Source organism: Lissotriton vulgaris, chromosome 1_1 (assembly GCF_964263255.1).
Source record: "Lissotriton vulgaris chromosome 1_1, aLisVul1.2, whole genome shotgun sequence".
In the NCBI taxonomy this organism is placed as follows: Eukaryota; Metazoa; Chordata; class Amphibia; order Caudata; family Salamandridae; genus Lissotriton; species Lissotriton vulgaris.
In genome coordinates, this window is record NC_141685.1 from 293,974,351 (window position 1) to 294,046,439 (window position 72,089).

Here is a 72,089-nt window from a genome sequence, read left to right on the forward strand (position 1 = left end):
ATGTATGTGCGCAAAATGTGCACACATGTATATTTCAGGGGTGCAACAGGGTGTCCTTTTGGCACCCTTGCAACCTTAAAATTGCATTCTCAATTTGCGATTCTCTAATTGGTAATCACAAATTGAGAATGTCTTCCCATTCATTCCTATGGGCCTACTAGCCCATATGAATGAATGGGAAGGTATTCCTTATTTGCGAATCCCAATTTACGATTCGTAAATGAGGATTACGTAGGATTCGCAACATTTTTAGCAAATCCTACATACATTGCATTTTGGGATTCTCTAATTGCGATTCTCTAAAACTCGCAATTAGAGAATCGCAAAACTCTTTTTTTATACATATGGCCCTTTCTGTGCTTCTTACATTGCATTTAAGGATCGCAAATTTTGCGATTCCTTATTTTGCGAGGCAGTTTTTTATTAATACATATCACTAAGCCCAATTGTGATCGCAAACGCCGAAATTCTGTGAATTTCGACGGTTGCGATCGCAATTTGGAATGATACATATGGCCCTTAATCTCTCTGTGCCTAACAAAAATAAATGTGTCCATCTGTAATGAAACTGGTGCTCATGTGAAGCACTCTGATACCTTCGGTTCGCGCCATTTAAAACTCTAAAAAAAAAAAAACGTGCTTGTTAATTTACTCGATTTACTAACTACTTTTTCTTTCTGTAATTAAACTATATTTTTAATAAACCCACAAGGTTGTTAACTTTATAATTTTGTTGTGTGCAGTTTTATTGATAGCCTTGAGCTAAATCTATGAGAGACTCTGATAGTCCCAATCCAGGCTAACGACCCTCTTGCTTTATTAATTGGAGCATTAACCGAAGGAAGGATTGGTCTACCACCGAGCTACAGGTTTCGCACTCCAGTTGTTCCAGAAATGTCACAGATACATAGTGCATGGCCAGGTTTGAGCCTGCCACATCCTCTCAGTGTGAGGTGGGCCAGTCTGCGAATCACACAGTAATGCGAATAGACTCCTCTGCCTCGAATAGCATTACTCTTTTGGAACTGGAAAAAGCATTGATGCATTCAGACTAGCCTTTTCCAAAATGGCATTACCAGAGAGGCCTCTGTAAACTGCGGGAGACAAAATCATTTTGCAGGTGGGTGAATATTTACACATGAATGTGGGTGACTTACAAATTGCAGGTAACTTAACAGGTCTGAACTTTATCCAGAAACCTGCTGAAGAATGAAAGATTGCTCAAACATTTTGGGTGGTTCCTTCTTACGGCTGTTCCTTTGAAGTTCACAAAGACCAGCAAAGCGTGACCAGGTATCCCTTCATGGCCGAGCACGTGGCCAGGGGGCTGCACTGTCTGATAATCCTAGTCCCCACTGCTGCAGCCTCCAAATGCCTGATCATGGCACTTCAGAGGTCATGGGGGACCCCTTTAGCTATTCTTTGATGCACAGCTGCACCTGGTGCATGCCTGGGCAGTGTCTGAGTTGGGTAATCTTTTGAACTTCTATTTCTGCAAGAAGAAAGATGCTTCAAGTTCTCTCCTCTCCTTCGTGTTTCTGTCTTACGTCAGGCTCCGTTGACGGGGACCAACTCTTCTATTTAGGAGGGTCATCATCTCGGTGTCCCAGATCCAAAGGGATCTGGCCTTCTATTCCCTCTTCTTTCTGATCCACAGCCAGACTGTAACTGTCATTGAATCCTTCAATCAATCACTATGTTCATCACATCCATCTTCAAGCTGCTATCCTTGCAGTCAGTGATTTCCTTGGTGTCTCAAGGGACTTTGAGATGACTCTGGACCTTAAGGAAAACGCTTTCCACATCACTGTCCATCTGAGCTGTCAACTGTTCCTGAGTATTACAGTGTGAAACCATAACCTCTGATGCTGTATCTTCTTTCTCACTGGTTGGCAGTGACCCAGGTTACGAGGCCGCCATCCGAGTCACTCCTGATGTGTTTCATGCCTAACATGGTGGTAATTTCTAGAGTATCTCCAGAAGGGCGTGCCTCTTCAACGCTGACTCCAGCTGTTCTGGGACTTTTCTCATTGCTAATGATGAGTGGGCTATCATGTTTTTTCAGCCTGTTCCATATTTATTTTAGTTTTTCAGAAACAAACCCCCAGTAAAAACTAAAAGACTCTAATATGCAGGGAATTTTCTTCCTGTCCGTGATCGCCACTGATTGCCTTTTTGAGTGTCCTTGACCACCATGCCTTGCAAGTCAGACCAGGAGAGGGGAAACGAGTTAAGTTCAACCCGCCCTAAAAAGAGCCATCTGTGGGTACTCTGTGGAAGGCCATCTGCTTCTCCCATAACTAAATGAGGTGGGAATCCGAGAGGCTGGGAGGCAGGGTATCTACCAATTTTTGGAGGATGTTCTGTTATCATCAACCTACAAATGAAGCCCTAAATCTCCCCTATGGAAACACTGTGCTCTGTAAAAGGATTGCAAGCTAGTGTTCTGCTTTTCTCAGCTGTAATAAAGGAAAATGTGTTAAGACAATCTGAGCTTTTTAACCAAAACAGGCAAGTCAGATTACAAAATCATTATGAACCCCTTCAGTAATGGTTTAAAGGGGTCCCTTTCTGGTGATATAGGTTAACACATGAAGGTGTGAGTCCAGCCATATAACGCATAAACACAAAGGGCGTTAAGGAACTCTTTAAACGGTTTTGTGAAACCATCGCTTATTACCTTAAGTAACAATATGCTTTAAATTGGCTACTCAATACAGTGCCAGAAGGGTTTTTAGGTACATGTTTATGTAATTTTTGTACCCGTAAAGGTGATAAATACCATGGGGTTGTGCTATGGAGATACACAATTCTACTTTTGGACCAAACTACACATGCTCCCACTGAGAAAAAAAAATGTTTTTCATCATTTTTTTAAGAAACCATTGACAAATAGCTGTAGGGAAATAGCACCAAATCGCAAAGTTGTAGAACCAGAGCAGAGATGGACCAAAGCATCACTGAATCTAAGTCACTGTGGGGATGTGTAGAAAGAGAAGATGGGGAAAAAGAAGGCTGGATGGGGCAAACAATGAGTCCTCTGCCTGTTGCCTTAGTTACCCAGAGATGCAGGATACATTTCTGGCAGCAGATTGGCTTTAATATACAGAACTCTCTCATTTCCTTTTATTACAAGGTTTACTCTTGTAAGTAGTCATTGATCACAGTGAAGACAAATCCAAACCACACACCAGAAGTCATCGAAGCTTTAATGAAGTTTGAGGTGTTCTGTGGTTACATTGTCAATTGCTGAAAACACTTTCAAGAGTCAGGCCTTGAGTGCAAACTGTAGAATAAAGGAAAATGCATAGAATTCTAAAGGAAATGCAAAATCTGGCGGAGAATCCGCCGGTCAGATGTCCTCCCTCATTCTTTACCTGTGGTATCTTGTGCAATGTTCATTCATCACAAAAACGAACAGAATGTTTTGACCTAACTAACATGCTTATTTTAACTGAGGAAGCTTCATAACTAAATCCATATCATGTTATAAAAAGCTTCAAATCTTCTGAGATGATGAAACGTGCACCATGATGAATATTTCTTCATTTCAGTGAGGGCTCAGCTCATGGTTCTAAATCCCCGCCATCTTCGGCATGTCTCCTGGGTGAAAGAAGCAATGAGGAAGAAGGCACTTCCTTTGGCACCAGTAGACTTGCAGGAGCTCTGAAAAATAAACAAACAAGAGTATTTTATTTATTGAAAGACTCTTTTTATATGGAGGAGAACGGGTGGGCATCAGAAACTTTACAATTGAAGGAAACAAATGTAAGCACCAGCATTTAATTTCAGGAGGGGTTATGAGTAGTAGTGTGCAATGTTATGCCCAGAGGGCTTGAGCTACAGCAGATTTTCGGGATATGCAAATGAAGTAAATGAATATACAATGATTCTAAATTGGAATGTATAACATAGTGTATGATTAGCATCAAATCAGGTGTGGATTCAACACTCATGGATAAACATTGGGCAAAGGACGCCCATCTCTGCACCAGATGTTTGATGCAGAGTTTGTTGGTTGACAGTTCACAGTGCCCAGGCATTACATGAGAAAGATGATGCTGGAATACTGTCTTTTTCAGTCGGATATCTCTTAGAGAAGTTTTGCCTTTAACTAATTCTACTACCGCGGCCTACAAGTCAGGTCTTCCTAAGTCGTGGTGGTTGGCAGTCATTGTGCTGGTATTTAAAAAGGGAAACAGGGAAGACCCTAAATGTTATAGGCCTATTCCACTGTCAAGATTATAGGGCGAGTAATATAGGGCAGATGTTTGCTCTGGGCAGTGGAGACCAATTTTCTCTCAGAGGTTCAAACAGATTTTAGATCTTGCTTGGGTACTTTGGATCAATGCCTTACTCTGCACCTGTTGGGCACCAAATACACTGTCGCTAAGAGCAGTCCAATTTATTTGTTATTTATGGATCATTCCGATGCTTTCAACATTGTCATTTGTGAAAGTTGTGGGTTCCGGTGCGACATACACTCCATCATGGCCTTTCTGCTTCCATGCTCTATGAGGATGGAAGCAGAAAGGCCATGGAGGTGAGTGCACAGAATGTTTTCCGCTTAGGGAGTTTCCACCAGGGATGCATCATAGCACCTGTACTATTTTCGTTATACGTCAATGGCCTCGACGCCACCTTAGTTGAAAGAGAGCAGGACATGTGGCGGTCAAGCACAAATCTGTGCCTTTAAATGTATGCAGACCACAGTATCCTTCTTTCTCGATCTCCAATGCTCTCAAACTCCTCTTGGACACCTTTGTGGAATTTATGAAAAAGCTAAATTTGGAGCCAAATTGGTCTAAATCCTTTATTATAGAGTGGAGTGTCGACAGTGAATTAGAGGGTCATAGACTGGAGTGTTTTAGAGTGGAGTAGAGTGGCCCAAAAACCTTGAAAAAGTGTCAACTTGCAATAAAGGAGAAAAAGTTCCAGAGGGATACCCAGCTTCCTTATTTGGGGTCACTTTCGACCAATGCAATTCTTGGGCTCCTTGCATATCAAATAAGCAAACAAGTTTCAAGCAAGTAGCTGGGTCTATCTTTGATTTAGCCTCAAAATTGGGTCGTACACCCATCCTTCCTTTATTTGAAATATATAAAAGGAAATGTATTCCTTTGCTGTCTTGTAGCATGGGTATCTGGGGGTACCAGATGTCAGTATCCTTCAGTCTCAGGTGAATTGGGTGTGTAGGAGGCTATTTGGGATTCCAGTGTCCAGCCCTCATTATGCAGCTCATCAGGAACTGGGCTTGGCGTATTTTGATGATCAGATTCAGCGTGCACCTCTAAGAGTTTGTGCATTGATATGGCATAATGAGCCAGCTCGACGTATAAAGCAGTTATTGAAGAGCGTTTAGCCAGTCAGCGAGGGGGGTAAATTTCTTGGCTTTGTGAAATTGGGGATACACTTACTACACTTGATCTTTCATCCCGTTTATTGACCCTCATGCGATAAGGAAATCAGATAGGGGGAGAATTGCTAAGAAATGTATGGCTGCTAGGCAATGTTCTAGAGGAATGCCAGAGCTGCCCAAATCCCATATGTAGACCTGTGCTTTGTTCCAAACTTCAGTAGGCCCTGAGCCTTATCAGGAACTTGTCACTAATTCTTGGGAGAATGCCCGCCGGACCAAGCTCAGATTAGGATCTATTTGGTGGCAATTATGTTTTCCATTAGGGAAATACATCTGTAACTTTCCCTGTGAGGAAGTTTCACCTCAGACCTTCTTACATGTTTGATTTTCCTGTAACTGTTACAAGGCTTTTGGTACCCATCCTGAAATGGTTGCACTTTAAAAGGTATAGGTCGGCATTGCTATTTCTTACAACACTTAAACTGCCCTGGAGTCTGTTTTAGAGTAGTCTTGCTCTTGAAATCTGCTGTCAGACTCTGTAAAAGTTTGTTATTTTGAGTCTGTAGGCATGGGCAGTTAACATTGGCGAATCCTTCGTACTTTTATTTTTATTGTACTTTGTCATAAATTGCTTGGTTTCTACAATCTCTGGTGTCAAATTTTAACCTGTGCTCTTAATCCTTTTTGTATGTATACTTTTTATCTGCTCTTTTGTGATTTTTATTTATACAGTTGAATAAAGAAAGATTGATTGATTAATTGATTAGGAGTGTGCAATATTATGCCAAGAGGGCTTGAGCTGCAGTAGATTTCCAGGATACACACATGAAATACATTTACATGCAATGATTCCAAATTGGAAATAATAACATAGGGCCGTATTACCAAGAAAGTGCGATACATTAACACCAGAACTGGGCTTCTATGGGAATTCACAAGGGCATATTATCAAGCCCATTATCGCCGTTTTAGCGGCAGTTTCCTGCCTATAAAAGCGGCGATAATGTATCGCCCTATCTTGATAATATGGCCCTCAGTTCGTGATTAGCATCAAATCCGGAGTGGGGCACCCATCTCTGCTTCAAATGTTTGATGCGGAGTTTGTTGGTTACAGCCACGCCCCGTGCAGGTAAGAGCAGTGGGACTGGGTGGGGTAGGTTTTGACAGACGACGACGAGTCAAAATTAATTATTTATTTAATTTTCCCTCGGCTGAGTCCGTCGAAATGCCCTCCACCTGGCCCCACCGCTCTTACCTGCATGGGCCGTGGCTGGTTTGTTAACAGTTCACAGTGCCCAGACATTTAATGAGAAGAATGAAACTAGAGTACTGCCGCTTGCAGTCGGGTGTCTCTTGGGTAATTTTTGTCTTGCACTTTATTGTGATTTCTTTGGTGGTCATGTCAGCTATGGAGTTCATAGAGACATAACTTCTACAAACAGCTCTTATAAGCATTCGCTTGTAACTGGCTTAAAGCCTTTTCTACAGGGGTAATTCACGTAATTTAGTGTAGCTTAATCATGCAGAATTATTTCACAATTCCGCAAGGCTACGCTTGAAGTACATGGGAATAGTCATTCTGCATTTCGCGCTATTTATGAGTGTGAAAATACCCTCTTGCATCCAAAATGGATGCGAGAATTTTGCACTAAGAAAGTATTAAATGCAAAAGAGCATGAATAGCGAAAGTGCTCTTGGGGTAAGATTTTCCCCCAACTTACTACCAACATTTAGCACTATTTTCTTAGCGCACAATGCACCCTCATATCCAAATGGACGGATGTATTTTGTGGTAAGAAACAGTTCTAAATGCAACAGAACACAAATAGCAATCGAGTGGGAGCGCCCGCTTTCACTACCTAAATGTGTACTTGCATTAGGATTTTCTCCCCTAAATTACTCTTAATTATGCAGGGAGGAGTAATCACGTATTAATTGGTAATTCCAGTCAAAAAGTAAAGCAGAATTACAGAAATAACTGCAATTACTATATCGTATTCGACACAGAGGAGAGTGTCGGAGAGAAGCATAGATTGTTGTAGTGTAGAATATGATAGAGTAGAGTCTTGCAGAGTAGAATTGAGAGTCACGGAGTAAAGTGGAGTGGTGTAGAGTGGAATGGAGTGGTGTAGAGTGGAGGGACGTAGAGTGTCAGAGTGGAGTGGTATAGAGTAAAGTGGCAAAGAGTGGAGTGGCATAGAGTGGAGTGGCATAGAGTGGAGTGGCATAGAGTTGATTAGAATACTGAAGAGAGGAGCGGTGTGGAGTGGCATCGAGTGGCATCAAGTGGCGCTGAGTGGTGTGTGTCGTACAGTAGTGTGGTAAGGGGAGTAGAATGTTCTAGAGTGTTGTAGACTGGAATGTCGTTGAGTGGAGGGCTATAGAGTTTTGTGGAGGGGCATGGAGTTGAGTGTTGTAGTGTACAGTGGTATAGAGTAGCGAAGAGTGGAGTAGAGTGTTGTGTCATAGAGTGGAGGGGCACAGAGTGGAGGGGCATTGCGTGGGGTGGAGTGGGGTGGAGTGGAGTGGAGTGGAGTGGAGTGTGGTGGAGTGGAGTGGAGTACAGCGGAGTAGAATGGAGTGACATAGAGTGGAGAGGTGTAGAGTGGCATACCATTGGATGGAGTAAAGTGTCATAGAGTAGAGTAAAGTGTCATTGAGTGACGTCAAAATATCTTGCACACTTTGTGGGATCTGGCCTTCTTTCCCTGCTGAACCTGTGGAGTCTCAGACGCTCCAGATAGTACTGGACTCAGGGTCAACCCAGGGCCTGATCTCGTGTTTTTACCATGTCTTAAGCAGGATCGCCATACAGACGTGTCGACGGTGCAGGACAGTTGGGCTGGGGCATTGTTGAGGCCGCTCACCGAGGGTGCATGGAAGAGGGTGTTTGCCCAGGTGAAAGAGTGGCAAGTAATGCAAGATTTAAACTCACACAATTTTATTATTAATTACACCAGGCCTACCTGACCCCACTACGGTTACCCAGATCCATTGGGATCGCTCAGAGGAATGACCGCGGTGTGGGTACCCCCCAGTGTCCTTCATTCACATGATACAGGAATGTGGCACATTGCGGGGTACTGGGAGGAAGTTCTGAAGGTGCTGCGTGGAGTTACACAGATATCAGTGGAGGCCTCACTGGAGCACTGCTTACATAGAATACTCCCAAAACCCAAACGTGGGACCAGAATGTGCCATAGGTTCACACTTCTGACACTGGTGCTTGCCAAGTGTGCCCGGCTATACATTGGACACAGCCTGCTGCCCCGATCTGTGGCCGGTGGCTATTTGATATGCAGGAATGGGGTGTGGCAGAGGAGAGGCAACTGCAAGCTGTGTAAATGTCCAGTATTTGTAAAGCATGAACAATTACCCGAAGGTGTCAAGGCGCTGGGGGCCCTCGGGAAGATTAAGCGAGCTATTGCCCAGAGTCACATGGTGCTGGGCTGATCTGCCGCCGGCCCCGGGATTGAACCGTGAGCCCCGGGTTCTGGAGTCAGTCGCCCTGGCCGCTGCGCCACACCTCTTCCACACGCTGTGCATATGGAAGAGAATGCTGAGCGCGATCTGGAGATGTGGGCGATATGTTGAATCATTTATCCGAAGTGGATTTGCCGTCATCTTCCCACTCTTCCATAACTGGGTGCCAGGAACAGGTGGCACATCAGGTGACAGGTTTGTCTGCTGTGTCAGACACTGAGCCTGGGTGAGTCCCCATCTCCCTCCGGGCCCTGATAATAATATACGGGGTACATTGTATCTGCCCACCCCCTCTCCTCCTCAAACGGATTTCCCCACCCCTCTCGGGCCCCCCGTGCCCTAGAGCCTAATCTGACTTTCATTCTTTTTCCCTCTTTCCATTCTGTTGTTTGGGAGTGTCTCTCACATTATGAAAGCTGCTTATTTTGCTGCTGTTTTTGTTTTAGTATATAGTTTGGTTTATGACATCTTGTTGCAAATCTCTTGCAGTATAGTTCATGTCATACTTTTGAATCCTTAATCATTCTACTATTGAGTTGGATGATGTGCTGTCTCCAAATGTCTTATTTTTGAACTACCTGCTAATAAAACATGTTTTAAAATAAATTGCCATACAGTGGAGTGCCACAGAGTGTGTGGGGTAGAGTGGAGAGGTGTAGCGTACAGAGGAGTAAAGTGTCATAAAGTGTAGTGGCATCCGTAGCGTGGGGTGGAGCAGAGTGACGTAAAGGGAAGAGGCGTAGAGTGAAGTGGTGCAGAGTTAAGTGGCGTAGAGTGAAGTCGCATAGAGTAGAGGCGCATTGTGTGGAGTAAAGTGACCAGAGTGGCATAAAGTGGCACTGTGCGGAGTGGAGTGGAATGGAGCTGAGTGGAGTGGCATAAAGTGGCATGGAGTGGCACAGAGTGGAGCTGTGTACTGTGACCTACATTGGAGAGGAGTGATGTACAGTACAGTGAACTGGCATAGTGTGAAGTGGAATAGAGTAGAGTGGTGTAGAGTAGAGTTGCGTAGAGTTCATTTGGTTAGAATGGATGGTGCATAGTAGAGTGGCATAGAGCGCAGTGGTGTAGAGTGCAGTGGCATAGATGATGCGGCGTAGAATGCAGCACCGTAGAATGCAGTGACAGAGTAGAATGGTGCAGACTAGAGTAGAGTGGCCTAGAGTGAAATAGCATAGAGTGGAGTGGAGCAGAGTTGTGCAGAGTAGAGTGCAGTGATGTAGAGAGGTGCAGAATAGAGTGGCGTGGAGTGCAGTGGAGTAGTGTGCAGTGGTGCAGAGTAGAGTGGCATTGAGTGCAGTGGCATAGAATACAGAGGCATAGAGGGCAGTGGGTAGAGTGGAGTTGTGTAGCGCAAAGTGGCATACAGGTGTAGAGTGCAGTGGCATGGAGCACAGTGGTGTAGAGTAGAGCAGGGAAGTGCAGTATAGAGTGGCGTAGAGTGCAGTGGCACAAAAAAGACTGCTGCAACGTAGAGTAGAGCGAGGTAGAGTTCAGTGGTGTAGATTGGTGTGGTGCAGAGGAGAGTGGTGTAGAGTGCAGTGGAATTGAGTGAAGTGATGCAGTGTAAAGTGGCTTAGAGTGTAGTGGCATAGAGTACATTAGCGTAGAGCGCAGTAGAGAGGTGTAGAGTGCAGTGGTTCAGAGTAGAGTGCAATGGCATAGAGTGCAGTACTGCACAGTAGAGTGCCATAGAGTTCAGTGTTGTAGGGTGCAACAGTGCAGAGTACATTGGAGTAGAATGCATTGGTATAGAGTAAAGTGGCGTAGAGTGGTGTAGAAAGCACTGGCGTATAGCAGAGTGGCGTAGAGTGCATCGGCATAGATTACAGTGGCATAGAGTGCAGTGGTTTCGAATACAGTAGAGTGGTGTAGAGTCCTGCATAATAGAGCAGAGTGGCGTAGAAGAGTGTAGTGGCATAGAGTGGTTCAGAGTACAGTGAAGTGGCGTAGAATGGAATGGTGCGGAATAGAGTGCAGTTGTTTAGCATATCAAAGAGTTCAGTGGTGCAAATTGCAGTGATGCAGTGTTGATTAGAGTGGTTTAGAGTGGAGAGGCGAAGAGCAAAGTGGTGTGGTACAGCATAGGGTGTATTGGCGTAGAATGTATTAGAAGAGTAGGCAATTACAGTGTAGACCATATTTTAATATGCTATAATGCAACAGTCCCTCAAACAACTATAAACAATGGCAAGTTAGATCCCTAGTTTGAAAATCGAGCCATTTGGGTGCCTGTCTAGCATGGGACATGGATTCCGGTGTCTACAATGTGGCATACCCTATCCTGAATTTGTGGATTCTGGTGGGAGGTACTTATATCCAAAACCATTAATTTGATGAGCCATTTTGCTTGGAAAGAGGAGGCGTTTGTGAGATATGGCCTCACTTGAAATTATATTCTTCCCTTTGATTTTACCAATAATCTATAGTGTTGCTTGAACTAATATGCCCTGCAGAAGTTCATCCTTGTGAACGAAACACGTTGGCTGAGGCTGTATTGATTAAAATGAGAACAGAGTGAAAATAAATGCAACATTTTCTGTTAACACAATGTCTCCAGATGAATTTGCATCGGGTGTCTCATATCTCTACCTAAGAAAGCCTTTTGAAATACAAGTAGACTATAATCATGTTGCATTATTATTCACTTACAGCGTTATGGTGTCATCAATCGTCATCCTCCTCCTCATTTTTGGGTGCCTCTTCCACCACTGGTGGATTGCGCTGGCACTCTATCTTCTCACCGCTCTCCTCCGAGTTGGCTTCAACGATATGATTGTAGGCGAGCTCATCCGTCTCGTTCATCTCCAGGCACTGGCAAGTTTTCTGGCTTGTGGTGAATGAATCACCCCATTGGCTGTGGCACAAGTCTGTCCCATTTTCATACATCTGGTGGGAAGAGGACACACATGTTATCTTATAATCATCCATACGGTTTACTTCTACTATTTCTATAGCCCAGTAGCGCTCTCAGAAGTTTGGGTGCCCATTCTGAGTGGTTCTGGGAATTCTCATTGACTGGAGTCATGGTTGTCAGAATTATAGATTTTGAGCAGTGACGACTGCTCTGTTGAATGTAATGATTACTGGTGGTCCATGTTGCTTCCCTTAGATGAATAAAATGTGTCTGAGATTGCTCCTGACCTTTGTGGCGTGCTGAATGTAGAATTGAGGAAGCCAAAAGACCTCCCCATTTATTTTGGTCCCCAAAGGTGAGCAGTTGTCTATTGCCAGGCCCAAGATGTCAGGCAGCGTCCATGACTCACATTAGCAGTATGTCTATTGATGCTGGAAGAAAGTTCTGTTACCTTTCTTAGAAAGGCATGTGTGTGGCTTGTTGGGGCAGCATCAACTGGACAGCTGTAAGGCTATGGCACCACGCTGTGCGTAAGTGGATCTGTGCTGTCTGTCTAATGTGTTTTATTGTTTTAAAGGGCGTTGGCATGTGCATTGAATATGTTCCATGGTTGGTGTATTGCTTTGCCAGTGGTATGCCCAGAAATGCTCTCTTGGGCTCCTTATGTTGGTGAAAGGCCTGTTATATCTGTTCCTATGGCGATGTTACTTTGCTTTGGTGCCTTTTGTGAGTCGTGGTGCGGTGTGACTAACAGGTTCTATTAGCTCTGTTATGGGTGGTTGTGTTTGAAGCGAGGGGTAATGTTGGGTCGGAATGACCGTACCGGTATATTGCTTGGTGCCTTTTGTGAGTCATGGTGTGGTGTGACTAACAGGTTCTATTAGCTCTGTTATGGATGGTTGTGTTTGATGCGGGGGTGATGTTGGGTTGGAATGACTGTACTGTGTATATTGCTTAGTGCCTTTTGTGAGTCGTGGTGTGACTAACAGGTTCTATTAGCTCTGTTATGGGTGGTTGTGTTTGAAGCGGGGGTAATGTTGGGTCGGAATGACCGTACGGGTATATTGCTTGGTGCCTTTTGTGAGTCCTGGTGCGTGTGACTAACAGGTTCTATAAGCTCTGTTATGGGTGGTTGTGTTTGAAGCGGGGGTGATGTTCATTTGGAATGACTGTACCATCTATATTTCTTTGTGCCTTTTGTGAGTCCTGGTGCGGTGTGACTATAAAGTTCTATTAGCTCTGTAATGGGTGGTTGTATTTGAAGTGGGAGGTAATGTTGGATGGGAATGACCGTACCGGGTATATTGCTCGGTGCCTTTTGTGAGTTGTGGTGCGGTGTGTCTAACAGGTTCTATTAGCTCTGTTATGGGTGGTTGTGTTCGAAGTTGGAGGTGATTTGGGTTGGAATGACCGTACCGGGTATATTGCTTAGTGCCTTTAGTGAGTCATAGTGCGGTGTGACTAACAGGCTCTATTACCTCTGCTATGGGTGGTTGTGTTTGAAAAGGGAGGTAATGTTGGCTTGGAATGACCATACCGGGTATATTGCTTAGTGCCTTTTGTGAGTCGTGGTGCGGTGTGACTAATAGGTTCTATTAGCTCTGTTATGGGTGGTTGTTTTTGAAGTGGGAGGTAATGTTGGGTTCGAATGACGTACCAGGTATATTGCTTGGTGCCTTTTGTGAGTCGTGGTACGGTGTGACTAACAGGTTCTATTAGCTCTGTTATGGGTGGTTGTGTTTGAAGTTGGAGGTAGGGTTGGGTTGGAATGACCGTACCGGGTATATTACTTGGTGCCTTTTGTGAATCATGGTGCGGTGTGCCTAACAGGTTCTATTAGCTCTGTTATGAGTGGTTGAGTTCGAAGTTGGAGGTGATGTTGGGTTGGAATGACCGTACCGGGTATATTGCTTAGTGCCTTTTGTGAGTCATGGTGCGGGTGACTAATAGGTTCTATTAGCTCTGTTATGGGTGGTTGTGTTTAAGGTTGGAGGTAATGTTGGGTTGGAATGACCGTACCGGGTATATTGCTTGGTGCCTTTTGTGAGTCATGGGGTTGTGTGACTATAAACTTCTATAAGCTCTGTTATGGGTGGTTGTATTTGCAGTGGGAGGTAATGTTGGGTTGGAATGACCGTACCGGGTATATTGCTTGGTGCCTTTTGTGAGTCGTGGTGCGGTGTGACTAAGAGGTTCTATTAGCTCTGTTATGGGTGGTTGTGTTTGAAGTTGGAGGTAATGTTGGGTTGGAATGACTGTACCGGGTATATTGCTTGGTGCCTTTTGTGAGTTGTGGTGCGGTGTGACTAACAGGTTCTATTAGCTCTGTTATGGGTGGTTGAGTTCGAAGTTGGAGGTGATGTTGGATTGGAATGACCGTACCGGGTATATTGCTTGGTGCCTTTTGTGAATCATGGTGCGGTGTGCCTAACAGGTTCTATTAGCTCTGTTATGAGTGGTTGAGTTCGAAGTTGGAGGTGATGTTGGGTTGGAATGACCGTACCGGGTATATTGCTTAGTGCCTTTTGTGAGTCATGGTGCGGGTGACTAATAGGTTCTATTAGCTCTGTTATGGGTGGTTGTGTTTAAGGTTGGAGGTAATGTTGGGTTGGAATGACCGTACCGGGTATATTGCTTGGTGCCTTTTGTGAGTCATGGGGTTGTGTGACTATAAACTTCTATAAGCTCTGTTATGGGTGGTTGTATTTGCAGTGGGAGGTAATGTTGGGTTGGAATGACCGTACCGGGTATATTGCTTGGTGCCTTTTGTGAGTCGTGGTGCGGTGTGACTAAGAGGTTCTATTAGCTCTGTTATGGGTGGTTGTGTTTGAAGTTGGAGGTAATGTTGGGTTGGAATGACTGTACCGGGTATATTGCTTGGTGCCTTTTGTGAGTTGTGGTGCGGTGTGACTAACAGGTTCTATTAGCTCTGTTATGGGTGGTTGTATTCGAAGTTGGAGGTGATGTTGGTCAGAATGGGAGTAGCGGGTATATTGCTTTGGTGCTGTGTTGTTCATATGAGAGTTAGGTATGGCCTGATTTACAAGTCCTATTGGCTCTGCAAGGGCATGCCGTGGGAAGAGTTGGATGCGCTGTTGGGGTGACATTGCTTACTCAACAACATAGCATTGGTGCTGTGTTGTGTATGCCTTTGATATCACGGGTGTGACATCCTATTAAGAGTGCGCCACAGTCCTCCAGAGGAAACGTCTTACAAAAGCGTGGGAAAATGTTAGAACTATTTGAAATTCAGCAGTTCACAGTCTCAAAATGTAGGAACTGACTATGTTTTATTCGAGGCAAAATGATAGTGATACATTGGAATTTTACAGTTAGAATCAACAGCACCTTGTACGCTAGTAAATCCTGTAGATATGTTCCAATTTATTTAAATATGTATGGGGTCCAGACAGCGTGTCCCAGGGGTACATCAACACTTTAATATATATAACATGTATCAAATGCAATATAATTAAATAACTGATAAGCAATAATAACTTGCTTTTATATTAATAATACGTTATTTGTATATAGCATTGTTGTTGTTAATGACATTCCATCAGTTAGCAGCCACATTCTACACATCAGAAGTCAGAAAGGTTTAATAGGCCTTACTGGACTTCAGACTTGCGATCGGCCAGTCCCAGAAATGTCGGCAGCAAAAGCCTAAATCTATGACCTGAGCCATCGTTTGTCGTTTCTAAGCACTATAAACAGTGCTTAATTTGTGCCGGTGGGCACTACCAACACTTATTCCAGAGGACCATGACTCTCTGCCACTTCCTGCACTGTCTCAGTCCGCACGTGAGCTACAAGAGACAGCCGGTTAGTCCTTCCTTCATTTCCAATGAGCACAGCAATAGAACAACAGCCATTTCAGTGTCCTTTCACCCTTTACGTGTATTGGTAGCCCTTCTATTTCCATGAACCACACTGGAAATGAAAGAAGGGCTATTGTTCTCTCTGTTTCAACTGTTGTGCATGCTGCTCCACCCACCAGGCTGTTGGCACAGTTGATGGTGCGTCTGCTGGGAGAGGTGGCAAGGTCCCCAGGCAGAAGTGGCACTTCAGATAAGGCCTGCCTCCCAATTTTGGGAACAAGTACTTAGCATTATTTATATTATTTTTACAAATTAAGCATTGACCGTAAATAACAGGTGAAATTATCCAATTACATTTATCGGCCTAAGCGAGATGAAAGGCTTGCATTTGTCTGGTGAGAGAGCGGATGGGTGGCCATCGGCTCAAACTAGCAAATTAGAACAAAATGGAGATGCTCTTGGTCTGTGGCTCTCCGGAGCCTGGCATGGATTGTTTTGGACCAGCTGTCATGGGCCTTGTCTACCTCTTGCTCAATCCATCCAGAACCTAAGCATAATAGTGGATACATCTGATGCTGCCTCTCAGGTTTCTTCAGTAGTGGCCAGCTGTAATTTCAACAGCAGCATGTGTGTAGAAACTTTTGGCGACGTCTCTCAGTCATAGAATTGTGTTGGATGACACACTTCAACATAATACTGGTGAAGAACCAGAGATTGTACACACGCAAATCCTTTTGGATAATAATACACAAGTAGGAAAACTGACTACTAAATATGTGAATAACTAATTATGGTGTAAATATAAAGTGAAACTTTGGAAAACAAAGGACTGAAAATAAGGTGTGTGTGCTGGAGGAATGTATGAGTGCCACCATTCTATTTTGGTTCGAACTCAAAAAGAAAAGAAACTTGCACTTTTTAAGTGAATACATGTGACATTTGGGTCCACACATTGCGGTGAGTCTTACTTTACTAATTCTCAAAATTGTGTGGTTATGTTGGCACACACACTGCTCCGCAAAAAAGCCAACACACACCTTTAAACGAGAAGTCAATCTGTGTGACTCAAATCGTCTGTGGAACAGAGTTTGACTTTTTTCAGAATCTTCATTTTCATTACTAGCACCAGACGTCAGAATGGCAGATAATTGCCACAGTAGTGGAGGGTTCTGGGATATCTGTAGGTGTCTATACAGGGCCTTTTACTCTTCAACTGCTAATGGAAGTTACAAGCATCACCCTTTCGTGTTGAGCGCGATCAGGGTCACAAAATAGGCTGTTTTGCAGTCAACTGTGACTGTGCCCCTGACGTTCCAGGATACAACAGGATACATCCTATCGCCTTTGGAAGTAAGGGGCGCACTTCCATTGCAGAGGAGGTTTCCATACATGGACTTTTGTGTGACAGCCTAATGCATTCCTGGTGATGTTTTCCTGTTTTGCTTCCATTGAGTTCATTTGACTGACACTTCTAAAATCTATGATTTGTGGGTGAAAAGTACAGGATTGGCTATAGTGACTTTAAAGACCTGGAGTGAGGTAGTCACCCTAAGGAGAGGTTGTCTGGCATGTACATGGATAGAGCCATGTAGGGCTACAATGAGAAGGTGTAGGTCTCCAACTGCCTCCTACAGCATCACAAAAGAATCTGAACAAAATAATAGATACTGAGAAAAGCAATATGTGCTGTTTCTGTCTAAAGGTCAAAAGTCACACCCATACTGTTGTCTCTTCGCTGGCTTCCTATCGAAGCTAGGTCAATTTACAAGACTGCCTGTATCACCCACAAAGCCTTGCACACCTCCACTTCTCGCTATCTGACTAAAAAACTCAAAATCTTGTGCAGCTCGAGACCATCACGCAATGCAGACAACTTACTGCTCGGACATCCTACCTTCAAAAGGGAAAGATGTATGTCTCAATCCTTCTCTGGTAATGCGACCAGACTCTGGAACTCACTTCCTCCATCCCTCCAAACCACCACCTCTTTCCGGACCTTCAAAACTGATCTTAAAACTCTCCTCCTCCAAAGGCATTTCCTGGAATAATTCAACCTATTTCTTGACCCTAATGGCCATCCAGTACTCACATGTGGACAGCTTTGTAAATATGTATTTACTCCTGTTTTAACACAACGCTGACATCTTTTATATTTTGCAATATAAATATGCAAATAGTTTGAGCTGGAACTGCATATATGTAACTTGTAAGCGTGTTTAGTGTGTCTTGTGTACCTTATGTAACTTACTTGGGGGCATATTATCAAGCCCCAGCGATAATCATCGCTGAGCGCACTTAGCGTGCTTTTAATTATCGCTGGCTATCACTGGAATATATCGCCAAGCTAGCGCTGTATTATCACCGCTTAGCGCTATGGCGATAAATATTCCAGCGATAGCGGGGTTTTCAATGGAACATCGCTGGTTTTCCAGGGATGTTCCATGAAAAACGGCGATAAGCTTGATGATAGGCCCTGTGGCCTTAGCCCTACAATCCACCTCCCATGTTAGGTATGCCTTAGTCAGGAATTTAACAGACGTTAAATTCCCGAGTTAAGGCACAGTTAGTGCGATTTAAATTAACGCTACGCCGCGTTGTTAATATCGCGAAGCTGCCTTCGTGATATTTTCCCATGTTGTTTTCACGGCCTTGCCTACTTTGCATCTCATTATCGGCACGAGGCGAGGCATGTGAAAAACGAGAGCTAAGTCAAGGAAACACACGCTAGCATGTCCTTGTAAATAATGCAATATAATTATCGCAGCATTGCGCCCGAAAAACGGACACTAAAGCGCGGATAATTCTATCGCCGGCCCTTGGTAATATGCCCCCTGGTTCTTTTGTAAAGTGCTTTGACATCTTTGGTTAAAGTTTGCGCTATATAAAACGGCATTAAATAAATAAAAGTCAAAGCAATTCCCCCATCCCAGGAGCTCTTCATGCCCCAGATCCTTCTGTACAAGCCCCACAGTGGCCGTACTTACCTGGCTGTAGGGGATGCACTCATTTTTACAGTGGTTTCCATTCTCGTCAACCTTCCAGTCGGTCATCCAGTTTCGGACACATGTGAGGTCATCTTTGCATGCATCAAACCTGATTAAAAAAAGGTACATGAGTTATTTCTTGCCCCTTCCTTCCATGCATAAAAATGTAGCTGAATGTTTCAGACATCCTAGCTCCGCACTTTGGCGCTGGAGAATTGTTTTCTGTGAAAGCTTTAGTGTGCACGGTGTGAAGGGATCATGTGGGGTGGTACGGGGTTGAAGGCAAAGATGGTGGATAGTACTTTTTGGTTCACCTGTACTTAGTCTAAATGAAAAGGACATTTCTGGCGCTGTTACACCAAGACCCATAGATTCATTCGCTTATTTTAACAGCAGCAAAGACATGTCCCTCACAAGATTTAACAAGATGTCACTTAACTTGCCCCCATGTGATACCAGCAAGTACTTTCACTAGAGCCAGGTGTGGTTCGGGCAGCACACGTACAACTGGGGACTTGTCTTTTCTTATTCATTCTGGTTCTTGTTTTTATTTTTTATTTCCTCTTCAGTTTTCTTTTCCCTTTTCTGTTAAGCTGTGTGGAGTGGAGATTCCTCTTGCACAGATTACTCACTTAAAGGACAGATCCATAAATGATTGTCCCCAATGTATACCATTTTCAAAGGCCTGTGAACTTCCGCCACAATGCTAACTTACTGCATGTATGTTCATATCGTAAAAAGAATCATGCTGCAGTGTGCAGTATGAAAGTATATCCTGTTATTATCTGCTGAGCCTTGATTCCGCAGTGATGAGCTCGAGGTCTGAAGAGACCCTGATTTCAATCTTTTATGGCTGGCCTGGTTATAGCATGCACAATTAGACAAATCAAAACTAAGGAAAATAGAAAACTATCTACCAACAAAAACATTGAGCTGCTCCATATGACCTTACTCAGTCAAACTCTCTTGCCACCTGTCATAAGTAAACTGACCATTCAGCACTACCATTTTTGTGGCAAATATTTGTTAGTGGCTTTAGATGCATATCTACTTTTTTAAACTATATTTTCCATGGCCAGCAGTTCTGAAGTTTAAATTTTTTGAATCTTTATTTTTGGAGGCTGGATTTCATAGTCTATGTTTTCACATACTATGTTATGTTATGTTATATGTTGATTTGTATCGCGCTCTGTTAGTCAGGACTGTCCTGGCACGGTGAGGAAACTGTGTCAGAGTGAACGAGGATACAGCTATTCAGAATGTGTGAAGAGGTGGGTTTTTAACAATTTTTTTAAATTGGTCAGGTTGGGGGAGTATCTTAGAGCATCAGGGAGGGTGTTCCACATCTGAGCTCCCCGTACCGTCAGAGATTGCCCCCCCAGGCAAACTCTCTTAAATCTGGGGACAACCACCTGCCTATGGGAGGCTGATGGCAGCTGACAGGTCGGTTGGTAAAAGGCAAATCTTTTTGCGAGGTAGGGCGGACAAGGTCCATGCAGGGCTTTATAAACGAGTACCAGAGCCTTAAAACGCACTCTTTGGGCCACTGGAAGCCAGTGTAGCTCCCTCAGTTGCTTACGAACGCTGAGCTTCCTAGGAATGTTATAAATGAGTCTCACCATCGCATTCTGGACTACCTGTAGCTTTCTAATCAGAAAGTCAGGCGCCCCGATGTAAAGGGCATTCGCATAGTCCAGGCGGGAGAGCACGAGTGCTCTGGCTACCGTTTCTTTGACCGCTTGGGGGAGAAGGGGAAAGAATCTTCGAAGGATGGTCAGGGAGCCAAAACAAGTCCCTGCCAGTCTGGAAATCTGGTCACGGAAACATAGATCGGCACCAAACCAGACTCCTAGGTTCTTTGCAATCCCACCATCTCCCTTGGGGCAAGGTGATCTGCTGGGACAAATGGACTCCCTAAAGTCAGTTGGAAATTGGCCATAGAGTAAAATTTCAGATTTGTCCTCATTGCACTTGAGGGAGGCTCTTGCTAGCCAAGCAAATACAGAGGAGAGGCATTGACGGACTCCTGATGTGCAGATATTATCCTTATTCCAGGTAAAGAGAAGTTGGGTGTCGTCGGCGTATGCCATTATCTTCGCACCCAAGTTCTCTGCCAACAGAATCAAAGGGGTCAAATAAACATTAAATAAAAGGGGACTCAAGGTCGACCCTTGTGGTACTCCAGTCCCTACCCTGCGGTTAGAAGAGTGGAAGGGGGGTAGCCAGATTTGTTGAGACCTGTCTGAAAGGAAAGAACTAATCCACCTAAGGGCCGAGCCCGTAATGCCAATATCCTCCAGCCTAGACAAAAGCTGGAGGTGGTGCACCGTATCGAACGCCGCAGAGAGGTCCAATAAAATTAGAGCCGCTCTGCCGTCCCTGTCCAGGCACTCCCTAATGGCCTCTGCCACCTCCACAAGTGCAGTCTCGGTGCTAAAAGAGGTACGGAAGCCTGATTGGGCCGGATGAAGTGCCCCAGAGGATTCCACGAACCTCTCCATCTGCCGAAATGCGGCCTTCTCGCATACTTTGGCAAGGGCCGGGAAAAGGGACATGGGCCGGTAGTTGGATGTAATCAGCGGATCTGCTGTAGGTTTTTTAATCAGAGGGAGGAGTTTGGCTTGTTTCCACTGGGAGGGAACCATTCCTGAAAGTAATGACTCGTTGACCAAAGCAGTAACCATAGGGGCAACTACCTCGGCCACTCCACTCAAGACCCTTGCTGGGCACGGATCTGCTGGGGACCCCGACTTCAGTGCTTTTAGTATAGCCATCACATCCACCTCCTCTACATTTATGAACTTGGACATCTCGGCTTTAACCTCTGTTCCTTGGAATAGTGAAGGCGGGGGTAATCGTTCGTGTAAGAGTTGATCGACTTGCAGAGGAGGGGGCTGGTCAGAGGGTTTGAGACTATCTTGGATTTTTTGTATTTTGTCAATAAAATAGGTGGATAGTTGCTCACACCAATCTGTTGAGATCGGGGCTGACATCTTCTCTGCCACTGGGGCTGTGAAGCTCTTAACAATGGAGAAAATTTCTCGGCTATTATTCTTAGCTTTAAGAATTCTGGCCGCGTAAAATTCCCCTTTGGCCATCTTAATTGCTGCATTATTTTGTTGTGCTATTCGAAGTTCCGTTTTTGCAGTGGGACAATAGTTCCTTCTCCATACTTGCTCTCGCTCCTTACGTCCTAATTTTAAAATCTTTAATTGGTCGATATACCAGGGGGATGTGGGGGTGGCCCTACGGTGCTTTTTCCCTTTACACTCTGGTAGTGATCTAATAGTGGAGTCTATCCAGGATGAAAAATTATCAACAGCATCATTCAGGTTTTGTGCATTCTCTGGGGCAGTGTGCATGAGGGCCTCCGCCAGATCAGGGATATTAATTCTTCTTGGGTGTTCCTCAATCTGAGGGTTAACCGGCACACAAATGTTGTAAATGTCCCATGAAAAGTGAACTGGAAAGTGGTCCGACCAAGTGACAGGGAGGGGTGGGTCGGTTAAAATGCTAAAGTTGGAATACACCAGATCCAAACAATGACCCCCTACATGAGTGGCAGAGCGCACTTGTTGCACCAGCTGGCCAAGGTCGCAGATCTCCTCCAGGTCCTTCCCTCTGGGAGCTAGGCCTGTGGCCATGTGTAAATTAAAATCTCCCAACATTAAAAAACTCGGGAATCTAAGCGCTCTCTGGATAACAACCTCTTCCAAAGATTTAATAAAAGCGCCCAACGGACCAGGTGGGCGATAAATCAGCAGACCCCCCAGGGTAAATTGAGGGGACAGGGCCAGAGAGAATTCCAAAGCTTCCCCATCCTCAATCCCACCCGTACATTCTTTCATCAAAGACCACTTCTCCCTATATATCACCGCTAGACCTCCTCCCCTGCCTATGTTACGGTCCAGTCTAGTGATCTTGAATTCTCTGGGAACAGCCAGTTCAACCACTGGGGCGCAGCTCTCATTCAGCCACGTCTCGGTGATGAAAAGGATATCAAGACCTTTATTAATGATACGTTTGTGCACTTCTTCTGAATGCTTCGATAAGGAGCGGGCATTGATAAGAGCAGCTTGAATAATTGACCTATCGCATTGGGATCATCGAAGAGTTATAAGGTGTAGCAGACGTGGGAGAGATTGAGGGTTCTTGAGAGCTGTTGCCACCAAAGCAGCCCCACTGTTCTATGTGCTTTATTTTTGTTTTTTACATTTTTACATGTAAAAATATGCATGCTATACCCACAGTGCTGATCAAGCAATTTAATAAACAGGTATTTGCAAAGCCAATAGGTTCCACCTTCAAATGTGAGTGCAAGCTATTGGCTTTACCAATGCCTGTTTGTAAAGCACTGCTTATAAAACTAAAATAAAACATTTCAAAATACTGGAGGAATAGCAAACACACATCTTCTGGATCCAATTCCTTTTTTCACTTGTTACCTGGCAGTAACAAGAGTGGAATGATGAAAATAAATACACAGCCCCGTGGCCTCACAGGGGGCCCGATTCACAGAATGAAGTTAAGACTCAATCCTAAACTTACTACTATTTTGGTATTCACAGAATGCACTTACTACTTTTGGCATTAACAGAATGAACTTACTACTTTTGGTATTCACAGAAGTTAGGATTTTGTCTTAAGTTTGTCTTAAGACAAACTTAAGACAGACTTAAGACAGACTTAAGACAAACTTAAGACAGACTTAAGACAGACTTAAGACAAAATCCTAACTTAAGTCTGTCTTAAGTCTGTCTTAAGTCTGTCTTAAGTTTGTCTTAAAACAAACTTAAGACAAAATCCTAACTTCTGTGAATACCAAAAGTAGTAAGTTCATTCTGTGAATACCAAAAGTAGTAAGTGCATTCTGTGAATACCAAAAGTAGTAAGTGCATTCTGTGAATACCAAAATGGTAGTAAGTTTAGGATTGAGTCTTAAGTTCATTCTGTGAATCGGGCCCAGGGTCAGGAACCCAACAAGGTAGAATGCAGAACTACCTGGAACAGCAGAATATAGATCTCAGAGAAAAGATGCTTGAGATGGGCAAATAGTGGGTAACTACTAGCTAAGCAACCGAAAATGGGGAACAAAGGTAAAATGCAACAGTCAAAGGGGAGAAGGCGAAACAATCTCCTGCGGTAGAGAGAAGGAGGGAGTGTGTGTAACCCCACTTCCCGAACATATCTGGGTGGAAGAAATTACGATAAGGTGGTCGCTGTCCACGGTGTCATCAAGGCTAAGTCACGTTGACCCATCCCGGGCAGGTGACAGCAGAGGAACCACATTAACAAAGGCAAACAAAAACTGGGACCTAAGTCGGGGGAACATTTGGAAGGAAAGGTCGAGAATGAAACATAGTGGCTGACATAGAACATACATCCTAAGGTATCTTGAAACTGCGCATTGAATTCAATATTTTCAATCCTCATAATTGGTATGTTTTTCCAAATACTTTTCACACAGGAAACTGCAAATTATATGATTAGCTTGTTTCATTTGTTCCAGCTTAATAATAACAAAGGATTAATTGAAGGTACCTAAAAAAACATGACATTTGCCTAAGGTTGTTTATACGGAAGCATCTTAATTTAAAGGAAAATGCTCGCCAAGGTCTAAATCATTTTTGACAAAGCTCGGAACGCAAAAAAATGCTCCAGCCATCTGGTGCGCTGCAGCAGACCAAGGAGCAAACTTATGGGCCTTTTTGAGTAGACTCGAAGTAAGTGGGAGCTCGCACAGCGATCTAATCAGATGTTGAGGGTTGTAAAGGGCTGTGGTGTGCGACTGGAGTATAGAACACTGTCTGGCCAGGCAGTGTAAAGGTCAATGGAGAAATTCGAAGGCTCCCCCGTCTGGGGAGAGAACACCCCTGTGCACAACCAGAAGGACCGTAGTCTTATTCCATATACAAAATTGATCAAAAGTCTAGATTAACCATCTCGAGGTTTTATTCAAAACAATGTGAAATTTTCATGTATTCCAATCCGGGAATAATAAAGAAATCAAAAACGTGTCTCTGCATTAGTCTAATTGCGACATTGTAATCCTCAAACATCCCGATGCATTTCGGGCAGGTGCCCTTTGTCAAGGGATTACTCTACAAAGCAAATGGAAAATAACCAAAATCAGTCTGACATCCTGTGAACATTAGCAAAGATCGATACAAAGTTTAACGTTTAAAAGTAAAGTGCAGTCGAAGCGATGCAAGAAAAAAGAGTGCACTTACCTTGGGAATCCATTCCTTTCATGAGACACACATACTTTTAGGGAACCTGCGGACTTGCACGCACCGCCTTGTCGTTAAACAGTACTACCCTCCTTTGCACTCTTTTTCTTGCATCGCTTCGACTGCACTTTACTTTTAAACGTTAAACTTTGTGGGAAAGACATCTCAGATGGTTTTCCACACCGCAAATCTTTCTTAAGCAAAAGCCGGCTGAGTGAGGCGAAGCATCCTACACCTTACCTAGCACCATGAATGCTGCATTTGTGAGCCAAGGCTTGGACTTTCATGCAACAATTTTGTCGAATCCCAGCAAAAATATACTCGTTGCTGCGAAGGTACCAACAAGGTGGGAGGTGCAACAAACAATACTGAGAGTGTGGGGGAGCCGATGTGAGGGGGAATACGAGACCTAAAACTGCAAAGTGACTTTAGATAAATGAGGGGGAGAAAAAGTACTTCAGCAGTCTATACTCTCTAAACTTGGGTTTATCAAAGACATATTGACTTTGAAGCAAAACAGAATGCAATTATAAAGAAGATTAAATTACAACTTGATCCTGCCTAAAGAGCCTGATATCTCTCCCCAAGCAGTATAAGAAGGTGATACTGAGGGCTACACTGAGGCTTCAACAAATACGCATTGATGACGCCTGTAAGGTCACGCGAGAGCTATTTAAAATATGTTGTGAACTAACTAGTCTGCACTCTAACAAGAGAGCGGAGGACATGCCTTCCCCCAAATGTATTTTTCTGGGATCTTACTTCCATCAGAGAATAGCCGATCTGCCACTGAGACAGACCCCATATTCAGTTCCCTTACTGCTATTTCTATCACCTTATGCCCCACTGTTAATTCTGATTTTGATTGCTTTCATGTCATGTCACGAATTTTGTAAAAAATTAAATAGCAAATGTGCAACCTTACAGAGGCAGTGATAAAAAAAAACGATGGGGCATATTACCAAGCAATAGCGATAATTATCGCTATTGCTTGGTTAGAGACAAAAATGTACCGCTGAGCTGCGGCGATTTGTATCGCAGATAAACCTTGGTATTACCAAGGTTTATCGCAAATGCGAAAAAATCGGCAATAATGCATGAATATCGCTGAAAAATCAGCGATATTCAGGCATTACCGAACTGCTCCTTGGCAGGTGTTAGCTTTTGGAGATATTCACGCTTAGCGCGAATATCTCCAAAAGTTGGTAATAGGAGATAGCGATGTTAGCGACTGTTTCCAGTCGCTGACATCTTGGCACGCCCACTTTGCATGTCATTAGTGATACATTTTTCTGACATGCAAAGCGGGGCCCAAGATGGTCGCTATCTCCTGCTAGATGTCGCTAACTGGTGTTAGCGACAGCTAGGTAATAGGGAGATCATTTTATCTCCGCTTTCTTGGCTTTTTAAGCCAAAAAAGCGGAGATAAATCCCTTGATAATATGCCCCTATAGTGCATTATTGTTGTCGTACAACATTTCGTCTTTAGTAAACACTTTTTGCAACATGGGGTCCATCCCTCAGCAGTGAAAAAGGCTATTGTATTGTCTCTTTTGACAAACTGTGTATTAGGTCCTTGGCAAAATCCTTTGAACCCATAGCTAAGACCCAAGTGCAGGAATATAGTTTAAGGCTAACTGCATATTTTCAGATGTTCAACAGAATTTCGACCTTGCCGGGGATCCGGTGCAGTACTGTTGGACATGAGGGTGTATCTTCTTTGACATTGGTGATATGGTCGCCCTTGCACTTCTAATATCAGCCTATGGTGTGCGGTATCTAACGCTGCTGCACATGTCACTCAGATCCTGGTGCTCCGGATAGACATCGTGTCACCGTTTGCCTAACAAACCATGGGTGACTTCCAACTATTTATCCTTATGTCCTGGACAAGAATGAAAAGCATCACTTTGAATTCAGAGTCTATTGTGTCTATTGTGAGGTGTAGAAACCCACCTGGGGTGTCTCTCCTACTTACCTGTCCAGTCAGGTAACAACCCCAGGGTCTTATGTTTCTCACTTAACCTCAAGCACTGCCTCCAAGGCGGCATGATAAATGTGGAGGTAATCCTCCAACTGTAGCCAAGCTGGTGTAAATCACTACTTTTATCTTACCTAACTGGGTTCCAAAGTTTTACATTGAATCTGAAAACCATCTGCTGGATGTATCCCCCAGTCAACATCGATGTACCATTGTCGACTGTGTCCAAGGGTTGGGTCTTATTATTTTGTACCATTTTAAGAAGGTAATGAGGTACTGGAATCTTTTATTATTTTGGTAATTTTTGCCTTTGGCTTTTATTGTGATGCGTTTGCTTACACTGATTTGTATTATTCGCTTGCCCTGTTGGTGCCTTAAAACTTTATTGTACTGGGTAAGGTTGAGCAATAATAAATTTAATAACTACATCTACAAAATACAAATATTTAGGTATAATACATTTTTAAGTCTATATTTTCACAGAGAGGCCCCATTTGGCATATTTCTAATTGTTAGACAGACAATCATTGTAGAGATCTTTAACACGTCAACTCAGCACTAACATATGAACACCGAACCTTTGATATTTAACAGATTTTGCTTGTAACGGAATAGTCCTAAAATGAGAATAGAGGGTGAAATGAGGAAGCCGGGATCTGCCTTCAGGTCCCTTGAATTCAAATTGGTTGTGGTTGCAACCCTAGGTCACTCAAAAGGGATGTAAAGGAAAAAACAGAACCTTCAACCAGGAATATGGTAAGATGGACCTGGTATTCACAGGGACATGGGCAAGACGTCACACAGGAGTCGTTTTACTTCCCCACTCCCTCAGCTCTTTGGTCAATGATACTGTTGTCAAATAAATTGAAGAGTAGGGCAAATCTGGGGTTATCTTGCAGAGTGTACGTCACACGTCTGACTCTGACCCATAAAAAACAACTTAATCCGAAATTACGCCTGGACTTACCACCCATCGCAGAAGCTTTGGCAGAGAGGAACATGGACCATGCCTGCTGTGTAGTTGGCGTTCATCCAGTGAGCCGCATGTGGAGAACACTGGTAGAAACAGTGGATTTTCCTCAGGTAATCTTCACACCTGTGACATGAAAGGTCATTGTTTACAAGATACAGTGTATTTTGCTGATACAGAGAGCCCATGTTTGCCGAAATCATTACATAGCATAAAAAGTAGGCAGTAAATCCGCATGCAATTCAGATACGGCCTTGAGAAGGTGGTCTGATATCTAATACGGAAAACAGCGTTTATAAAGCTGTCAATACCACGCGGGTAGGTTACAAGTACAACGCAGACATTACAATGTTCGCATTGTTACCACGTGGACGTTACATCGTCCGCGTTGTTACTACGCATGGCATTACATCACAAGTCGTTTCTATGACTTGAGTTAGATGGTGCGCAAAACCAAGGAATGTGTTGGATTTTAAATCCAACACATTCCCTACTGTTGCGCTAACTGGAGTAGGAATAGTAATTTATACTATTCCTAAATCCAGCCCGCCATCTAGTGCAAGTCGTAGAAACGACTTGCGAAGTAAAGCCATGCGTGGTAACAACGTGGACGATGTAACATCCGCGTTGTAACCTACTGCATGGTAATGTACGTCGTAGTAACGTCACACATTCATCTAATGCACATATTCAAGCGAGTCTTGTTGCATTCTCTTGAAATTGGTGACTTCACGCGTTAGCCCTGCACTTGCCACAGTCTTGAACAGAATTACTAAACTTTCATGTCTGTGCATAGCATCGAAAAGGTCCCTGGCCTGTAGTAGGAAAAAAGTAGAGGCTAAAACCCCTAAAAAAGGGAATACGATAGTGAATGTATAAAGAAGGAATCACTAGATACTAGGTACCAGGGCAGGAAATCAATAATGAAAATGTGTGTGTTGCTAATGTATTTAGTAACACAAAGTCAAACCGAGGTCAACATGCCTCTCACGTGGCTTGGTGATCACTGGGAATCTCAGAGCCAGGCGGGCTCACAGTTCTAGAGGCCTACAATTTGCTTATATGACCCAAACATCACATGGTGGCTACTTAGAAAGTGTGTCATTCTTGACCCAGATAGTGCAACAGGGTCTTCTGTTGGACACTGGCAAGTTATCTGAAGTCTTTTCTGCCATCATGTCCTTTTCGGCCCGCCTTCCTCTGCGACTGCCAGGGCGCAACTCTTGTTTCATCCCTCGGGACTTCCTGCCAACTCTCCATTGGTTAAGCTATTCTCCACTCTTTACGTATCCTTTCTGATTGGTCGGACACCTTGATGAATCTCCCACTACGTATAATGCTGAAACTCTGCTGTGTTCACATCTACGTGCACTTGTCTGGGCCTTAGTCAGACAGCTCACACCTGCCCTTTTCCTGACTATGCTCCTGCTGGCGAGTAACCACCAGCTGTTATTAGCCACCATATATAGACACCACTCACTTCCTGATAGATATTTCACCCTAACTTGTCATTATGTGACTAGTTATGTTATTTTTTTTCTCATAAACGCTTGTTATTAATGTTTAACAAGAGGCAGAGCATACATGAATTGTGCTTCAACATTGTAATACAGTAGGACAAACACAAAATATTACTTAGAGCTACAACACATGAATCAACCGACAAGTTGTGCATGGTGGCATAGAGAGTAACTGTCCTACCACAGACCCTTCTTATGTTAATATTCACCAAGCCCACTTGCGAGGGCTATAACAGTTGCTAAAGGCCCTGAACCCGGGTTATAAACCAGAGCCACACGCGAGGGTCTATAACGAAGGTGGGGGCCCTTTAAATAACGGTACAGCCTGAGTCAGAATGGCTATAATGCTATTAGATCTTTCCACTTACTGGGGGCACTTATTCATTTAGATCTTTTTTGTTTATTTATTACATGCCTTAGTTAATTAAAACCATACTTAAGAATAAGAGCACTAAAAAGACAGCAATGAAAGTTCTGGTCAATGCAGCTAATACATTGGTCAAGATATTTATAGCAGAGCTCGATAAAATGCTATTTGTTGCCAGAAGATCCATCCTGAAGCTGATTTGTATCACTCACAAAGGACTGCTCTTCATCAGGAATAAAATCACCAAATACATTCAACGAAGGAACCTCGCTCAAGATTGGCACCTTGCCTCGAAACCCCACCATACAAGAAAGAAAACCATCGGTGTCACATCTTTCTCTGTTCAAGCAGCCAAACTATGGAATTCATTACCCCCAAATATAAGATCCATGGACAACTATCTGACCTTCAGAAGACTACTCAAGAGTTGGCTCTTTTCCATATAACCACCATACTCAAACTTAATGTACAGCATAGCCCTGTGTTTGTGTGCATCTAGAATTTGATTATATGTATCTATCTAGATGTGTGTATTTCTTTCTGCAAGTTTGTGTAATAACTATAGTTTAAAAAAAACTAGATATTCGTTGGGTCTGCTTAAGCAATGTAGATATTACTTATATATATATATATATATATATATATATATATATATATATATATATATATATATATATATATATATATATATATATATATATTCAATGCATAATATGTTTACAAGCCAGTGGCAGCATTGTTTCCATGTAAGTTATTTGATTAGATGCTTATGGGTCCCTGTTTTATTCATCTATCACAATAAGTAAATATTATCACAACTATTTATCTACAAGTCCTTCACTATTTAAATATTGGGGTAAAGGGATAGAATAAAAATAAATATTTATATATCACTTGAAAGTTCGAGTTTGTACAATACTTATAGTACATTTATATATATTATTCTAAGATTAGCATGTGCATCAGCCATGAGTTCCTGTTTTATTCAACTATCACAATATGTAAATATTATCACAATTATTTTATCAAGAAGTGCTTCTGTACTGAAATATTAAGGAAAAAATAATAACAAAAAAATTAATTAACAAACAGCACTTCGATACCTCATCAGAGGTAGAAAGCGCTTTATAAATAGAATTACAATTAGTGAGTTTCATCACGTAACATATTAATAATGCTGCTACATCTGGAATGAACATGCCCAGATTTTGTGTCTCAGCGTCCATCGTCCTCCAAGAGCTCTGCTTGGCTTTTAATTAAACTTCATCAAATGGCTAGCCCTCTCACACTCCTGTCTATATCTGTGTCTGGTCTTTGCACCCTTCAACACAACTCATCTCTCCTCCAAATTACAACTACACAAACACTCCTGCCAAAGGTCCACAGGAGTTGTTAATAATTACATTCAATGGGGAACAAGCATGATCAATGGATTTTTATTCTTCGAAACAAGTTACTCCAAAGACCGGAGAGGCTGCGGGGTCAATATTATCTGCCAACTTGTATCCGTCTCCCTTGTCCAAAGGGTACTGGGCCAAACTGTAAAGGTTCTCGTTGTGGACATTGTTGTTTTTCAGTAAAACCACATTCATGTAATCATATCATAGCACGGTAAGCCATGCTGTTACCACCAGCAAAAGGCTGGCAGTCCCTGCATTGCACACCATTAGGATCATTTTGTGATAACATTATTACTGTACATTTATCCACGCATTCCTCATTTTTCGACTGGAGCCTTACATGCAGGGGCGGACACACAGAACGTTAGTACCACAGATGTTTGATGTTTGGAGGGAACTGAAATGCCTCCAATATTTGGAGGAAAGTCTAAATACAGACTATAATTCACCAACTGAAGTTCTTCTAGAAGTTGGATTATTTTTTAGTTCCCTCCAAACTCTAAATGAAACCTTAAGGATGGACATTGAAATGAGCACCTTGAGTGCAAAAATATTCAGTAACCTAAAAAGAGTCCAAAACAAGAACCTTTACACTCAATTTTATGTGGTCTTCTCCAAATACCAAACAGCCAGATCATGAAGTCCATAAAACCTCTGTGGATGTTGTCACTGGCTTCAGAGATGGTCCGTACCAATGGCACCTACTTCCAAACCCTCTGCCTCTCCTCCAGTTCCGGGCTACTTGTTTTGAAACTAGACTCACCACTAACACTTCCCACTAGATCACTATGGTCACCCAGCCACCTCCACTTTATCGTACTTGCTACAACATACGTATGCATGGCATGCAAACGTTTTCTCACCCAGAAGCCCTGAAATCTGTAAGACCTTTCTTCACAATCAAAAGACTGCAGGGTTTGCTCTTCACCAACTTAGAAGTGAGCCAGATAGCCCTCCTGGTTGGCCATGCAGACAAAATTGTTTAGAGAGGGCCCCATTCCTTCACTTGGCCAAAATCATGCCTACGCCTCTGAATCCACAGTATCCCTTCGTTTGATATCTCCCACCCTATCCGTGTCCTCCTCCTTCCATTCCATTTCCCCTTGTAACTACCACCTCCTAGTAACTCTGTAATGTGTGGTCTGTCGTCCGCTGCCACAAAACATCATCACACACACCTCAGCCTGAACCCTGATGCGCCCACCACCTAGACGCCATAGCTAGCCAGTTTGCCGTGTCCTTGCAGCTGACCCCGCTGCAGCATGTTCCGAAGGAACCCACAAGCTCTGTACAAGTTGAAACATGTTGATTGCACCTATAAGATGTTGGCTCTGTATCCTACATGTAAAAAGCTTAATAAGGAGCAATTAAGAACACTCTGTAATGTGCATATTTGTAACTGGCCACTGCACATACATTCCCAGCAGGCAGAACTTTATATTTAAAATAGAGAGTATTTTGTACTTCTAGGACTTTTAACCTTGGTACCTTCATGACAATAGAGGTAGATGTCAGTAGCACACCGGGCTTTATGTATGGAGAAAGGAAGAGTTGTAGAAGAAGAACAATAACCAGAAAAGTAGAAGTATCCTGGTAAGATGCCTCTTGTCAACAAATATGAATATGGTCAAGATGATTGCAGTTTGTTTATAGATGCTCATGCCTAACTTTATTCTGTTGTACAAAGGTTACAAACTAAAAAACACTGGAATTTAGGGTCTATTGTGCACAGTTCTTAGCACTAAACCACAAATCTGTGCAGTTCATTTCTACTCTCCACAGGCATCTGTGAAAGTGTGGGGAGTAGATCAGATTTTAAATCGATGGATTCTAAGACCCTACTAGCACTACCAGCACTACCAGCACTAGCACTACCAACTGAGCTGCCAGCTGAGGCTGGTGTTGATGTCCTTTAATGAAAGGAACAGACGCCAACAGAGAAGTAGACGCGACTCATCATTTAACATCTGGTCACAGGGTCAAATTCACCTATTATAGTAGAGATAAAGGCACTTAATCCAGGTGTCCACCAGTTGTTCAAAGGAAATCAAAAATATTCATCCACCAGTTTGAATCCCACTGAAACCTCAGATCAGTCCTAACTAGAGAGGATAGTCCATCTAAATCCCCCCACCAGGCCCCACCACTCTTACCTGCACGGGCGGCGGCTGTAATTGAGATTATAAATGCACACATCAATCTGACATATTTTTAACACAGGTGATCAGAGCATCCCTTACGTTGCGCTGAGATTCCCGCATCTGTTCCAGTAGTAGTTGTCCACAGCAATGACGGGGGATCCGGCCAGCTGGTCGGTGTAGTTTGCATGGCAGCAGGAAGCTGTTGTGGATAAAACACAAGACTTCACATGACAGCTTTAGAGTGAGAGAATTGTACAGGAGAAATGCATTACTGACTGTCTCGTCTGTTGTGTCCAAGTCTAGTGTCTCAGGATGGTTGTACGGCATTAGAACGCGGGCTTTTACCCCGCATGCCATAACAACGCAGTTTTTACAACGCAAGACGTTACAACGACTTGCGTTGGGGGGCGCTGGATAGTGGAATAGTTTAATTTTCTATTCCAACTCCAGCCCACGTTGATAGTAGGGAACGGGTTGGATAGAAAATTAAACTATTCCCTATCCTACAGCGCCCTCCAGCGCAAGTCGTTGTAACGACTTGCGTTGTAATAGCAGCGTTGTAATAGCAGTGCGGGGTAATGCCCGCGTTGTTATGGATGCTTCCACTCGGGATCTATACATGGAGAGCTCGAGCAGCCAGGAATCAAATCCTTACACGGAGAACTGGAGCAGGAGGGCTCAGGATCAGCAGATGGAGAACTGGAGCAGCAAGGGACGAGGATCTGTTCATAGAGAGATCAAGCACTGAGGGATCAGGATCATCTATTTATAGAGAGCCAGAGCACCAAGGGCTCAGGATCTGTTTATAGACAGCACGAGCAGTGAGGGATCAGGATCTGTTTGTAAAAAGCTCGAGCACTAAGGGATCAGGATTTGTGCACAGAGAACTAGAGCAGGAGGGCTCATGATCAGCACATGCAGAACTCTAACAGCAAGAGATCAGGATCTGATCATACAGAGCTCAGGCAGAGATGGATCTGGTCATAGAGAGCTCAAGCAGTGTGGAATCTGGATCTCGATATCTATAGCCCTTGCAGCAAGAGTTCAGGATCTGTACATGGAGAACTTGAGCAGGAGGAATCAAGATCCGCGCAGGATGAGCTCAAGCAGCGAGGGGTCAGGATCTGTTCTCAGAGAGATCAAGCAGCGGAGGATCGGGATCTGTTTATAGAGAGCTCAAGCAGCGACACATGGATAACTCTAGCTGCAAGACTTTCATGAGTATTCAACGCAATGGCACCCACTGAGTTCAAACAACCACAAGCAGTTCTATCAACCTTGCAAAGAAGGCCTGAGAATAGAAAAGCAAAAACTCTCTGGTCACCTGGGTGGATACCAGTCTATCCAGAAGACCCTCTCTTCTCTGACAGACCTCTCCCAGGAACCCAGGGCCCCTTATGTTCTAATATTTAGTCTCCCATCCAGAGGCTCCCAGATCCTGACTTCTTTTTCTAGAGTTCTTTATCCAGGGGTATAGGCTTGTCTTCTTTACATTAGACATACAATTGCGACATATAGCAATAAACTTGGCAAAGGATCGTAGAGTAGGAGACTTGCAGCATTAACAGTAGAATCAAGATAAAAGGTTATCAGTATTTATTTCAATGCAATTGAGGCGTATGTTTGTTTTATAGATTTGTGCTACAATAATAGTTTTAAATGCTCTTACCGTTAGCGTAGAGGGTACACGCAGTCATGCTCTCCTCCGGACTGGGCACAGACTTGTGATCCGGTCCTTTGAGGCAGCTATGATGCCCACATGCGCCCAACGTCAGAATGGCCAAAATACCCAAGGTCACTAGTGCCCGCATCTTCCAACAGTATCTGTGGAGGAAAAAAATATGGTGATCTTTCTTCAAATTACATCCAGGGGGGAGCTCCTTTCTGCAGCTTTCTTTTCTGGGAAAGTCTTACGCAGCAAAAGAGCACCTCATGTTCAAAAATATGCATCAAAGCCACCATCTTCCGGGAAGGACCACCAGGACCACTTTGTCGTACCGCTCATTACCAACTCCAGCACCTTCATCCTCCTCAGAGACCTTAAATTTCACCTAGAAGACCACGCCAACGTAATCTCAACATCCCTTCTAGAAAACCTAGGAAACCTTGGCCTCACCCAGCACGTTACTGAACCCCACCCACACTGCCGGACACCTATTGGACCCAATTTTCTCCTTAATCAGTAACATCACATTTGACAAACCTACCAACTTATCTTCGGAGTGCCTCAAGGTTCATCGCTCATCCTCATCCTCTGCAATGCATACATGATACATCTGTCCAGCATCGTCTACGCACACAACAACAACATTCTCTCCTTGGTAAACGACAATCAATTCACACGCTGTCTCTTGGAAAAGACCGCCAACACAAGAAACAAGTTAACTACCTGCATGACTAAAGTCGCTAACTGGATGAAAGCCAACTGTCTCACGCTCAACACCAACAAGAGAGAAATAGTGATCTTCGGCGAGGATACCTCACCATGAGAGGCCAACTGGTGGCCGGCCTGACTTTGACCGATAACCTAGAACCTAAACCAGGAACCCCAGAACAATCATCATCAGTAAACTGGACATGACTGCACAAGTCAACGCCGTCACTGTATCCTGCTTCCACACAATGAAGATGCTAAGGAAGCTCTTTAAATAGTTCACAAGCAACACAAGAAAAACAGTCCTCACGCCACAGTCACCAGCAAGTTGGACTATGGGAACACCCTCTACACCCAGAATACCAAGCAACGCATTAGAAGGCTACAAACCATCCAGAATTCGGGAGTCAGACTCATCTTCAACTTCCCACACAGAACTCACACCACACTCCAGGGACCTACAATGACTCCCAATACACAAATGCACTCAATTCACACTCCTCACACCCTGTTTCAAGGCCCTACACAATTCAGGTCCAACCTACGGGAACAGTTGCATTTTCTTCCACCAACCACCCAGATACATCTACTCCGCAGGACTCCTACTCGCACGCATCCTACACATACACAGAACCAGATCAGGAGGGCAGGCGTTCTCTTACATCACTCCTAAAACAAGGCACGGCCTCCAACTCCACATAAGAGCCTCTTCATATTTTCTTGAATTCCACAAGAATCTGAAGAGCTGACTTTTCAATTAACCAACCTACCATTGGTGGGGCTAGGCACACACACCAGCTTAGGGCCAGGATACCCATGCAGGTGACAGTGGGTTTTACAAATACATATAACATAACAATCTTTGCCATGGAGAGCTTGAATTCAGGTGATAATTTGTAAGAAACCACTGCCTCAATTACTGGCAAAGCATCCTGCAAATTTATCATTGTTTGTTTTCCAAATATCAAGGCTCTTCCTGCACTGATGAAGATACATTGGGCCCGATTCACAGAATGAACTCAAGACTCAATCCTAAACTCACTACTATTTTGTTTTCACAGAATGAACTTACTACTTTTGGCATTCAAAGAATTAACTTACTACTTTTGGAATTCACAGAAGTTAGGATTTTGTCTTAAGTTTGTCTTAAGACAGATTTAAGACAGATATCCCTTTTGCACGATTGACCATTGTAATTCACTTTTAGTTTCTAACCAGTGAAAACCGGAATAACACTGTTTTAACTTTTTAATTTGTTTCGTGCAGTCATGCTGATCTAGGAAAGAGCTGTACGTGCTGAAAACCAGAGTAGTCTAACCTGTGTCTGGAAGGGCAGAATCCATGCCACGTTTTTAGGATAACCTCTAAGCAAGTGATTACCTTTTAAATTAATTCTCTGTACTCTTATTCTCTCTTGTTTACTGAAAATTAGCCACAAATCTGTCTCAAGGGACGTTAGACACCCGTCTCAAGCTGTGACGTATATTATTGAGTTCAGAAAATAAATCCATGGATACCATCTAAGTTGCACAACTTGCATTAACCTTTAACGACAATTAAAGAACAAGATGTATGTAGATCTCGGCCTACGGTAGTTATCCTTGTAACAAATCATGTCCCCGTGTGACACACAATATCAACTCCCTTCACACGGTCACTGGGTGAGGAGCCAATATCACACGGTGGCAGGGAAAACAAGCTGAAAACCACAGGTAATAGTAGTTTTCACCACATTTTTGGAGGCTTTGAACTGCCGACGTCCATTAATGGATGTGAAAACACTCCAGGACATTGGCAACAGCGCCAGCAAGCTTATGCTTTTTTTTGGGGGGGGGGGGGGGGGGGGGGTTCGGGTGGGGTTGAGGCACAAGTGCCCTTAGGTGCTTCTCAGAATGAGGCCCCGCTCCCTTCCCCCTTTCTCACACTGTGATTTTTGATTTAGTTGGCAGGTCTGCAACAAAGTCTAACCATTAGAATAGAAGAGTCCCTCTTTCATTAAAAAAATCCCCCTTCTCTTATAAAAGGTCTATGAGGCCTTCATGTAAGGGAATAGAAGATAATCAGATGTCCTACTTTTTGCCCACTCTATAGTGCTCAAATGTTGAAAGGGGCAAAATATGGCTGGTCTCAGCAGCTTGAATAACTTAATCTAAATTCCAATAAAACACATCATTTCCTGTCTAACCAGCTATGTATTGTGATAAATTGTAGGTGCATTTATATATCACTTCATAGCCAGGGGCTTGTCTTTGTCAATGAAATTGGGGGTAGTGTGGGGGGGACGCCTGAGATTTCCCAATAGTCACCATGTTGCAGGTAACCTAAAACAAGGTAAAGCAAGCAGAAGGAGATTGTGTTTAAGGGCAGGTCGGATGGTAGAGGTGTCAGGGATTATTGGGAGTATCAGTGGCAGGAAAAATTATATACCAAAAAATTATTGAGGACATTCAATATTTCCAAGCTTTGAGGTAACTGTGTTCTGTACTCAAAAAACTTGAGGTATAAGAAAAACAGCCAGTGGAAATTTCCAATTTTCAATGTTTGCATAGAGTGGCTGTAACCTACCTCAACAAAGCACCACTAACCAGATACCATTTACAAGGCGGAGGAAGGTGTAGCATCAGTCAGATGGCACAACCCATGCCTTAGCGGCTGCCCACTCCCTGTGATGTAAGAACTGGGTGGCGGTAATAGCTACCTTATTTTTACTTCAGCTGATAACGTGGAAGGGTGAAGGAAAGCCTCCCCAGGTCACAGTGTGGGTTCAGGGGTCTCCACTGGTCCTCCAAGCATGCACAGCATGGTGGCTAAATCACCCAAGGAGCCCTGAGTCCATGATAGGGAGAGGTGGCTCTTGTCCACCGTGGGCACCGTAGTATTTCCTTCACTGTGATGTGCAAACACCCCAAATAAGAAGGGGGAGCTGGCGTCTCTGTTGTGGATACCCGAGTATGGGCTGTACTAGTGAGAGGGGACTCCTCTTGAGGGGCTGGGATCCTTGTTCACCCGAGGTAAGGTCATCCTGGGAACAAATGCTGTGCCTTGGGAGGTCTGAAGCTGAGGAATGTACAGGACCCCTCCCACCCATGCACAGCCGCTATGCCAGGGATTTGGGCAGTTTCCTTCAGGCATACCTGCAGGGTCCCCATTGGAAGAGGGATATCAGTATGGCGGTGCTTGAATGACCACGCTAATTTTCGCCACTGCAAAATTTTCTACATTTTAAGTTAGCTCCTTGATAAACCAAGTCTAAGCAGAGGTGGAGCCATTTGCAGAGAATATTTGTTTGTCACGAGGAGCACCTCGTGTTTATGGTGCTGCCCAGACAATAATATATTTGTATTGTAGTGCTTGGGGTCAACTGAATGTAGATTACAAACAAGAGATTATAAAAACAGAATTTGATGAGGAAGTGGGGGGTAGCATCAAGTTGAAAGATTAAAAATCCATCAGATTTGAAATTTGCTAAATCACCGGGTTTGTGACCACAAAATGGCTTTTTTTAATATTGCAATTCTCTAACAGAATATTGAATCGCAAAATGTACTTAGGAAGCCATGAGGAATCGCTATTTGGAAGGGGGAGTATTTACGGCGTCCCTTCAAAATTCTGAATCACAATGCTATGTCTCAATGGTTTGGGAGCGCAAATCCGGTTGCAAACCATTGACAGGTTTCTGACTCCTCAACCTCAAACTCTAAGCACAGAGAGCCACTTGCCTCATCTCATGTTCTCAGCATTCCAAACAAACTGTAGGCTTAGAGAAGCACTTACCTCAAGCTCACAGCATTCTGAACAAACTCTAGGCACAGAGAATGACTTGCCTCATGTACACAGCATTCCAAACAAACTCTAGGCACACAGAGGCACTTATCTCATGTTCACAGCATTTCAAACAAACTCTAGGCACACAGAGGCACTTATCTCATGTTCACAGCATTTCAAACAAACTATAGGCACACAGAGGCACTTATCTCGTGTTCACAGCATTTCAAACAAACTCTAGGCACACAGAGGCACTTATCTCATGTTCACAGCATTTCAAACAAACTCTAGGCACACAGAGGCACTTATCTCATGTTCACAGCATTCTAAATAAACTCTAGGCAAAGAGAGGCAGTTACCTTACGTCCAAAACATTCTAACAAAACTATAGACACAGGGGGATGCTTACCTCATCTCCTGTTCACAGCATTCTAAACACACTCTAGTCAAAGAGAGGTGCTTGCCTCATGCTCACAGCATTGCAAACAAACTCTAGGCACAGAGAGGCACTTATCCCACGACCACAGCATTCCAAACAAACTCTTGGCACAGCGAGGAACTTGCCTCACGTCCACAGATTTCTAAACAAACTTTGGGTACAGAGAGCCACTTGCCTCATCTCATGTTCACAGCAGTCTCAACAAATTCTGGGCACAGAGAGACACTTGCATATGTCCACAGCATTCTAAACAAACTATAGGCACAGAGAGGCAAGCGCCTTATGTTCACGGCATTCTAAACAAACTCTATGCACAGAAAGGCACTTACGTTTGCAGCATTATAAACAAACTCTAGGCATAAAGAAGAAATTGCCTCACACTCTCAGCATTCTGAACACACTCTAGGCACAGAGAGGTACTTGCCTTACGCTCACAGCATTCTAAACAAACTCTAGGCACAGAGAGGCACTTACCTCACATTCACAGCATTCTAAACAAACTCTAGGCACAGGGAGGCGCTTGCCTCATCTCATGTTCACAGGGTTCTAAACAAACTTTAGGCTTAGAAAAGCACTTCCCTCATGCTCACAGCATTCCAAACAAGCTCTAGGCATAGTGCGGCAATTGCCTCATCTCATTTTCACAGCATTCTGAGCACAGACAGACACTTGCCTCATGTCCACAGCATTCTAAACAAACTCTAGGCACAGAGAGGCGCTTGCCTCCTCTCATGCTCACAGCATTCCAAACAGACTCTAGGCACAGAGGGGCACTTAAGTCATGTCCACCTTATGCTCACAGAATTCCAAACAGACTCTAGGCACAGAGGGGCACTTAAGTCATGTCCACCTTATGCTCACAGAATTCCAAACAGACTCTAGGCACAGAGGGGCACTTGCCGCACGCTCGCAACATTCTAAACAAACTCTAGGCATAGAGGGGCACTTCGGTCACGTCCACAGCATTCTAAACAAACTCTAGACACAGAGAGGTACTTACCTTATGCTCACTGCATTCTAAATAAACTTAAAGTACTTACGTTTGCAGCATTCCAAACAGACTCTAGGCACAGAGTGGCACTTGCCGCACGCTCGCAACATTCTAAACAAACTCTAGGCATAGAGGGGCACTTAAGTCATGTCCACCTTACGCTCACAGCATTCAAACAAACTCTGGGCACAGGGAATGGGGGGTACTTACCTCATGCCCACACCATTCTAAATAAACTGTAGGAAGAGAGGGCCACCAAAATCACATTCACAGCATTCTAAACAAACTCTTGGCACAGAAGGGCACTCCCCCCAACTGCACAGCATTCTAAACAAACTCTAGGCTCAGAGAGGGACTTCCTTCACGCTCACAACATTTCAAACCAGCTTTAGGAACAGAGAGGCACTTACCTCACATCCACAGCATCGTAAACAAAATCTAGACACAGAGAGGCTCTTACCTAACGTCCACAGCATTCTAAGCAAACGCTGTCACAGAGTGGCACTTACCTCACATCCACAGCATTCAAAACAACATCTAGGCACAGAGAAGCACTTGCGTGATGTTCACAGCATTTTAAACCAACTCTAGGAACAGAGGGGCACTTGCCTCACGTTCACAGCATCATAAAAAAACTCTAGGCACAGAGAGGCACTTACCTCACATCCACAGCATCCTAAACAAACTCTAGGCACAGAGAGGCACTTACCTCACATCCACAGCATCCTAAACAAACTCTAGGCACAGAGAGGCAGATGAGGGTGGGGGGGCACTGTGTTTAGTAATAACTTATGATTGGAGAGATATGGGGCACTTTTGCCTGGTGGTAGTGAGAGAATCCGAGGAGGCGGTCATGGGTGTGCAGGCGCCAAAAATAATTGTCGCACCAGGCTCCACCAGCGCTAAAGTCAGCCCCAGCAGCAGTTGAACTACAAGTGTGTTTTTATATGTTGTAAAGCTAAAAAGCGAGACATTTCCTCTAAAAGGTGATTTGAGAGATACCATTTTACCTGAAAATCTGATTTAGCGCAGGCCATTATCCCTGCGTAAATAAGGACAGATGCTTTTCTATGCCGCTGTGTGTATAAAGGGCACATACTCAGATTTGCAGACACACATGTGCATTAACTGACCAAGTTATCTTACTGCCACTAAAGCATGTGTCCTGCAGATTAAACAACACAACAGCAGCAGGCACTCATCTTCATGGGCTACCTCATTCTGACTTGTACCTGTAACCTGCAAGTGACATTGTGACTAAGGCATGTATTCAACACATGGATCTATTGGCATCTGGCATCAGGCTCCTTTCAATGGGCCAGTCAGCACAGAGACGAATACAGGTCTCTTTCCCCAGTCCTGGCCCATCCGCAATCACCTATGATAGACAGCCCAGAGTGCTCCTTTGTTAGGTGTCCTCAGGATTTTGAGACATTGTGAGTTAAAGCCCTGGTGAACCTACCACAATGTTGCTGCTCTTGCGTTTCAGAAAGAGAAGGGAAATCCAGAAAGAAAATTACTCTATTAAAAGGATTTCCCTTTCCCGACAACGCTCACCTGGCATGACGTCATGCCATAACTTCTCTGCTAGTGAGAAGTGAGTAGTGTGGGCAGCGCACATCGATGTGCCTGCTCTCTCGTAACGGGTCTCCATCGGGCTGTTTTGCGCCCTGGCTCTTTTTTCCGGACTGGAGTGACAGCAAACACTGCAGTCCGGGAAGAAACTCAGCGCGCAAAGCAGAGCCCGATGGAGACCCGTTTCGAGGCCCCTTCTAAAAAACTGCCGGTGCTCAGACCCCTGGAGACCCGGCCCACTTAAAGCACTGAAGTGCACTATCCTAAACTCTTCCCAATCGTAGTGTAAGAGTGACTGATATTTAGAAGGTATATTTATGAAGTAGAATGGGAGGCTGCCTGTGTCAGGAGACTGATTAAAGGGCACTGTTTATTTTAATGGGAGTACGGATACCTGAATGCATGGAGACAATCCAAATAGGTGTTTGCCAGGTTTGCATCGGGAGGATGCTGCCACTTAGATACTCGTGCAGTGCTTCCAGGTACCGGCTGGAGATGAGCCAGCACTCTAGACCGCAAGTGCTACAGGAAGTAACTTACCTGACAAATGAGGCGATATCGGCACCACTGAGGAAAATGCAGACATTTGAAGAACAATCCCTTCATTCCAAGGAACCTGCATCAGAACCTTAGGGAACAAGGTGGGAGGGAATAGGTCCGTGAGACCACCGTGTCCTGATGGAATACAGTGAATGGTTCTGAAATGCAAAGGCCTTGCAGTTTGCTTATGCATCCATTTGGCATACCAGAAACTTAAGAAAGAAGGCTTCTCGGAAAGCTGCTTCTGAAGAGGAGTGTGTAAGAGAAAAAAAACATTGTAAGACTACTCTTGGCTAGAGGCAAGTTCACAAAGTCAAACATGAGAACTAAGAAAGGTAAAGATTTATTTTACAAACATGGAAGGGATGGAAGTACCATCCATGGCATGTTCATATGTGGCACAAACCTTTGAAGAAGCTATTTTTCAGGCAGTTTCCAATACCGTCACTAGGTGGCAGGATACACGAAGAATGACAAAGCCAGGGCAAGGAACCAACGAGAATTTTAATGAACAGTGCAATATCAGAACTACAGGCATAGCCGTGATCTTCCTGCCTCTAGTTTTGCAGTACTCCAGGACAAGTAACTGAGTTTTTTCGCAGATAACAATTAGTGCTACTAATAGTCTACATTGTTTAGCAGTATTGATTTTAAGTCTGTTCTTCTGATACACTAGCATAATCCTGGTTATGTGAATGCCGAGTGTTCAATGAATCAATCCTTGAACTGTAAAAATGCATTCCCTCACAAAGTGAACAAGTAAATGTCAGAATAGCGAGGAGTTGGCCCCTCCCTCCCGCATGCACTGGTGCAGCACCAGTTCCCAGGGTGGGGGCCGCAGATGCGGAGCAGCTGAGTTATGTTCTGCTTAACTTGGTGGAGGGTTTGCGTCAGGGACTTATTACAGAGAGACGATCCAGGGCCAGATTTGGCCAAGCTCTTAAGTCCCAGTGATCTAAAGCAAGAGAACAAATATCGTCCTCAGAGTAAACAGCTGCTCTTCAGAGACCAAGAGCCTTAGGTCCTTATTTAATACAGGTTTGCAGTTCGCAAAAACCAATAGAAAGTGTAATACATTGTCTAAATTGCAGAAAGTTTTAATTATAAGGGTTGGGCTTTGTAAAACAAATGCACTTGAGCTGCTTGCTAAACATATTTTTAAACTAATATACGGCAAGATTGTTTTGACAGAATAGTTTAAAATCCTTACAAATGTAGGCTTCGTAGCTTAAAGCATCGTGCGCTCTCTCCTCCTTACTGGCAAGAGCAGTGACTCTAAAACCGTTTTTCCTTGCCCAGAGCCCCGCTCTCTCTACAGCACACAAATGGCCCTTCAAGACAATGTGCACAAACTAAACTGATTAAACATGCCCCATGTTAAGCTCCTGGTAACACGCCTCCTACCCAATGCTTCAAGTTCCAGAGACCACTGCAATTTGATGTTTAAATGAGTTGAAATCTTCCGCCCTTTTATTTCCTTAGTAGTTATTTACTTTTAAAGGCAATGAGTGTGTGGCACAGATGTTAGGAGGTTCGCTTCTTTCATAAAATAAATCTAATGATGTACAGCAGGTACCCTGAAATGCCAGCACGGAGCCCGAAAACACCTGTTAATAAATACCGTAGACTGGTAAAAAACCCTGACCTAAGCCACACACCTGTAAAGGGATTCATATTAAATGCTGAGGGTGCATTTTAACATTAACCAAGCTAATACAGGATCAACTTTGTCTTAGCTGATTCCTTAAAGACTGGCTCCAAGACAGCTTAGAAAGGCACATAGCAAGCACAGAAATCAGAGCAACCTATTTGCATACACTTGAAGTAGGGACCACTGAACCAAAGCCTAGCAGATGAAAATCAACAAGTTGGCCTGTGAAGCTTACAGATTGTGAGGAAATCTAAAGGAACTACGACCCTCTGGGAACGCACAAACCCTTCTAGAGGTTCCGCCCTAAAAGGCCCAATGGTAACTCTTTTTCGATTTTATGCGGAGCTGCATTCCTTTGTGCCAAGGACTCTTGGTTTATTACAAAATATGCCCCACCTTGTCCCGCCAAACACTCCACTCCCACTGTAGGTGTTCTAACACCATAGCAAAAGCCACAGTAAAGTTGTTGAGCAGCCTTTAAATTGGGATAAGAGTTAACCCATGGGATCTTAAAGCAAAACTGGGGGGGAGCCTTGCAGTCTGACTCAATTTTGAGCTCTCATTTCTTCAGATTTCTTAAAGCACTTATTTGGGGTGCGCAGGGAGTTATATTTGAATTTGCAGATCCCAGGTAGGTGTGTGCATGCTTACTTATTATAGGATCAAACGCACCTTTTTTCCTCTGCCACATCATGGAATCTTTTGGCTTCACGACTCTCAGTTTTTCAATAATTAACACAAAAATGTCTACAAAAACCACTTAGTCTTCTCGTTCATCTCCTCTCTTGGCACCACCATCCCACTTCCCTCCATTCCCTAAGCCAACTACCCGGCTTGAAGGGTCTGGGATCCATTGCTTTTCTGCAGTCAGCAACTTGATCAATCTTCTGCCAGAACCTTATCTCGCCTCAGTAGTCTAAATTTCCCCTGAAGGTAAATCCGGAGACCGGCGATTCTGGTGGCGACCTCGTGGCGTGCTCCATTCGTCCTGCGAGTGCCCCTCCGACATGCGAGCCGGGAGCGGAGACTGAAACGGGCACAGACGACGGCAGGGAGGGAGGTGAGAGCCAAGGTAGAGCTACGTAGTGCCTGTCTTCAAGATGGCCGCTCCCAGCCCCGAATATCTATAGCGCCCCTTTTTAAGCATGCAGCCCGGATCTGGGGGGCACGACCCTGGATTGCTCAGAACCCAAGTCTTGGCCATTTACCACTGGCTTTGAATTGTGCACAATATGCAATACTCGCTCAGGAATTACAGATGCCTGACCTTATGATGGCCGCCCCCCGGGGCTGATCTCGGAAGGATGACCCATGGCGCCTTATCTCGCCCTGATCCAAGGATGCCTACCCCTGACTCCGAGCACCCCAACGCGCCGAGGAATCTCTCTATCTCCCTGCTCCAGAGTCTTGCCATCATATGCCAACTGCCTGAGATCTACAATGAGCAAATCCCTACTAGCTTTACTCTGAACATTCGTAATGAACAGGGGCAGCTGAAATTCCAGGAGCCTAGTCCCGACAGCTCGACGACTTCGGAGGGCTGGAAGAGGTCCCCCGCTACACGGCGGAGGAGGGCACTGGACATCGAATGCTGTCTCATACTATGCGACCTATTGTTCCACTACACCTCCCCGCCTGAACTCTCTCACTCAACCTTTCAGTACTGTTATTAATTGCACATCACAGGGGCAGCTGAAATTCCAGGAGCCTAGTCCCGACAGCTCGACGACTTCGGAGGGCTGGAAGAGGTCCCCCGCTACACGGCGGAGGAGGGCACTGGACATCGAATGCTGTCTCTTACTATGTGACCTATTGTTCCACCTGTCTGTCTATGCTCCCCAGGTACTTCTCTTGTAAAGCGCTCTGATATCCGCAAGTATATGCTATGTAAAACGCCTTGATAACCTAATCGGTTCAAGTTCCTGAAATGGGTAACGTAACTGATTCTATGTAAACTGCTGTGATAACATGCAACGGAACTGGTGCTATGTAAAGCGCTCTGATAACCTAATCGGTTCAAGTTCGCGCTATAGAAAACTCTAAAAATAAATAAATAAATAAATAAACACACAGATGCCTCATGGCTTGGATGTGTATGAGTGGCTTCACAAATGTTGCTTACTTCTCAGAATAATATGCACCTGCCCATGGGCATCTGTAAAATTCCCCAAACCACCACGACCCATAATCTCCACCCCCTGCCACGGATCCCTTGGCTCATGGTGCCATCTTTATTTTTGGGGATACATTGCAGTGCATGTTGGGGAATCTCAAACTCACACCCCCTGTATCCCACTGACTAATAAGCCAGGCCCCTGCAGGGACAGGAGTATGTGCAGCGCTCCTGGTAATACAGAAATCCGCACACTAGCGCTAACCCCAAAAACTTACAAAAGATAATTTTTGCGCTTTCTGCAGTAACTTGGCACCACCACTAGGCTGCTTTGCACAGTATACACTCTTCTAGGCTCCCCCGGACCCAGCTGGCCTTCTGGAAGCACAGTGGCCCTGCAGAGTAACAGGGGCTTTTCAACCCCTCTCAACCTTACCTCTGCCGCTGGGGCTGCGTGTGGGGTCTCAGCTGCACCTCTGACGATGAACGTCTACCGGCCTCCTCCCGGGCAGCCCCTATATACCCCTCGCAGCCTGCAGGCCCCCGCACGTGTTTAAGTCCATTCACCTCTTGAAAAGCTAACAAGCTCTTATCTCGGGGACAGTGCCGGTGGGTCAAGGCACAGCCGGCCACATGTCACTCTGCTGCCTCGTCCCCTGTGCTTGCTCGTTTCTGCACACTCTATGCCTGTTTTATTCACATTCAAAGATTTAGTTAGAGGACATTTTGAACATTTGTTTTAGATGAGAAGAAGGCCGGGGCAAAATTTTAATTTACCTGCATAATTCATGTCATTTCGGGAGTATCATGACATGCTTGCTATGCGAAATTCCCAAAATCACACGATTATGCCCCTTCTCCTAATTACGCGCCATTCGGGGTAAAAATGTAATGCGAAATGTATCATTCGTGCTAAAAATGTGCCACAAACACTTGACACAATAGAATACGAGCAGTTGTGGTTTGCGGCACCTTATTTTAAAAGTATTCTTGTGCCAAAAAATTGACACAAGGAGGCATTTCGCTCTAAAATATAGCACTAGATGATGGATTCGAATTCACTTGAATTTCACAAACCCAAAGGAGAATGTGTTACTATGAGACAGAGGCAGAGCCCATGCAAGAAGCACATCACTGCACCAGCGTGTCTTGGGCACAAAGGGCCCGATTCACAGAATGAACTTTAGACTCGATTCTAAACTTACTACTATTTAGGTATTCACAGAATGAACTTACTACTTTTGGTATTCACAGAAGTTAGGATTTTGTCTTAAATTTGTCTTAAGACAGACTTAAGACAAATTTAAGACAGACTTAAGACAAAATCCTAACTTAAGTCTGTCTTAAGTCTGTCTTAAATTAAGACAAACTTAAGACAAAATCCTAACTTCTGTGAATACCAAAAGTAGTAAGTGCATTCTGTGAATGCCAAAAGTACTAAGTGCATTCTGTGAATACCAAATATTCATTCTGTGAATCGGGCCCTGACAGGCTGGTTCTAGAGCGGGGCGGAGGGCCAGGCCCCTCTAAGGTGCCCCATGGCCCATTCATTGGAAGAGAGCCATGCTTTCTTCTTTTTGTGATGTTTCATATGGGCTTGCACCTCTGCTATCTCTCCTTCTTTTTCCCATATTAAAAGTGGTGCACCGGCGGTGGAAGGGGCTTGTAAATAAGCCCCTTAGGGGCATATTATCAACAACTAGCAATATTTATCGCTAAATAAGATTAGCAAAAAAAATTTTATCGCCACGCATCGCCGGATTTTATCGCAGAGATAACGTGCTATTAGCAACGTTTATCGCCAATGCGATAAAATATCTGGTGATAGCGGCCAAATGCGTGAATATCGCTGGGAATCCAGCGATATTCAGGAATTAACGCCAATAGGGTCTTAACCTGAATATCCACCTACCATTAGATATACAGGTTAAGAAGTGGTCTGAGCAGGCGTTAGGTTTTGGCGATATTCGCGCTTAGCGTGAATTTTTTAATCGCTACGCCTGCGTTGATAATAGGCGATAGCGATGTTAGTGACTGCTTTCAGTCGTTAACAGGTTGGGTACGCCCACTTTGCACGTCATTAGCGATAAATATCGCTGACATGCAAAGCGGGGCCCCAAACCGCTCGCTATCACCTAAAAGCTGCCGCTAACTGATGTTAGCGACAGCTTGCTAATAGGGCGGTGAAATTATCGCTGCTTTGCGGCCGAAAACTGCTGCAAAAGCGGCGATTATTTCCTTTTGCATGCCTTGGTAATATGCCCCTTAGTTTCCATGATAGCCAGCAAGCACTTGGGCCACTCTGAGGGCCTCATTTATGAAAAGTAACGAATCGCTTAGTGAAAACAGCGATGCGTCACTTTTCATTGCGTCCTCTTTGCGACATGCTGGATTCATCATATTTACAGTATGACGCATCATGTCGCAAGGCGTTACAGATACGTCAGTATTTCTGACGTATCTGTAGGCGCAAAAATGACGCATTGCTAGAGTGTGTCACAAAAGTGACTCAACTCTAGCAATGGGTCATTACACATGGGAAAGTCCCATTTCAAATATGCCTGCATTGGTCTTACACCTGCTGTGAGGCAGGCATGAGATATTGATGTCTTTGCATTCTACAAGTGACGCAGTGAAATCTCATAGATTTCACAGCGTCACTTCTACGAGGCTTACTTGCGTCAGAACGCCTACCCTGAATACATTATACCTGGTGCAGGTATAATGTGACGCAGGGGTTTACAAAGTGATGCATTTACCAAGATGCGTCACTTTGTAAATATGACGCAACATGGCGCATTTTTTACCCTGCTGGTGCGTCACAAAAAGTGACGCACCGGCGGCACAAAAGTGATGCAAGGGCTCATAAATGAAATTAAATGAAATGAAAAGATAATTTATAAAGCGCGATGGCTACCCTGGGGCGTCCCAGCGCTGCAGAGGTTGGGCTAGGCAGAGTACGCTAGACTTAAACGAATTATTAAGATGATTTAATAAAAATATGTTTTATTAAAAAGCAGGTTTTAAGGAGCTTTCGGAAGGTAAGTAGTTTAGGTTCTGATCTGATTGAGAGGGGGAGAGTGTTCCAGATCTTGGCTAGGTTGTAGGAGAGCGACCGGCCTCCACACCTGGCTCTCTTGATTCGGGGCACTGTGGTGAGATAAGATGTCCCGGATTTGAGGTGACGATGTGGATGATAGGCAGTTACCAGGGGGCGGTTGATAGCAGGGCCTGTTCCCCAGTAGGAGCGATGGGCAATACACATGGCCTTGAATTCAATCCTTGAATCAGCCCTTGGACCATGATCCGTCTTGAGTGGAACGGGAGAAGGGGAGGATTTTGCGAAGTAGCCTCAGGAGCCCGAAGCATGTGGCAGCAAGCTTAGTTGCCTGGTAGTTAAAATTGAGTGTTCTATCCAGCCAAATGCCGAGACTAGTGATTTGTTCTTTGGGTTCGGGGGGATAGCCTAGGCAAGGGGGCCAGATGGAGTCAATAGATTTGGTGATGGTATTTCCCAAGAGCATAATCTCTGTTTTCTCCCCGTTTAGTTTAAAGCAGGAGGCCGACATCCAGGCGGCGACTGCTTGCAAACATTTGTTTAGGCTGTGGTGGGAATTGAGAGGGGGGTCCAGCGCCACCACCAGCTGTGTGTCATCCGCATAGGTGATAATTTTCACGCCAAAGGGGCGGACGACATCAGCCAAAGGGCTATGGTAAACATTAAAAAGGGTGGGGCTCATGGAGGAGCCCTGGAGCACCCCACAGTTCAGAGGTTTGCTGGAGGAGGTGAAATCTCAAATACCTGAAAAGATCGATCTGTGAGAAAGGATCTCAGCCAGGTGAGTGCAGTTCCCGAGATTCCTATCCTACTGAGACGGTGGAGACGAATGTTGTGGTTTACAGTGTCAAAGGCGGCACTAAGGTCGAGTAGAACGATGGCCGATGACCCGCCGCTGTCTAAGATCCTTCTTGTCTCCTCCGTCACTGCGACCAAGGCTGTTTCGGTTCCGTGAAGGGGCCGAAAGCCCGTCTGTGAGGAATCAAGTGTGTCGTTTGATTCCAAGAAGTGTGTCAGGACTGAGTTGACATGTTTCTCTAGTAGTTTGCTGAGCCAGGGTAGCAGAGAGATAGGTCTATAGTTGGAGGGATTGTTTTGATCGAGGCTAGGTTTTTTTAATAAAGCCTTGACCATTGCTCTCTTCCATAAAGGTGGGACAATGCCAGCGTTGAGAGAGGAGTTAAGCAGGTCCCGAATGGTGGGTGAGATCTGACTGGTGATCGGGGTGAGAACTCGCGGAGGGGCCGGGTCAGTAGGTGATCCTGATTTGACCTGTTGCATGATACTTTCTAAATGGCTGAGATCTAAGGACGGGATATATGTGAGGGAGACGGGTAGTGCTGCCGCAGAACCTAGGTATACAGGGCAGCTGGGCAGAGGGATATTTTGAGAGAAAGAGGAATTAATGATTTCTATTTTGCGGTAAAAGAAGTCCGCTAGCTCATCACAGTGGACCTGGGTGTTGCTGTGCTCCTTTGGTGTCTCTGGTAGTTGAAGGAAGGATTTTGCTGTCCGATAGATCTCCTTGGGCTTAGAGGCTGCCTTGTCAATTTTTTCCTCAAAATATTTTGCCTGCGCTAATTTGATGCTGGATTTGTAGCTTTTGATAGCTGCTTTGTAAGCGGTTTTGTCCGTTGGTAAGTAATCGAGACACCATTTTCTCTCAATTCTTTTACAGTTGCGTTTGGCGTCTCGGAGATCAGTGGTATACCACGGGGCGGTCGGGCTCCCCCGATTGGGGTGGGTACGTTTAAATGGAAGTACCCGATCTAGAGAATTGGTAATCCAGCTGTTGTAGTTCTCGTTGCCCTCTATAGGGTTGGAAGTTTTGGTGGGTACGGTTAGATCAAGGTTCTCCCGCCATTCCGGCTGCGGAAGTTTGGACCAGTTACGTGACTTTTGGACAGTCATGGGTTTAGGTAAGGGGTAGTTGGGGAGGGTCCATGTGAAAGGGATAAGGAAGTGATCAGTCCAGGGAAGAAGGGAAGGGTTTCCAACTTGTAGGTTCGGGCAGTTGCTGAATATGGGGTCCAAAAGATGGCCCTTTAGGTGGGTGGGCCTGAGGACTAGTTGCTGTAGTTCGAGGGCACCTAGACTGGAGGATAGTTCTCTGGCGTTTGAGTCGTTAGGGTCATCAAGGTGAGTGTTGAGGTCACCCACGAGCGTGAAGTTGGCAGAGCTAAGTGCGAGGTTTGCAGCCGTTGGGGCAAGGTTAGAGAGAAATTGTCCTTGCGTCCTGGGTGGGCGGTAAATAAGCATACCTGAGAACGTATTGGTGGGGCTGAATTTTATAGTGAAGGGGAGGCATTCACTATCTGGAACACGAACGGGAGTGCTAGTGATTTCATAGCCTATCTTGTGAATCACTGCTAGTCCTCCACCGATTCCTGTTTTGCGGTCATGGCGGAATATTTGGTATCCGTGTGGAAGGGTTTGTACCAAATCAGGTTCCGAGTGTTCATGCAACCAAGTCTCTGTGAGGAAGAGGATGTCCGGGTTTGCATCCTCTATCAGTAGAGAGATTTCCGCGGTGTGCTTGGGGAGGGATCTGCAGTTGAGCAGGAGCATGGAGGATTGTGTGGGTTCCATTTTTGCGTGGGGTGAGAAATGAAATCCACACTGGTTGCAAGCGGGATGTTGTAAGGATGGATCCCAGGCGTGGAGACAGGGTGGAGCAGCTTCCTTCTTTAGTTGGAGGAGGGAGTGGGGGCTATGAGTTCTGGCCCGGTAGGGCGACCGGACAGGGGAGTGGCCCCTTGCCCCGGCCGGCCGCAGACGGGCGCAGACTGGCTTGTCTTTGGCGCGCCTTCGGCGCGCAGGCGGCGCGCCCGCTGCGTGCGTCCGCTGTGCGTCCGGGGAAGGCACATAATATGTATATGAGAGGGGGGGCGTGGCCTCAGGGCCGTTGGCGTGGACTGTGGGCTGAGGAGGAGGATTGGCGGCGAAAATCACTGTGCCGTGGCAGCGTTAATATCGGCTGCGCGGCGATTTTGCCAGAGATTAGAGTGGGAGAGTGCGCTAGGTAAGTGCAAGACAAGTAAAAAACAAAGTATTTTGTGACAGTAAATTTTAAAAAAATCGAACGTGCTCCCGGCTTCCGCCACAGGAGTGTTGTGCCTCTGAATGCAAACTTTCCAATCAGCGCGACTTATATAGCCGGTACGAGGGGGGCGTGGCCTCAGGGCCATGGGCGTGGCCTGTGGGCTGAGGAGGAGACATGGCGGCGAAAATCACTGTGCCGTGGCAGCGTTAATATCGGCTGAGCGGCGATTTTGCCAGAGATTAGAGTGGGAGAGTGCGCTAGGTAAGTGCAAGACAAGTAAAAAACAAAGTATTTTGTGACAGTACATTTTTTAAAAAATCGAACGTGCTCCCGGCTTCCGCCTCAGGAGTGTTGTGCCTCCGAATGCGAGCTTTCCAATCAGCGCGACTTATATAGCCAGTACGAGGGGGGCGTGGCCTCAGGGCCGTGGGCGTGGCCTGTGGGCTGAGGAGGAGGAATGGCGGCGAAAATCAATGTGCCATGGCAGCGTTAATATCGGCTGCGCTGCGATTTTGCCAGAGATTAGAGTGGGAGAATGCGCTAGGTAAGTGCAAGACAAGTAAAAAACAAAGTATGTTGTGACAGTAAATTTTTAAAAAATCGAGCGTGCTCCCGGCTTCCGCCTCAGGAGTGTTGTGTCTCTGAATCCACCTTGGGCAGGTGTGACATGAGCTGTGATTGAAGCTGCTGAGCTCATGGGCAAGTGAACAGAGGTGCTCTCATGCTGCACTCCCACTGTTAGAAAAGAGACTGCACTCTAAGGAAAGAGAGTCCCATCAAAGAGGACTCAGGAGACAAAACCAGTAATATGACAGAAACAATCTGAACATTATTTTGCCTTCCCAAGGAAATAAATGTAAAATGTACATGCAATTAGAACATATATATCTCAGTGTTGGTTTATCTTATAGTGACATGTTTTATTTTGTTCCTGAGGTAAGGCAATTCATAACAATAAAATGATAAGTTACACAATAAGAACTGTTTTGATGTAGCCGTAAATACCACAATTGTACCGTTTCTAAGTACTGTAAAAAAATACCAGAATTTCCTGTTTCCCACTTCATGGTACTCAGTTTACTCACTTCAGGATGGAAGGCTGGGTGTGTCTAAAAAATGAACAAAAGAATTCTTGTATCCCGAAATCGGGATAAAGAAAGTATATACATGAGTACACTTACATCATCAAACGGCAGCGATAAGTATCGCTGGCCACTCTCGCCGTGAAAAATGTTATCGCCGGCTATCGCTGGTAATTATCACCATGCTAGCGCTGTGTTAAACACGCATAGGGCAATGACGATAATTATTCCAGCGATAGCGGTGTTTTCCATAAAACATCGCTGGTTTTTCAGTGATGTTCCATGGAAAACGGCGATAACCTTGCAGATACGACCCTGTGGTCGTATCAGCATAATTCACCCCAATGGTAAGTATACCTAAGTCAGCATTTTTGCTGAAGTTCGTTTTTGGCAAAAACCGTGGTTTTCGCCAAAAACTAACCTCTGCAAAAATGTGTGGGCCTCCTTGTAAATATCGCAATGTGCACATCAGCGATAATTTACAAAGAGTACTCCCCAGTGACGCCCACATTGCATCTCATTAGAGATGCAAAGCGAGGTGTCGGAAAAAAGGGTGCTAACATGCGCTAATGCATGTTAGCATCCCCATGTAGATAGGGCAATGTCATTTTGTCCGCTTTTTTTGGATTTTAAAGCCAAAAAAGCGGTGAAATGGCCCTTGATAATATGCCCCTTTGTGAAGCACAACTGTTGTGTTTCAGTTTCTCCAAGTTTTAATAAGCCCCAAAACACACCTATTATCGAGAGGGGGTACTAACTGGGGTCTTTAGGTCCACGAATATTCGCCCCTGCCTAAAAAGCTTTTGTTGCATCCAGCTAACTCTGCCCATTTTTGTGATGTCTCATGGCTTACATAGTCCGTGAAAATATTGGAATGGGCCCTTTGTGGTCTGGTATTGTATTGCATTATATTGCAACATTCACATAGAGCTTACTTCCCCCTTGTGCTTGCCTACATGGGTAGCATGCTACACTGTGCAAGGTGTGTGTTTGGAAGGGCGTTGTCCATGTTTTTATTCCTATGTGGGAAGTGTTTGCATCTTGGGCATGATGACCATTGAGGAGATGTGTTATAGGATGCAGCGCTTAGCAGTGTGATGGATGAAGAAATGTGAGAGAGGCACTCAGTTAATGGCTTTTATTAAACTGGTAGCTTTGAGCGGCTTTGCAGGGCCCTTTATTGCATTTCTTATGATTATAGTTCTGTTAGCTGGTTAATGCCCTGGATGGTCCAGCCTGAGATATTTTGTTTATGTGTTTATGACCCCGAGCAGACATGTCTGGAAGGAGAAATGACGGAGAGATCTGCTGGGCTTGACTATTTTACTGTGATCCCATATCTGCTTGTCATTGTGAGATGTCAGGAAGTGGTCATAGTGTGCAGGTAGTTGGGACCTGCAGTGGTGCACTATATTAGAGTCCTCTGATTGGCCAGCAGTATGTGGCAGATTGCGTCAATTTCCATGCATTGGGTGTTGGCTAGCTTATGGACCAGTACAGTACTGGATGATGGACAAAACCCGTGGCAGATATGTCTTATGTGAGGGTAAGAGGGTTATGCAATAGTTAGCTGCTGACTGTTGGACGTTATGGTATTAGAATTAGTGTGTGCCAGGGGGGCTATATATGAATTGACATTATTATATAATACCAAAGTTAGCCATAGATCATTCCCTCATGACTTACCTGTATATAAAAAGTGGTGTGCGGCTGGGCCGTTTCATATCGGTGGGCTGTAATCTTTAGACTATAGTGATGGAGGGTGTAAATGTCGTTCTTGTTCTATCCCAGGGCTGTGGGAAGATGTAGTTGCCATGTTTTTAGCTGTCTTCTGTAGTGTATATACTCCTGAATGCTTCCATTGTTGACTGGTGCAGAGTTCCAAAGCTTGGTGGCTTGTACTGAGAAAGCAGGGTCTCCTATGAATTCTTATAGTAAGGAGGTATGCTGATCCATGGTTTAACCCCTTCAGTGCTGATGACGAGCCCAGGCTCGTCATGCAGCACGGTGCTCGTGTGCTCATGACGAGCCTGGGCTCGTCATGAGCCTTGGAACGCTCGCACGCGGGGCTAATTCCCCCGCTGTGCTGAGCGTTCCATTGCGCGGGCGGGTTCATGACGAGCCCAGGCTCGTCATGAGCACACGAGCACCGTGCAGCATGACGAGCCTGGGCTCGTCATCAGCACAGCGGCGCCGTGCGCGGCCCCCCTGCCCCCCGCACCGTGGGGAAATTAGCCCCGCAGTGAAGGGGTTAAGCCTGGACCACAGGGTCCTGTATTGTTTTTATTGCTTGAATTTAACTTGTAGACATTGTGGTAATTTCTCTTGGGGGGGTTGTGAACAACATTGAGTCCCTTGAACTTACTTTGCGCCTCTAGCTATGGGGAGCTAGTGGAGTACAGGACTTTGTAGAGGCCAATCCTATTTTTGGTTCTTATCAGGTGGGGTTTGGACGCAGAGCTAGTGTTCACCTCGATTCTGTGTGAGTTGTATCGGTCAATCAGTCAAGGCAGTGTCCGGACCCCAATACTGTTGGATCTATCAGTTGCATTCAACACTGATGATCACCAGAGTTTAATCTGATCCCTGGAAGAGATACATGTTCTTGGGGTGGTGCATTGTTGGGCCAGTCTCTTCCTTTCAGATCACCGGATACATGTTCAGCTTGATTCTTACTTTCCATCATTTAGGAAAGTGCATTGGGAATCCCAGAAGGGTCAACCATCTCGCCCCACTTGTTGAATTTATACATCATATCACTGTCTTATCTGCTGCATTTTATTTATTTATTTATTTGCAGAGTTTTATATAGTGCGAACACGACACTTCAGATTGTCCGAGCTCTGTACGTGTAGCAGTCGGGTCATACATATAAGCGAAAATGCAAGAGGGACAAAGCAGGGAACAAAACTACATATAAATACAGATACAATTGATCAAAAAAATCCTGGAAGATTGACAATCCCAAGGAATGACTTGAAAATAGTAAGGCTAAATGACAAAAGATGACCAGTGAAGGAATCTATTCATCAGAATCATTTTTAGGTTTCAGGAGGTAGTGAGGTCAGTATTCTGGGAGCTAGACCAGAGAAGGAGCGGTTGTACTTCTTTTTTTTAAACTTCTGTTGCTTTAGCAGTAGGGAGTTAGAATGCCTTGAGGAGTGACTACCTTGAGATAGTTCAAGTTTTTTGGCCAGGTAGGCAAGTTAGTTGTGGTGAAGGGCCTTGTGTGTCATGCAAGAAATCTTGCATGAAGGAGGATCTCCCTTCTTCACATGTACAGACAATATGCAGATTTGATTGAGAGTTGGCAGAGGCAGGGACCCCTTCGTGATGAGTCTGATGCTGAACTGCTCAAAATGAATTCCTAATAACAGAGATCTTTGTGCTTTTGATCATCCTGATGCACCAACAGAAATTCTTGACCTGGAACCATAGGCCTCTGGCATGCTTCTGTTATGACAGCGAATAATGTGGACATCCAATTGGACGCCATCATCACCCTGGCTATTCAAATCATGGCATCCTCTAGGAGTTGCTTTCTCTATGTAAGAGGTCGGTTAAGGAGGGTTCTTTCATTTCTTTGGTTTCCAAAAGGAAGTTGGTGTTAAAAACTTTTATACAATTTTGTTTGGATTACTAATGATCTACTTATCTTGTTCTTTGTCAAATGTCCTTGCATACATTACAATACATCCATAGACACCCAATTCCTCTCCCTACAAGTACAAATCAAAAAAGGGGCAGTAGGACAAGCCCACAATTGCCAATACAAAGCAGTCCTAATAGAGTCCCATGCAAATAAGAATGAGAGAGATAACAACCCACCATAAACCCACCACATCAAACAAAAAGGAAGACAGAAAAAATGTTGATGAGGTGGAGCAGGGAACCGAAACCCCCCATCTCACAAGCCCCAGGTCATCCAGCCGTTCACAGAAAAAACAGTCAAGGCCAGATCACCAGGAGCAGCCTACGCTAACCCATAGGATGAAAAGGTGAGAGAGGTTTGGGCAATCTGGCCAGTCAGAGAAAGAGCCACCAAATGCATCCCACAAACCCACAGCTCAGCAGAGAGTGCAATGGGGAGCCCAGTCCAGCAAGCATCATAGGCATGAAGCATAATCCAAACCCCAGAACGAAGTCATGGGAAGGTGGCCAAAAATCAGAACCAGCATCATAAATCCATAAGAGGACAGAGTATGGTGGAAGGGCACAAAAAGAATCTGAGACTGGAAGACAGTGCACATGATATACAAGCTGCAAGCCCAGAGGAGACCCCAAGACTAGCCCTCACCACAGGAAAAAAAGGGGTGAAACACCAGTTCTTAGAGAAGAAGTGTCCAGCGCCACATAAGGGGGAAGGACACTCCAAGCCCCAATCCCTACAGGTTGCAGTGGAACTGTAGGCCAAATAATAGAGCTAGTACCACTCAGACTCCAAAAAGCCCAGCTGGAAGCAGGGGCACACCCAGTTCAAACAAGAATCCAGGAGACATATACAGGGCACACATCCCACCAAGCTGAAGCCCAGTAGTGGACACAGGGGGGAACCCCACGGTCAGGGGTGCACTCAGCTTTCATCCATCAAGTGGTCCCCTGTACTAAACATATTGAAGGTACGCTCTTGTCCCAAGCCTGGTACGGAGCATGTTGCAAAATGCCCATACGAATATATGACGTTACAACGCAAACAATTACAATGCATGCTTTTACAACTGGGTTTTTACATCGCAACTACCATTACACCGCATGATTTTATATCGCATGCCATTACAAAGCATTTTCAAAAACTACCATGACAACGCATTCCAATACAGCGCTTAATACTTTTAGGGCAACAGTTGGGTAAGTATTAGATAGTGTACGGGGAAAAATTACTATTCCCACTCCAGTGAGTGCAACAGTAGGGTAAGTGTTGGATAGTGTAGTGGTAAAAATTACTATTCCCACTCCAGTGAGTGTAACAGTATGGAAAGTGTTGAATAGTGTAGGGGTAAAAAGGACTATTCCCATCTACCCCAAAAACCCATACCCAAACTAAAACAAAAAAATCTCCATTAATTATGGAGTAATACACGCAAATACTTCAAGTTGAAGTATCTTTAATGGAGTACAAGTTATATGCAGCAACCATCAACAAACCTACCAAGTACTGGTTTACATTAGAACATTCACTGCGATGCAATTCCACTGCATCATGACTGCATCATATAATTCTAAACATTACCACACTTACCTTATAATGGGTTGTAATGGCATGCTTTGTAATGGTATGTGTTGTAATGGCATGCATTGTAGTGACATTCATTGTGATGGCATGCGTTTTAATGGCATGCAATGTAAAGGCAATTGCGTTGTAACAGTTGCGTTGTACAAGCAGTGCGATGTAATGACTGCATTATAATGGATGTTTCCCGCCCATACTCTGGTTCACAGTCAATAGGGAGCCTCAATATCCATAAGTAGAAGTTTGCAGCATAGTCAAGTGAGAAAACCCAAGGCGGGGGCGTAGCTTGGGCCCCGGAGGGAATGGCGGCGTGAGCTCGGAGCTCCGCGCCCGATCCCCACAATTATCCTGGTAAAAGGTGCGGCGACACCCGCAACAGCCCTAACTTGCAGACCGGAGGCAGGGGGAAGCAAAGCGGCACGCTTGAGGCCATTTGCGGGACTGTGCGAGAGCCCACTGGCAGAGGAAAAACAAATAAAGGGCCGGCGCACGAAGGAACACAAGATGGCGGACGCCGCTGGTGCCGGGAGCAACTGAGAAGCGCACTCGGATAAGAGGCACATCCCCGGGAGCTGTGTAGGCAGAGGAGTGCGTCAGACAACCGAGAGAGTGGCCAGGCGCGGCAGCGGTGAGTCCCGGGACCCCTGACTGGGACGTCCACCGACCGCTGGCTCGGGCCGAGCCGAGATCCTCGCGACAAGATGGCGGCGGGACGAACAAAGGAGGAACCGCAGCGCAACTGAGGCTACAGCCCGGCGGATCCCTCGCCCCGCTGGGTTGCACCGGGGCCGCCGCCTGCTGTGCTGAACTGAGGGGCTGCTTCCTACAGGAGGGAGACCGGAATATAACGGGGCACCCGGCCCGGAGCAGTGACGGAAGGGAGTCTGGGCTCCTCGCCACTGGGAAGCACCCAGCAGCTGCCGCCTGTGAGCCTGAGAGGCGGAGGTCCCGCCCGCCGCTACTAGAGTCCGTGGGGACGCTCGCGGGAACCCGCCTCCACGGGACGAACAGTGCTCACCCCGACGAGGGAGGAGGTCTCCCACAGCGCGACGGGGCCGGTGCGAGCTAAGCTCCAAGAAGAGCGGAACTGAGGTGAGGAGCGACGGGGTTGGGAGTACCCGCGGCCGACCCGGGGAGCTTGGTGGACCCGGCGGCGCAGAAAATACCGCCGAGCGGGAAGGAGTGCTGCGGCGGCTGACTGAGATGGGACCCGTGGCCTGACTGCACAGTGTGAAGTGGATAGCGGAGCTTGGGAGACGTGCAGCCCCGGACGAGTTCTGTGCCACTGATGGTGAGGAGGGAGACACATCTTTGGCCCCCGGCTGCGGCTGTGGGGCCCCCGCCCACACTCCAAGGCATTGAGGGACACGGCGAGACCGAGAGGGGCGACGGAAGTGGAACCACCTCGTTGAGGGCAGACATGAGAGACTGGGCGAGGCCAAGACCCCAGCACGACACCCAGGCCTAGGGGCGACCTTGGCTCAAGTTAAGGGCTACAGAGGGGAACTGGGATAGCAAGAATAGCAGCTGAGGAGCGGGGGAGGACGGCAAACCTCCCCGACAAGAAGACCCCCAGCAAGGGATACGACCCTGACCGCGGATAGGGAAGGAGCAACATCCAAAGATCCATCCCCATTGTTGACGGACGCAGCGGAAGTCCCCCGGAATATGCGATTAAGAACCTGAAGCCCAGAGAAGATACACGAAGATTGAGGAGGCCCCAGGGGGCGCCCTGCGGCTGAAGCGCCACACAGAAGGGTGGAGGAGGTGGGCTGACGGTGGAGGGAGGCCGTGGATTCCCGCCTGCTGACGGGACCGAGACTGACTCTGTCCGCGGCCAGTCGGATGGTGAGCTGGAGGCCCAGCGAAAGCAGCTGCCGTGGGCCCGCGATCTGAAGAGGACCACTGAGACTCCCCAGTAGCTGCACAGCGAATTACGGGCACGGGTGCGAAGAGCGAATTAGCACCATGGTAAAAAACAAGGGGAAAACGGAGGGAGCTGCGACCCCTGAGGCACCAGAGGGTGGTCCTGCAGGGCCTTCAGACTAGCTGCAACTTCAAGACCGCATACTGGAGGCTATCGCGGCAACGAGAGACACTTTGCAACAAGATATTGCGCAGGTGGTGTCGGGACTGGGTCTCCTAAGAGCTGACCACGACAAACTCAAAGATAGGGTTAAAGACGCCGAGAACACCTTACATGAGTTAGCCCCAGCCCACAAAAATATGGAGGGGAGGCTGGCGGACGCCCTGGACAGAATACAAAAGCTGGAGGGGAGGGCCGAGGATGCCGAAAATAGGAGTCGAGGCAGTAACGTCCGAATGGTGGGCCTTCCCGAAAAAAACAGAAGGGGACGATATGGTCGAGTTTCTGGACAACTGGCTCAAGACCACGGTGGCGCCGGAAGGCCTCTCGCCATTCTTCACACTGGAACGAGCTCATCGCGTTCCGATTAGGCCGCCCAGGCCGGGCCAGCCCCCAAGGCCAGTCGTAGCCAAACTGCTGCACTATAAAGACAGGGACCTTCTGCTCCAGAGAGCTCGCGACGTGGGGCCATTCCAGATAGCGAACAGTAAAGTGACACTATTCCCTGATTACACCTTTGAGATGCAGTGACTGCGAGCCTCCTTTTTGACTATTAAATGTGAACTACGAACTGAGGGCATTCAGTACTCCCTGCTCTTTCCGGCTAAGCTCAGAGTGGTGCTGGACGACAAGACACACTTCTTCCCCACATCGGCGGATGCATGGGCATGGTGGGAGACGTACAAGGCGGGCTCAGACGGTGCCAGATTTCGAGAGGAGAAGGAGCGCGCAACGACACAGGTACGGTAATCACAGAGGCTGCGCCGGTGAAGGCAGGGCTCACGGAAACCGTCGGCATCTCAGACAGATGTGGAGCGGAAGGCTGCGCTAAAGGCGGTGGAAGCGCTATCGAGATCGGATGCCTCCCCATCAAAACAGGGCATGGACTCAGAGGGCCACGCCACGGGATCGGAGACGGACCAATCAGAAATACACAGCACCAAAGGCCGGTTGGTGACTCCGCAAACGTCGGAAGAGATCCTGAACATTTGACATGGAGATAACGAGCAGTGGACATTATTGAAGATAGGAGAATTTACGAACTGAAAGGTACTGCAGACAGGGGTCATGGACCGGGATGTAAGACCGCTGCTAAACATGGTAGTACACGGGGGGCGGGAGGGGCCTGCGTAGCTACCTTCCGGCCTAAGCCACAAACCGTTTGCCCTTAAGGCACTCACGGTTACGACCGTGAACTAGTTGGGAAGTTGTGAGAATTTACTAAGTTTGGATGGGAACTGATAGATTGATATTGGGGCCTATTCTGGGGGGAGAGGGAACTGTTGGGGTGGTTTCATTTTACTGGCAATGGTCGGATCCGGAGCAAAAGGGAATCAAGATGTCAGAAGGTTCGAGGGCAAGTTGGAGGGGTACCACCACTCATGTTGAAACAGAAGTTCGAGTGAAGCTATGACGTGAACTATGGGACAATGGCTAGTGCAAATACATTGCGATGTATAACCTGGAATGTGCGGGGCTGCATACAATGACGAGAAGACACAAAGTACACGCCTTTCTGGTCCGCAGGGGGGTGCACATAGCGCTACTGCAAGACACATCTCACAAAACCGGAGGGGGTAGCACTGCAGAGAAGATGGAGGGGTCAAGTATTTTACACCACTTACTCAGCATTCGCTAGAGGTGCTCTGATATGGATAAGGGCGGGCACCCCGTTTCAGGCGACCAGGCACATAATAGACCCTGAGGGTAGATATGTGGCAGTGGATGGCAGACTTCGGGGCAGGGACATAGTACTGTGTAGCAAATATGCACCAAACCCTGACCAGCTGACCTTCTTAATGGGACTGTCAGGGACACTGGCACACTTCTTAGCTGGCCCTGTCCTGATTGGGGAGACTTTAATTCGGTAGCGGACACAACACTAGACAGATCCCATCACCCGACTGAACGTGACTACTCGTACTTCTCAAGCCTGCATGACCTCCATGTCCGGATTGATGCAATTCTGTGCTCTCAGGTCGTAATGCAGACTGTGACACGGACCGAGTACCTAACCAGAACAATCTCGGACCATAACCCCATGTTGATCAATTTAGACTGGATAACTGAGGTATTGCGCGTCCCGACTTGGAAGCTGCGGCCTGAGACACTGGACGATCCATTGTTTCACGCGGTGCTAGAGGAGGGAATAACCCAATACTTCGCTGAAAACGAGGGGTCCACGGCTTCCAGAGCGATGGAATGGAACGCCTTTAAGGTGGTAGTTAGGGGTCAGTGCATAGGGAAACACGTGGGCATGCGGAGGTATTATTAGAGGACCTGCAGAAGGCAGATTCCAAGCTGCGAGGAGCAGAGAAGGCGCGACCGGGCCACCCCGAGCTCCAGGAGGAGGTCAACTTGGCTAGAGTGGCAGTAGCAGTGGAAGTGGAGCACCTCCGCAGCTTTGATCACAGAGCCTACACGTTCCGGGCCCATGTCGAGGGGGACAAGGCTGGGACGCTACTTGCGTGGTTAGCTAACCCCACTAAACGATGCTCCCCGATTCTGGCCGTCGAGGGAGAAGGGGCCACATAAATTACTCCCAAACGGAGATACTGAACAGCTTTCAGGGATACTATGAGGGCCTCTACAGAAGTGCATTGATGGGGCAAGAGAACGACATTAGCGCTTTTCTAGAGGACCTCCAATTACCGCACCTGGACCAGGAACAGGCGGACTTGGGTAGAGACATAGAATTGGGGGAGATCAGGGGAGCGGTTAAACGGATGGCCCACAACAAAACGCCGGCTTTAGATGGGTTGCCCATTGAATTCTACAGCAAATACCTGGACTTGCTAGCACCGCGACTCCAAACGATATATAACGAAGCCAGGATAGCTGGCTGCCTGCCCCAGTCCATGCGCGAGGCACTAGTGATACCACTACTAAAGCCTGGGAGGGAGAGCAGCAACCCGGCCTCCTATAGGCCGCTGTCCATGCTAACCACGGACCTCAAAATATTAAGTGCTATACTGGCAGCGAGGCTCCTACAGCACATGCCCGACCTGGTCCACACAGACCAATCGGGTTTTATCCCTGAGCGGAACACGACGATAAATATTAGGGGACTTGCACGTCTGGTGGAAAGCCCATATACAGAAGCCCAGACGCCCCTGGACCTATCGATAGACATTGAGAAAGCGTTTGATAGTCTGGAGTGGGAGTACCGATACAGAGCCATGGAACACTTTGGCCTGGGAGATGGCTATATCAGGTGGACGCGAGTCCTGTATACAGCGGCAGTGGCAAGAGTGAGAATAGGACCCCTCGTTTCACACCAATATCTGGTGGAGCGGGGTACCAGGCAGGGCTGCTCCCTATCCCCCCTATTATTCGCCTTGGCGATTGAGCCCCTCGCGGCCGAGGCCCGGACGGGTAAACATTTTCAGGGCATAGATAGTAGAGGGGGCCAAAAATTCATCTCCTTGTATGCAGATGACCTCCTATTATTTCTAGAAGATGGGTCAAAGGCGCTGGAGGGGGCGGAGAGCCTTCTAGAGCGCTTTGGAGAAATCTCAGGGCTGAAAGTCAACTGGTCTAAGACTTGCATATTTCCTCTGAGACGGGACATAGCACGGCCCGACCACCGACCCGAGCTTAACTGGGAGCCCACCTGTCTGAAATACCAAGGGGTATATGTGTACCACACGGCTGCAGACATGCTGGAAGGTAACGTGTGCTGATGCATGCGGGCACTGAAGGGCAGTATGGCCTTTTGGGCCACGCTCCCGCTCTCAGTCACTGGGCGCATCTCTTTATTGAAAATGATCGCCCTGCCGCGGCTTCTGTATTACTTTCGCACCCTCCCCATCTGGATACCTAGATCCTTCTTTCGCCAACTGAAGTCTCAGCTGACCACCTTCCTATGGGGCGTGGGCAGATGTGGAGTGGCGCTGGTGACGCTCACCCGCTCGAAGGATGAGGGCGGACTGGCGGTCCCTGATTTTGAGCTTTACTATCTTGCTGCTCAACTTCAGATTTTTACGCAGGAGGTAGCAAGGGTATACCGAGGTCCGGAGAATGAGAGAGATGGGGGTACACCACGACATGTTCTGGCCTATATCACCTTGCAACAAAGGATCGCCCTTAGGGATCTGACACCCGAGGAACAGACGTTCAGGCTCTGTTGGAACCGTTCCCAGCGCCGGCGCGGGGGTGCAACACCCATATGCCCCAGAGATACCCCTGGGAATGGTGACTGCGCTCCCCCATGGAGGAGATTGGTCGCAGTTGCAGGGCTGGGAGGACGCGGGTATACAAGTTATTGGAGACCTCTACGAGGACGGGGCGCTTAGTCAGTATCAGGAGTTGCAAGAGAGATTTGAGCTACCAAGAGCAGGGCCGTTTCTGCCATTAGGCAGGACTAGGCAGCCCCCTAGTGCGGCAAAATGTTGAGGGCGGCATTTTTTTGTAATCATGTGGTCTGGACTTAACTCAGTGCACTGTGCACATGCACTGACTGTGCAAGTGAAGCGAAGCCGAAGCGCACCTCTGGCCACCACACGAGGCCTGCTGATGTTTGCATTTGCTGATGCTTTTTGTTGTTGTGTTGCGTTCAGGTTAGTTAGCCGAGCGGCGCACACCCTTGGATTATTATGCCGTGTGGGGGGTAGAAGAGCGGGGTGCGGGTCTGCGGGACCTCAGTGGGTCCCCAGGGCCGTCAATCTTGAGCGCAACCAATGACGGCCCTGGGGAACATTCTTGGCCAATCCACGAGCAGTGCTTCGGCCAGGGAGGGCAGGGCAGGCCAGTGACGGTGATGCGCGGCGCACAGCGCACCAGTGCCAACTGCCACCTTCTCTCTCGGCGCGCGCGGGGGATGGAACGGACTGTGTGTGTCGACTGGCCTGGCGCGCTGCTCCCCCGGCCTTTGCCCATAATAATTTTAATAATTAATTACTGGTCTGCAGCTGCCACCTGACCTGCCAGTGCCACACGGAGTCTCCGGTCCCGACTCCGTCTCCCGCCGGCCCGCTCTCTCCGGCACAGCAGCACCACGAGCCAAAACAGCATGGCCGTGGTCAGGCCTGAGGCCTGGCCGTGTGGTGGTCATGTCGCAGCAGGCCGTGAGTGACTTGAGCAGCCAGTCAATCAGAGACAGTGCACGCACCGCCGGTGAGTCAGTCAGAAGGCCGCTGGGCCTGGCTGCGAAACTAAATAAAAATATTAATATTTCGGATCGGAATCGGATGCATTTGCATGAAATGAATGAATCATCATGTGTTAATTTATTATGTGTAATAATGATAATGTTCATCACTGCCCGAGTCAGGCAGGCCTAATGTTGTAAATGAGGCGGAGGTGGGCGGCCCCTGGGTGACGGGTGAGGTCAGGTGAATCATTCATCAATACAATCATTATTATCTGTTATCTCCGGCCGGGCCCTTCCTCATGGTCGGCTGGAGAGTGGTGGCGCAAAAACACACACTGTCACTGAGCTGAGCAGGAGCTGGTGGTTGGGTAGCAGGCCAGGCAGGCAGGCAGCACTGTGAGGGGTGAGGTGACCGTGACGCCCTGTACCCGAGACTCTGAGTGGTAACGGTTTGGATGGTGGTGGCGCGGGCGGGGCTGGTCTGGAAGCACAAACACGTAGAGAGTGTGCTGTATTCCGCGCTAGTACGGGTTTCTCCGTCTGCACCGGGTTTTACTGTCCAATAGAAAAACACACATCCACCTTTCATTCAAATCGTGCCTTAGAAAATGCAGAGCTGTTGCACACGATCTACCATGACTTATTGGATCCAATAAACACAACGGTAATACCATGCTGACTCCCAACCCATTTAATTTACCAATTTAACGCGGGAGCTTAGTAAAGATTTAAAGAAAAAAATGTTTTTGGAAATGTACAGCAAGCTTTTCTATTTTAACGAAGTTCTTTCATGACTTCCTCTTTAATATTTTGATAATTTCGACGTTTACACTTTGCATGGTGTCACCCTAAAACACATCAGTGTAAACTGCTCAGAACACAACATGGAGAGTTCAAGCTACCCGTTTTCTTTCTAAGTGTACTTGTGACATGTGGTTTAAATTATCAGAATATACATGGCCCGGCCTGAGAATATACCATATAATATTACATATAATGTTACAGTATAAAAATGTGTACACATGTTTGCAAAGTTAATACAAGTTCTTTTATATCTAATGCATTTATTCTTCTAGCCTGGATGACGGGGGCAGAGTGATGGTAGAAAAAGGGAGGGGGGGCGGCATTTTTCAATTCTCGCCTAGGGCGGCACAACACCTAGAAACTGCCCTGACCAAGAGGGGGGTACCTTCTGCATGCTGCGGTGACTGGAGCCATACAGACGCACTGGAAGGGGGGACTCGGGGAACCAACGACGACCATGGCCTGTCAGTACACCATGATGGCAGCCGGAACTTGTAAGGCGGTAACATGCCTGTACTCTAGAATGCTTCGGGAAAATCTGCCGCCACTGACGGCGTTAAAGACCAAATGGGAAACGGACCTTAACAGGGAGATCCCTGAGACGACTTGGGTCCGGTTAGTGAGACGAGCTAGGAATAGTACGAGAAATGCGCGCTTTTAACAGATCCACTTTTACGTGCTACATAGGGCTTATATGACCCCGGGCAAAATCAGGAAGTATTTTGGGGCAGCCGAGGCGGCATGCCCACGATGCGCTTTGGAAGGGGCGGAGCTGGAACATATGCTATGGTCCTGCCCTGACCTCCGGGAACACTGGCGAGCGATAGGCGATACATTAAACGAAGTGACAGACAGGACACTGCAATACGATGTAGCGATATGCCTACTACACTGGTTCCCGCACACACCCAAAAACAAAACCACAAGCAAATTTATAGTCATGGGCCTGATTATAGCTAAAAGAGAAATCACACGACATTGGAAGGCGAGAGTGGGTCCCACACACAGGAGATGGCTCAATGAGTTCTTGAGGTGGGCCGCATGTGACAGTGCATACCGATACCAGACAGCTCGCCGTAAACCGGACGTTAAAGCATTGGACACGGCGGCGGCTTGGGAGGCATTGGTTCAAGGCCTAAGAGATAGTACACTACAGGAGGATGAGGAGGCCCTGGACCTGAACGAGGACGGCTCCCAGGACACACCGGGGGCATCACACATCTAAGTAGACACTGACTCCTGATTGTACCCATAGATTACACAGCGGCAAGCCCTTCTGAGTGGATGGTGGAAACTGGGGAGGGGGGGTGGGTTGGGTCGTTAGGGACAGTAAATTAATGTTGGGAGACCTCATAAAGGAGTGAAAGAGAAAAGCAGACAGGCACATTCCCAAGAGAGGGGATTACACCTGCTAAACCTTTCCAGGCCTCTAGCATTCTTCTATTTATCGCCGCCCGACCCCCGGGTTGTGGGCCTACAGGCTGTGTACAGAGTGGATTGAAGAATGGAGAACTTAAGAACAGAGTTGTACTATGTATGTGGCAATAATTTTGTACTATACGTCTGCAATAAAAATTATTTTACAAAAAAAAAAAAAAAGAGAGACAAAACCAACACCAACCCCAAGCCCAGCATGGAGATAATAAAAGGCTGGGCAGACCCCAGAAAACCTAGCAGCAAGGTTGGCACATACAATAGCTCAACAAGATACAACAAGACAGAAAAGCAGCATAAACTCCAGTCTCAGCAAAGAGCTAATGGGAAGCCAAAGCCATACCGCACCATAGGAAGTAAAAAAGGGGGCATTCGCCAGTCTTTCAGTGAAGGAGGCTCAAGCATTAGATAACAAGCAGGTACACCATAGCCCCAAGACAACAGGGAGCAAACAGGGGCCCACTTCCAGACCCAATAGCCGAGTGTAGGGGAAATCCACTTCAACTGATGGAGGCCTACGGAGACATCTAGGAAAGCAAGCAAACCAAGGACCTAGCCAAGCAGAAAGCAAGGGAAACGCTGAAAGCAGCACTACACATACCCAAATAAGCCCATTGCTGAATGAACCAAGGAAAGAAGCCCAGCAAGGTCCTATAAATCCAGTAAAACCAGGAACACACACCACAACTGAACAAACTGCAAGCGACAGGGAACAGATCCAAACTGGCCAAAAAGTGAAGCCGTAACACCCATCTACTTACACGATCACAGGATGACTGTATCCCAAGTTAAACAAGCAGAAACCGAGGTGGTTTATGGATAAATGTGGTCCGTTATAGATACACCTGGGTTGATAGGAGTTTATTTTTTTGTTTTAGGTAGGTAGATGTTCCATACCTCCAGTGTGTGGACACACTTCATGATATAAGGACTGGGACATAGAAGTGATGAGGAAGTAATTGTAATAAAGGGTACATGCATTAAAGGATTACTTTTACCTTAGGCTCATGCATTATTCTCTGCTGTAGGGAAATGGTGCTCCTGGCTACAATGGCAGACCAAAAAGAAATAAACAACAATATTACACATCTGAGAGAAGGAATAGAAAGAAGTATGAGTGTAGATCACTACAGACTCCTGACCAATGCTAACACATGATGCCAGAGAGAGTCATAGGACAAAGAGAGACATGGTTTAGTTTAGTTTAGTTTATTTGTTTAGCATAGTTAATTAAAACCATTGCTGTGAAATATCCATATTAGCACAATTATCGCATCAAGAAACAAAACTGAAGAAATACACTGTCATTTTTTAAAAATCTATACATTTAAAAACAATCTTAAAACTACCAGTGTTAAGTTACTATTGAAGTCCAAAAATGAAAAGATTAGGACAAGAGAGACATGGGACAAAATGAAACAATACAAGGACCATAATTGGGTATGCATGGGTGTCTCATAAAACCCTCACGAAGCAAGAACAGGACAGCTGATACAAAGCCATCCACATGTCCTCGATACCATCAAGAGGAACCATGACTACCTTAACAATAAGTTTAATATTCATTCAAGCCGTGTTACAGCTGTCTGCTTTCTATGGTCTGCTTTGACAGTGTGGCTCTTGCCAGACAATCATGTGAGAATCACCAGAACAGGGGCTTTTGTTCGCCTACATGTTGGGCGGCAGCAGTACATGTTTTGAATGGGCAGACGTTGATTGCTTCCACAAAAAAGTGATTGCCCTCAACTCAGCTGTGATCATTTTGTTTATTTATCCAATTGCCTGAATTTGACTTTCAGGGGCACACACATGCCATTGTAATGCTATTAATGTGTCTAAGATAACTAGAAAATGTAGGGTGCTTTTCTCTGGCAGGAGCACAGATGGGAGATGGGAGGAGAGCAGTCATTCACCTATGTGGATGTTTAAGTCTGGCTTGACAGTGCATCTGTCACCTAACCCTTTAACCTACACCAATATTATTCTACACTTCTTTGCTTCCACACAAATACATATCAATTCCCATGCTATCTACTTGTAATACTTCACAATACCATACAGCATTCATCTAAAGCCCGGTCTAGTGGAATTGCCAATGCTTGTTAAATACTGCCGTAAACATCAGAACTGTGCAAACATTCCCATTGACAAGTTGGAATGTTGGACCTGGAGCTTCAAAGGATTGCACAATGTCCACAAAGATAACCCCTCTGTGGCCAGAAAGGGCAGGAGCCAAGGTTTCATCGCTGGGCGCCAGAAAGCATGGCTGATTCTCCAACAAAGGAACATTTTGCTGTTCTCAGAATTTTCGCTTTGGGGAGCTTTATTTATTCAAGGCCCCTGGGACTCAGCGGTAGCCTGTGTGCTGTAGGGGAAAAGATGCACCGATTGCAGTATGGGCTCAGAGGGAAGCCTGCTCATGCATACTGTACATGGTGGCCATGTTGTAACAAGGCCAAAGTCTTGTTGACACAGTTACAGTGGGCCCCAGGTTAGGCAAGGGCACCGACAGAGCTCTTTAGCACAAGTATGGAAACCCCAATTACAATGCAGATATGAGCATTCTACATTTTGGATGCATAATGGCGCTTACAGATGGGAAACGTTTCTTAGTTAAATGCATATATCTTTACAGGAGTAATAAGGAAGAGAGCGCAATAAGTAAACTGAAGATTTGTTCCCTTAAAGACTTCAACCATGGATTTAACGATTGGGATGAGGGTGGAATATTCTTTTGAATAATTTATTTCCCAGATTCGAGTTTATATTAAATGCATTGCACAGAAACTTTGCAACTGCTATGCCATGGCTGGGTACATTTGCACTCACTGACATTCACAGAGACCACTCAGTGAAAAAGATTTAGGGCCAGTGCTATTCTTGCTCTGAATAATCTGATAAAGTAATTTTTCACTGGGCACTAAAGTGGAATATGCACAGTGAAAGGGGTTTTTCAAATTAAATGTTTTGCATTTTATCAACAGTAACATATAAAGACGCACATGCTATTAACTGTGTATTATTCCTGTTTCGATTGACCATAGTTAATGAAGGCCTGTGATTTAGTACAGTTAACGTATGGGAGCCATCTTGTTTCATGTCACATGTGTGTTTTATATTTTAGGATAAGCTGAGCTCACAATTAACAAACGTCATGTGTCTTTGCTTTCCTTCTCATGTGAACTGTTGTTTTTCCGTACATAATAACTGCAGGAATGTTTTCCTCTGTCTCGCTGAATAATTCCCCCTCTAGTCTGCCTTTTTTTGCATACTTATATTGTCACACGGTGCTCTTAAACATTCAAAACACAGCATGTCGCTGCTATATTTATATTCAAAACCTAAGCATTACAAGCACTGGCAAAGCCAAAAGGTCTGGCGTTATAGTACAAACACATGTAAACACAGGCATGCGCAAATGCTCTTGCCATGCGTTAGCCCATTTGGCCCAGACCTTTTGACTTTGACAAGGCTAGGTGTCCTGAGAGTGAGCAGCACAAGCCTGCAGTACCACCAGCTCTCACTTGGTGGCACTCAGCCGGGCAAACTACATCATTGGACCAATTACAGGCGCAAATTACAGTTTGAATTTCCCATTTTAGCCCCAGTCTGTAAATTATGTGAAACAAAACGGCAGCACTGGGGAAAGTGCCATTTGCGAAGATATGTTTTTCCCATGTTTACCAGATGGGTCCAAAT

General features: G+C 45.8%; 1 protein-coding gene across 1 annotated transcript; it reads right to left on the reverse strand.

The window, feature by feature from the left end:
• Positions 1 to 3,194: 3,194 nt before the first annotated feature.
• LOC147747072 (riboflavin-binding protein-like) lies at positions 3,195 to 47,160 on the reverse strand. Its single transcript, XM_086952329.1, has 7 exons — positions 46,998 to 47,160; positions 34,783 to 34,937; positions 33,213 to 33,312; positions 27,683 to 27,811; positions 18,505 to 18,613; positions 11,495 to 11,731; positions 3,195 to 3,666 (listed from the first exon to the last, which is right to left on the reverse strand). Exons 2-6 carry the CDS (start codon positions 34,922 to 34,924, stop codon positions 11,510 to 11,512), a joined length of 702 nt encoding a protein of 233 aa, XP_086808455.1. The 5' UTR covers positions 34,925 to 34,937; positions 46,998 to 47,160; the 3' UTR covers positions 3,195 to 3,666; positions 11,495 to 11,509.
• Positions 47,161 to 72,089: the final 24,929 nt, after the last annotated feature.

Bases quoted from the DNA above. Each gene is read 5' to 3' on its own strand.
- LOC147747072 (XM_086952329.1), bottom strand. From the start codon at position 34,924: ATGCGGGCACTAGTGACCTTGGGTATTTTGGCCATTCTGACGTTGGGC. The intron at 27,812-33,212 runs GTAAGGGATGCT...TTCATGTCACAG, and splicing joins TGCGGGAATCTCAGCGCAAC to GTGTGAAGATTACCTGAGGA. The intron at 18,614-27,682 runs GTAAGTCCAGGC...TTTTTTAATCAG, and splicing joins CAAAGCTTCTGCGATGGGTG to GTTTGATGCATGCAAAGATG.